Source organism: Triticum urartu, chromosome 7A (genome assembly GCF_056163025.1).
Source record: "Triticum urartu cultivar PI428250 chromosome 7A, HENAU_Tu73, whole genome shotgun sequence".
Taxonomy (NCBI): domain Eukaryota; kingdom Viridiplantae; phylum Streptophyta; class Magnoliopsida; order Poales; family Poaceae; genus Triticum; species Triticum urartu.
In genome coordinates, this window is record NC_141879.1 from 631801911 (window position 1) to 631873999 (window position 72089).

Genomic DNA, 72089 nt, shown 5'->3' on the forward strand with positions numbered 1-72089 from the left:
TCGGTTTTGACACTGACATTGGTGCTTTCATTGAGAGTTCCTCTGTGTTGTCGATAGAAGGATCGATGGCTCGTGTCATCATCAACGACAAAATCACCTCTAGAAAAGCCCTAGTTCCTGGGCAGATCCTCCAGATCAGCAATTTCACCATAGGCGCCCGACCGGCCATAAAGCCTGAGGCGGTCCCCTGGATGGCCAAAAATCATCTCCGCATCAACCCCGAAAGCGTCGATAAGATGGATCCGATAGATGTTTCATATTTAAACGAACTGCTAGATCGCCTCGCCGCCCTGGGGGTCTCAACATATTATGATCTGATTGGGCTTAAACCCGACCAGAGAGAAATCATATCCTCACCGGTCACCCACTTGGTGACCGTCGTGGAAGAGCAAGGTGAGGACACTGCTCCTCCTACGATAAAAACAAACTATGTTCAGATCTCCGAGCTCCGCGAGCCGGACACCCATCTTCGAGAAACTATCCGTCCTCCGAACATAGAACCAGGCTTTGACCCTAAAAACTCTCAGGACACTCCGGATCCTGGGCTATTAAACTCAGAAATTCTTCAAAACCCAGATTCCTTAGTGGGCCACGGGTCAGATTTAATCCCACCCGCCCACCACAAGCAATACTCCCCAAGCAATTCCGGTCCCTCGGACATATGTGATTTAATGTATATACGCCAGCAACCTCAGGAAACAGTCCATCACTTTTGGGCTAGATTCCTACTTTTTAAAAACAAGATTAAAGATTGTTGCGTCGACAATGCGATCTCAGTATTTCACAACAACTGTACGGATGAGGGAATCCTTAATGACCTCAATCGCCGTCGCATACTGCACTTTGCAGATTTGGCACACATAGTGCAGAAGTACTGCGCAATGGAAAGCGCTTGGAAAACTCAGACAACCCGCTGGGAACCGCAGGCCTTTAAGCCATCTCCAGGACGGGCAAAAAGAATGCACCCTCGCGGGGCACCTGACCATCATCCCGTGGACAAGAAAATTAATCCCTTTACGGGACATAGAACTGTCTTTGAGGAATGGCTCGACAGGCCCTGTCAAATACACATGACGCCGAATACTGAACCAACACAAAGCCTACTGGCATGTTGGTTACTCCGGCAAGTGGCCAAGAGCGGTGAAGGTATCCTCACCAACACTACCCCAGAGAAGTACTCTTCGGAGGACGACGATCTCAATGTACTCACGGTCTCTGAGACCTTCTCATCAAATAATCGGCACAAAAGGGCACTTCGCGACCTCGCCAAAGTCTACCAAATGGCTGCAATAAACCCTTGGAATGATATGGCGATTACTTTCAATGCCGAGGACGAACCAAGGTCCCACTCAGTCCGGGCACTAGCCGCTTTGGTCATAAACCCAATCATGGATGGCTTTTGGCTCACTAAAGTGTTAATGGATGGTGGCAGCGGACTAAACCTCATCTACGAGGACTCGCTCAATAAAATGCAAATGGACAGGAGTTGCATTGAGCAGAGTAATACAACCTTTCAAGGCATTATACCCAGTCAAGAAGCAGGATGCTCGAGGAAAATCAAACTCGATGTGGTATTCGGCACGCCAGAAAACTATAGGTCCGAAGAGTTACTCTTCCATGTGGCACCTTTCAACAGCGGGTACCACGCCCTGCTGGGGCGAGACACACTCACACGCTTTCAAGATATACCCCATTACAGGTATATGAAGCTCAAAATGCCCGGGCCCAACGGAGTTATCACTATTACCAGTGATCCGGACATAGCACTTCGCGCTGAAAACAAAACCGCTTCACTAGCCCTCGAGGCACTGTCGGAGGGCCTCGCGGCCGAAGAATTAACCACCTTACATTCCAAAGTGGATAGGGACGACGTAATACTCGATAAGAGACCTAAGTCAACTTCCTTCAAACCAGCAGATGAAATAGTCAAATTTCAAGTTCACCCGACGGACCCCAAGAAGACAGCTTCCATTGGGGCACAGCTAGATCCGACGGTCGATGCCGCATTACGTGCGTTCCTGCGCGAGAATTGGGACATCTTCGCCTGGCACCCTTCTGATATGCCAGGAATCCCACGCGAACTAGCCGAACATAGTCTCAATATACTGAAGGGATACAAGCCAGTCAAGCAAACGCTACGGTGATTTTCCGAACCCAAATGACAGGCTATTGGGGAGGAGCTAGCCAAGTTACTCGAAGCCGGGTTTATCAAAGAAATATAACATACGGACTGGCTAGCAAACTTGGTCATGGTACCGAAGAAGGATACATCCTGGCGCATGTGTGTCAATTTCAAAGACCTTAATAAGGCCTGCCCTAAGGACCCCTTCCCACTACCTCGCATCGACCAGATTATTGATGCAACCACGGGACACGATTCACTGTGTTTCCTTGACGCATACTCCAGATACCATCAAATTAAGATGAAGGAATCCGACCAGGACGCAACGGCATTCATCACCCTGTATGGGCCTTTCTGCTTCAACACTATGCCTTCCGGGCTCAAGAACACCGGTGCCACTTACCAACGCATGATTCAAACGTGCCTGGAAAAGCAAATCGGCAAGACTGTGGAGGCATATGTAGATGACATAGTCATCAAAACCAAGCACGTCGAATCATTGGTGGATGACTTACGCCATACATTCGACAACCTCCGAATATATGATATACGGCTCAATTCGGAAAAGTGCGTTTTCGGCGTTCCCGCCAGCAAACTGCTCGGGTTCATTGTATCCAATAGAGGAATTGAAGCAAACCCAGCCAAAATCCAGGCCGTATCACAATTGGCAAGACCAACTGACCTCAAACAGGTCCAAAAACTAGCTGGGTGCATAGCAGCTTTGAGCCGTTTTATCTCCAGATTAGGAGAAAAGGCATTGCCATTGTATTACCTGCTCCGACGCACTAACCACTTCGCGTGGACGGACGCTGCAATGGTGGGACTGGGGGAAATAAAAACTTTGCTAGCTAGCAACCCAACACTGGCCACACCAAACATGGGCGAACTGATGTTGCTTTACATATCTGCAACCCACTAGGTGGTGAGTGCGGTGCTCGTCGTCGAACAAGAAGAAGAGGGGCATAAATTCCCACTCCAAAAACCAGTATACTACGTATCGACAGTCCTTACACCATGCAAATCCCGATACCCACATTATCATAAGATAGCATATGCGGTCTTTATGGCATCCCACAAATTGTGGCACTACTTTCAAGAGTGCTCGATCACAGTGGCTTTAGAAGTACCACTCAATGATATTATAAACAACTGAGACGCCACCGGCCGGATTGCCAAATGGGCCATCGAGCTCTTACCATTTGAAATAACATACAAACCACGCCGAGCCATTAAATCTCAGGTATTGGCTGACTTCGTCGCCGAATGGACAGAGGCCGAACTCCCTAAAGAGTATGACACATATTCCAACTGGGTGATGCACTTTGATGGCTCTAAAATGTTAGCCGGACTTGGCGCTGGTGTCGTCTTGACATCCCCCATAGGAGACACAGTCCGTTATGTGCTCCAAATACTGTACACAGACTCTAACAATGCAGCCGAATACGAGGCCCTATTGCATGGTCTCTGGATGGTTGTCTCCATGGGCATACCATGCCTTGAGGTGCGCAGGGATCCAAACCTCGCCATATCCCAAATAAACGGAGAATTTGATGCAAAAGATCCAAAGATGGCGGCTTACCGCAACGCCATACTCAAAATATCAGCTCGGTTTGAGGGCCTTGAGTTTTAGCATGTGGCTCGATAGAGTAATCAAGCCGCGGACATCCTTGCTCGCATGGACGCTAAACGCGACCCCGTCCCACCTAACACCTTTGTGGAAAGGCTCTTCAAGCCATCCGTGGTGTGGTAGGACGAGATGTTGGGGAACGTAGCAAAATTTTAAAATTTTCTACGCATCACCAAGATCAATCTATGGAGTCATCTAGCAACGAGGGAGAGGGGAGTGCATCTACATACCCTTGTAGATCGCGCGCGGAAGCGTTCAAGAGAACGGGGTTGATGGAGTCGTACTCGTCGTGATCCAAATCACCGATGACCTAGCGTCGAACGGACGGCACCTCCGCGTTCAACACACGTACGGTTGGGAAGACGTCTCCTCCAACTTGATCCTGCAAGGGGGAAGGAGAGGTTGATGGAGATCCAGCAGCACGACGGCGTGGTGGTGGAAGCAACGGTGATCTCAGCAGGGCTTCGCCAAGCTCAGGGAGAAGGAGGAGTGTCACGGGAGGGAGAGGGAGGCGCCAGGGGCTAGGGTGCGGCTGCCCTCCCTCCCCCACTATATATAGGACCCCTAGGGGGGGCGTCGGCCAAGGGGAGTGGAGTGCCCCCCAAGCCAAGTGGGGCGCCCCCACCCCTAGGGTTTCCAACCCTAGGCGCAGGGGAGGCCCATGGGGGGGGGGGGCGCACCAGCCCATCTAGGGCTGGTTCCCCTCCCACTTCAGCCCATGGGGCCCTCCAGGATAGGTGGCCCCACCTGGTGGACCCCCGGGATCCTTCCGGTGGTCCCGGTACAATACCGATTACGCCGAAAACCTTCCCGATGGCTGAAACTTGACTTCCTATATATAAATCTTCACCTCCGAACCATTGCGGAACTCCTCGTGAAGTCGGGGATCTCATCCAGGACTCCGAACAACTTTCGGGTTACCGTATACTAATATCTCAACAACCCTAGCGTCACCGAACCTTAAGTGTGTAGACCCTACGGGTTCGGGAGACATGCAGACATGACCGAGACGACTCTCCGGTCAATAACCAACAGCGGGATCTAGATACCCATGTTGGCTCCCACATGCTCCTCGATGATCTCATCGGATGAACCACGATGTCGAGGATTCAATCAATCCCGTATACAATTCCCTTTGTCAATCGGTACGTTACATGCCCGAGAATCGATCGTCGGTATCCCAATACCTCGTTCAATCTCGTTACCGGCAAGTCACTTTACTCATACCGTAATGCATGATCCTGTGATCAACCACTTGGTCACGTTGAGCTCATTATGATGATGCATTACCGAGTGGGCCCAGAGATACCTCTCCGTCATACGGAGTGACAAATCCCAGTCTCGATTTGTGCCAACCCAACAGACACTTTCGGAGATACCTGTAGTGTACCTTTATAGTCACCCAGTTATGTTGTGACGTTTGGCGCACCCAAAGCACTCCTACGGTATCCGGGAGTTGCACAATCTCATGGTCTAAGGAAATGATACTTGACATTCGAAAAAGCTATAGCAAACGAACTACACGATCTTTGAGCTATGCTTAGGATTGGGTCTTGTCCATCACATCATTCTCCAAATGATGTGATCCCGTTATCAATGACATCTAATGTCCATAGTCAGGAAACCATGGCTATCTTTTGATCAACGAGCTAGTCAACTAGAGGCTCACTAGGGACGTGTTGTGGTCTATGTATTCACACATGTATTATGATTTCCGGATAACACAATTATAGCATGAACAATAGACAATTATCATGAACAAAGAAATATAATAATAACCATTTTATTATTGCCTCTAGGGCATATTTCCAACAGTCTCCTACTTGCACTAGAGTCAATAGTCTAGTTACATTGTGATGAATCAAACACCCATGCAGTTCTGGTGTTGATCATGTTTTGCTCTAGGGAGAGGTTTAGTCAACGGATCTGCCACATTCAGGTCCGTATGTACTTTACAAATATCTACGTCTCCATTTTCAACACTTTCACGAATGGAGTTGAAGCGACGCTTGATATGCCTGGTCTTCCTGTGAAACCTGGGCTCCTTGGCAAGGGCAATAGCTCTAGTGTTGTCACATAAGAGAGTCATCGGGCCCGACGCATTGGGTATGACTCCTAGGTTAGTAATGAAATCCTTCACCCAGATTGCCTCTTGTGCTGCCTCCGAGGCTGCCATGTACTCCGCTTCACATGTAGATCCCGCCACAACGCTTTGCTTGCAACTGCACCAGCTTACTACCCCACCATTCAGAATATACACGTATCCGGTTTGTGAGTTAGAGTCATGCAGATCTGTGTCGAAGCTAGCATCGATGTAACCCTTTATGACGAGCTCTTCGTCACCTCCATAAACGAGAAACATATCCTTAGTCCTCTTCAGGTACTTCAGGATATTCTTGACTGCTGTCCAGTGTTCCATGCCGGGATTACTTTGGTACCTTCCTACCAAACTTACGGCAAGGTTTACATCAGGTCTGGTACACAGCATAGCATACATGATAGACCCTATGGCCGAGGCATAGGGGACGACACTCATCTTTTCTCTATCTTCTGCCATGGTCGGACATTGAGCCGTGCTCAATCTCGTACCTTGCAATACAGGCAAGAACCCCTTCTTTGACTGATCCATTTTGAACTTCTTCAATATCTTGTCAAGGTATGTACTCTGTGAAAGACCAATGAGGCGTCTCGATCTATCTCCATAGATCTTGATGCCTAATATATAAGCAGCTTCTCCAAGATCCTTCATTGAAAAACACTTGTTCAAGTAGGCCTTTATGCTTTCCAAGAATTCTATATCATTTCCCATCAACAGTATGTCATCCACATACAATATGAGAAATGCTACAAAGCTCCCACTCACTTTCTTGTAAATGCAAGCTTCTCCATAAGTCTGCGTAAACCCAAACGCTTTGATCATCTCATCAAAACGAATGTTCCAACTCCGAGATGCTTGCGCCAGCCCATAAATCGAGCGTTGGAGCTTGCACACCTTGTCAGCATTCTTAGGATCGACAAAACCTTCCGGCTGCATCATATACAATTCTTCCTAAAGGAAACCATTAAGGAATGCCGTTTTGACGTCCATTTGCCATATCTCATGATCATAGAATGCGGCAATTGCTAACATGATTCGGACGGACTTCAGCTTCGCTACGGGTGAGAAAGTCTCATCGTAGTCAACCCCTTGAACTTGTCGATAACCCTTAGCGACAAGCCGAGCTTTATAGATGGTTACATTACCATCCGCGTCTGTCTTCTTCTTAAAGATCCATTTATTTTCTTTGGCTCGCCGATCATCGGGCAAGTCAGTCAAAGTCCATACTTCGTTTTCATACATGGATCCTATCTCGGATTTCATGGCTTCCAGCCATTTGTGAGAATCTGGGCCCGCCATCGCTTCTTCATAGTTCAAAGGTTCACCGTTGTCTAACAACATGATTTGCAAGACAGGGTTGCCGTACCACTCTGGTGCGGAACGTGTCCTTGTGGACCTACGAAGTTCAGTAGCAACTTGATCTGAAGTTTCATGATCATCATCATTAACTTCCTCTCTAGTCGGTGCAGGCACCTCAGGAACAATTTCCTGAGCTGCGCCACTCCCCGGTTCAAGAGGTAATACTTCATCAAGTTCTACTTTCCTCCCACTTATTTCTTTCGAGAGAAACTCTTTCTCTAGAAAGGATCCATTCTTGGCAACAAAGATCTTGCCTTCGGATCTGAGGTAGAAGGTATACCCAATAGTTTCTTTAGGGTATCCTATGAAGATGCATTTTTCCGATTTGGGTTCGAGCTTTTCAGGTTGAAGTTTCTTGACATAAGCATCGCATCCCCAAACTTTTAGAAACGACAGCTTAGGTTTCTTCCCAAACCATAATTCATACGGTGTCGTCTCAATGGATTTCGACGGAGCCCTATTTAAAGTGAATGCGGCAGTCTCTAAAGCATAGCCCCAAAATGACAGCGGTAAATCGGTAAGAGACATCATAGATCGCACCATATCCAATAGAGTGTGATTACGACGTTCAGACACACCATTATGCTGAGGTGTTCCAGGTGGCGTGAGTTGTGAAACTATTCCACATTTCCTTAAGTGTGTGCCAAATTCGTGACTCAAGTATTCTCCCCCACGATCTGATCGCAAGAACTTGATTTTCTTGTCACGTTGATTCTCAACCTCACTCTGAAATTCCTTGAACTTTTCAAAGGTCTCAGACTTGTGTTTCATTAAATAGACATATCCATATCTACTCAAGTCATCAGTGAGGGTGAGAACATAATGATAGCCACCGCGAGCCTCAACACTCATTGGACCGCACACATCAGTATGTATGATTTCCAATAAGTTGGTTGCTCGCTCCATTGTTCCTGAGAATGGAGTCTTGGTCATTTTACCCATGAGGCATGGTTCACACGTGTCAAATGATTCGTAATCAAGAGACTCCAAAAGTCCATCTGCATGGAGCTTCTTCATGCGTTTGACACCTATGTGACCAAGGCGGCAGTGCCACAAGTATGTGGGACTATCATTATCAACCTTACATCTTTTGGTATTCACACTATGAATATGTTTAACATTACGCTCGAGATTCATTAAGAATAAACCATTCACTAGCGGAGCATGACCATAAAACATATCTCTCATATAAATAGAACAACCATTATTCTCGGATTTAAATGAGTAGCCATCTCAAATTAAACGAGATCCTGATACAATGTTCATGCTCAAAGCTGGCACTAAATAACAATTATTGAGGTTTAAAACTAATCCCGTAGGTAAATGTAGAGGCAGCGTGCCGACGGCGATCACATCGACCTTGGAACCATTCCCGACGTGCATCGTCACCTCGTCCTTCGCCAGTCTCCGCTTATTCCGCAGCTCCTGCTTTGAGTTACAAATGTGAGCAACCGCACCGGTATCAAATACCCAGGAGCTACTACGAGTACTGGTAAGGTACACATCAATTACATGTATATCACATATACCTTTAGTGTTGCCGGCCTTCTTGTCCGCTAAGTATTTGGGGCAGTTCCGCTTCCAGTGACCACTTCCCTTGCAATAAAAACACTCAGTCTCAGGCTTGGGTCCATTCTTTGACTTCTTCCCGGCAGCTTGCTTACCGGGCGCGGCAACTCCCTTGCCGTCCTTCTTGAAGTTCTTTTTACCCTTGCCTTTCTTGAACTTAGTGGTTTTATTCACCATCAACACTTGATGTTCCTTTTTGATTTCCACCTCCGCTGATTTCAGCATTGAATATACCTCAGGAATGGTCTTTTCCATCCCCTGCATATTGAAGTTCATCACAAAGCTCTTGTAGCTCGGAGGAAGCGACTGAAGGATTCTGTCAATGACCGTGTCATCCGGGAGATTAACTCCTAGCTGAGTCAAGCGGTTATGTAACCCAGACATTTTGAGTATGTGCTCATTGACAGAACTATTTTCCTCCATCTTACAACTGAAGAACTTGTCAGAGACTTCATATCTCTCGACCCGGGCATGAGCTTGGAAAACCATTTTCAGCTCTTCGAACATCTCATATGCTCCGTGTCTCTCAAAACGCTTTTGGAGCCCCGGTTCTAAGCTGTAAAGCATGCCGCACTGAACGAGGGAGTAATCATCAGCACGTGACTGCCAAGCGTTCATAACGTCTTGGTTCTCTGGGACGGGTGCGTCACCTAGCGGTGCTTCTAGGACATAATCTTTCTTGGCAGCTATGAGGATGATCCTCAGGTTCCGGACCCAGTCCGTATAGTTGCTGCCATCATCTTTCAGCTTCGTTTTCTCTAGGAACGCGTTGAAGTTGAGGACAACATGGGCCATTTGATCTACAAGACATATTGTAAAGATTTTAGACTAAGTTCATGATAATTAAGTTCATCTAATCAAATTATTCAATGAACTCCCACTCAGATAGACATCCCTCTAGTCATCTAAGTGAAACATGATCCGATTCAACTAGGCCGTGTCCGATCATCTCGTGAGACGGACTAGTCAACATCGGTGAACATCTTCATGTTGATCGTATCTTCTATACGACTCATGCTCGACCTTTCGGTCTTCCGTGTTCCGAGGTCATGTCTGTACATGCTAGGCTCGTCAAGTCAATCTAAGTGTATTGCGTGTGTAAATCTGGCTTACACCCGTTTTATTCGAACGTTAGAATCTATCACACCCGATCATCACGTGGTACTTCGAAACAACGAACCTTCGCAACGGTGCACAGTTAGGGGGGGCACTTGAAATTATTACGAGGGATCATCTTATTTAAGCTACCGTCGTTCTAAGCAAATAAGATGTAAAACATGATAAACATCACATGCAATCAAATAGTGACATGATATGGCCAATATCATTTGCTCCTTTTGATCTCCATCTTCGGGGCTTCATGATCATCGTTGTCACCGGCATGACACCATGATCTCCATCATCATGATCTCCATCATCGTGTCTTCTTGAAGTTGTCTCGTCATCTATTACTTCTACTACTATGGCTCGCTTTAGCAATAAAGTAAAGTAATTACATGACGTTTATGTTGACACGCAGGTCATAAATAAATTAAGACAACTCCTATGGCTCCTGCCGGTTGTCATACTCATCGACATGCAAGTCGTGATTCCTATTACAAGAACATGATCAATCTCATACATCACATATACCATTCATCACATCCTTTTGGCCATATCACATCACACGGCACATGCTGCAAAAACAAGTTAGACGTCCTCTAATTGTTGTTGCAAGTTTTTTACATGGCTGCTATAGGTTTCTAGCAAGAACGTTTCTTACCTACGCCAAAACCACAACGTGATATGCCAATTTCTATTTACCCTTCATAAGGACCCTTTTCATCGAATCCGATCCGACTAAAGTGGGAGAGACAGACACCCGCCAGCCACCTTATGCAACTAGTGCATGTCAATTGGTGGAACCAGTCTCACGTAAGCGTACGTGTAAGGTCGGTCCGGGCCGCTTCATCCCACGATGCCGCCGAATCAAGATAAGACTAGTAACGGCAAGCAAATTGACAATATCCATGCCCACAACTGCTTTGTGTTCTACTCGTGCATAGAAACTACGCATAGACCTAGCTCATGATGCCACTGTTGGGGAACGTAGCAGAATTTTAAAATTTTCTATGCATCACCAAGATCAATCAATGTAGTCATCTAGCAACGAGGGAGAGGGGAGTGCATCTACATACCCTTGTAGATCGCGCGCGGAAGCGTTCAAGAGAACGGGGTTGATGGAGTCGTACTCGTCGTGATCCAAATCATCGATGACCTAGCGCCGAACGGACGGCACCTCTTTGTTCAACACACGTACAGTTGGGAAGACGTCTCCTCCAACTTGATCCAGCAAGGGGGAAGGAGAGGTTGATGGAGATACAGCAGCACGATGGCGTGGTGGTGGAAGCAACGGTGATCACGGCAGGGCTTCGCCAAGCTCAGGGAGAAGGATGAGTGTCACGGGAGGGAGTGGGAGGCGCCAGGGGATAGGGTGTGGCTGCCCTCCCTCCCCCCACTATATATAGGACCCCTAGGGGGGCGCCGGCCCTAGGAGATGCAATCTCCAAGGGGGGGCGGCGGCCAAGGGGGGTGGAGTGCCCCCCAAGCCAAGTGGGGCGCCCCCACCCCTAGGGTTTCCAACCCTAGGCGCAGGGGAGGCCCATGGGGGGAGCACCAGCCCATCTAGGGCTGGTTCCCCTACCACTTCAGCCCATGGGGCCTTGCAGGTTAGGTGGCCCCAACCGGTGGACCCCCGGGACCCTTCCGGTGGTCCCGGTACAATACCGATTACCCCGAAAACCTTCCCGATGGCCGAAACTTGACTTCCTATATATAAATCTTCACCTCCGGACCATTCCGGAACTCCTCGTGACGTCTGGGATCTCATCCGGGACTCCGAACAACTTTCGGGTTACCGTATACTAATATCTCAACAACCCTAGCGTCACCGAACCTTAAGTGTGTAGACCCTACGGGTTCGGGAGACATGCAGACATGACCGAGACGACTCTCCGGTCAATAACCAACAGCGGGATCTGTATACCCATGTTGGCTCCCACATGCTCCTCGATGATCTCATCGGATGAACCACGATGTCGAGGATTCAATCAATCCCGTATACAATTCCCTTTGTCAATCGGTACGTTACATGCCCGAGACTCGGTCATCGGTATCCCAATACCTCGTTCAATCTCGTTACCGGCAAGTCACTTTACTCATACCGTAATGCATGATCCTGTGATCAACCACTTGGTCACGTTGAGCTCATTATGATGATGCATTACCGAGTGGGCCCAGAGATACCTCTCCGTCATACGGAGTGACAAATCCCAGTCTCGATTCGTGCCAACCCAACAGACACTTTCGGAGATACCTGTAGTGTACCTTTATAGTCACCCAGTTATGTTGTGACGTTTGGCGCACCCAAAGCACTCCTACGGTATCCGGGAGTTGCACAATCTCATGGTCTAAGGAAATGATACTTGACATTCGGAAAAGCTATAGCAAACGAACTACACGATCTTTGAGCTATGCTTAGGATTGGGTCTTGTCCATCACATCATTCTCCTAATGATGTGATCCCGTTATCAATGACATCCAATGTCCATAGTCAGAAAACCATGACTATATTTTGATCAACGAGCTAGTCAACTAGAGGCTCACTAGGGACGTGTTGTGGTCTATGTATTCACACATGTATTACGATTTCTGGATAACTCAATTATAGCATGAACAATAGACAATTATCATGAACAAAGAAATATGATAATAACCATTTTATTATTGCCTCTAGGGCATATTTCCAACACGAGAGTGGCAACACTGGTCCGGAGCCGATCATACCCTAGATTCCGAACACTGTTCTGATATCGTCGGGGGCTCGGGCACCGAAATAACACCATCAGCCCACGAAATCATGGCTCTAATTGCCCCGTGGACCGAGCCTTTCCTTGCCTACCTTACTAGGAATGAGCTCCCCGAGGATCAGACTGAGTCCCGTCGCATCGCTCGACGCTCGAAGGCCTACAAAGTTCATGAAGGAGAACTATACAAGAAAAGTACCACCGGAGTCCTTCAAAGATGTATCTCTGAAGAAGAAGGACGACAACTCTTGGCTGAAATACACGCTGGTCTTCGTGGCCATCACACCGCAGCTCGGGCCCTGGTAAGTAAGGCCTTCCGTACGGGTTTCTTTTGGCCCATGGCCCGGGCAGATGCACAAGACCTCGTACAACGTTGCGTTGGATGCCAGCTTTTCGCTAATCAAAGCCATATGCTGCCCACTGCCCTACGAACAATCCCCATCACTTGGCCCTTTGCGGTCTGGGGACTCGACATGGTCGGACCCCTTAAAGGGGGAAGCCATAAGAGGAAATTCTTATTGGTTCTGGTCGACAAGTTCACTAAGTGGTAGAAGCCAAACCAGTTAAAACGGCTGAAGCTGGACCGGTGATAGACTTTATATCCGGTGTAGTACACCGTTATGGTGTCGCCATAGTATTATTACAGACAACGACTCTAACTTTACAACCGATGAGGTGAAAACTTGGTGCACCAATTTGGGCATCAAGCTCGATTACGCCTCCGTATATCACGCTCAGACAAATGGTCAGGTCGAACGGGCTAACGGTATGATAATGAGCGGCATCAAACCCAGACTAGTGCGATCTCTGCAAGAATCAAACAAGCACTGGGTTGAGGAACTCGACTCCGTGCTCTGGGGGCTGCGGACCACGCCCAATCGCACGACCAAATATACACCTTTCTTCATGTTGTACGGCGCGGAGGCGGTCTTGCATTGCGACATTATTCACGACTCACCTCGGGTGCGCATGTACGAAGAGAGAGAAGTCGAGCTCGATCGGCAGGATGACTTGGACGTCCTGGAGGAGGAGCGCGATGTCGCGAAGGCCCGTTCCGCATTCTACCAACAACAGGCTCGACGATATAAAAGCAGAGATGTACGAGCAAAGACTTACAATGTCGGTGAACTCGTTCTACGCCTACCAAAGAAGAAAAAGGACAAGCTCAAGCCCAAATGGGAGGGTCCCTTCATTATAGATGAAGTTCTCACTGGAGGAGCCTATCGCCTTCGCAATGCTTTGGATAATCGCTTGGAGCGCAACCCATGGAACGTTGCAAGGCTCCGAAGATTCTACACCTAAGTCCACACATATACCTTTTTCCGTATTCCTTCTTTTCTCCATTTCACTGTTTTCTTTTTCGGTGTTTTTATACGACTTCTAGCTCGTGTTCGGATAAACCGCGCACCTGAGGGGTATACATCCTTAAATGTATATACCCCACAATACCTGGGAGCTTCTTTTCACAAGAAGCTTATTTTTTTTTCGAGCATCAAGATCACCGTATATATGGGTCGTCTACTCATATATGTCTTTTATTCACCATTATATGCACCTTTATGACTTAAGTTTTTGCCAAGTTGGGTTGCCTGGCTCCTGTGCTTATGCCCTACGTTCCCGCTTGTTCGGCTAGGGCATAAAGGGAGCACCCATGCGATTGTTATAGCTAGGTTATCCGGACGTGTACCTCAGAGGGTGAAGCTAAAAGCTAGCGTTCTTAAGGGAATAATTGGTCGGCGAGCAAAAGATGAACTGCCCTTGTTGCAATACAAAGCCGCCAGACTATAACGTCTACTGTGATTTTTAGCATCACAGCTTCGGTATGCAAAAAAACCCGCATGCTAGCCCAGGGAAAGGAACCCTTAATGGAACTATTCTCTCTGGAAGATGTTTCTTACAATCAAATGTAATATAAGATAACTCCCCAAATACAACTTGTCTGTTCAAGCAACTATGACCGGAATGCCTGGTTTCCGAACATACTTTGGTGTTTACCTACGGTATAGTATTCGGAAACACTCCAAAAATAGGGTTTCCGGAGGTAGAAGCAGAAAGTCTGCCATGACAATCATTTTACAAATTCGGCTGGAGACAAGTTTGTCAATAAAAGTACATTGCTACTTGGACTCAAAAACTTCTTCCTCTAGACCCTCTAACAGGTTGTCTAGTTTACAATCCTGTTGTGAAAACTTGGTGGCCATCTTCATTTGGTCGTACACCAGGCTGACCGGAATTTCCTGTCCATCGGATCCTCGAGGTCCGACCCGCGCCATATGATTTGGATCAAGTCCGGTGTACCGTGTTTTCACCATGGCCTAGATTTTCCGAGCACCTTCTCGGTAGGCTGATATCTTCCATAGCACAAAACGGCGCTGAGCTCCCTTGAATAAATTAACGAGTTCCTCCATACTTCCTAGAGGAGAATTGGCTGGCCATAAAGCCTTAGCGATGTTTCTCATTGCCTTATGAGCTCGCTCATGCACCTCAGACAGCTCTTGTAGCAGGTCGCCTTGAAATCCGGACACCTCTTCTTTGGGCCACCCAGTCGGCACACCTACTGAAATAAACTTGTTAGGATTCGCATTAGCGAGCTGCACAGAAATAAGTTAAAAAGCATACTGAATATGCCGCCTCTCAGCTTTCGGTTCTCCTTCAAGGCGTCCGCCAGTTCGGCTCGCACGTCTTTCAGCTCTTAGCCTAGCTGGGTGTTGGCGTCCTGCAGCTTGTTCTTCTCATCCCTGGTCCCTGTCAGTACACGCCGACTAGCGGCCTCTTGCCTTTCGGCAAGTTGTTTAGCCACCTGCGCGGCCTTTAGTTTCTCTTCCAGCTAATCCGACGATCTTGCCATTGTAAATGCAACAGTGTTTATTTGAATAAATATTACTGGCATATGAATATATTTTCCGGACAGAAGGGGACATTACTAGTCGGTGCCTCCTTAGACTTCTCCAGTTCGGCGCTAACAGTAGTTAGCTGGGTCCGACAATTTTCCAGCTCCTGAGACAACATGTTGTTCTTCTCTGTGAGTACCTAATTACACAATGATCCTTAAAATCAGTTGCTTCAATTGTTTCAAGTCTCAGGGCTACTTGTATATGATTATTAAATCTTCTCAGTACGATCTTACCCCCATATCCTTTGAAAGCTGGTAAGTGGCTCCAGCAAGCCCATCCCGAGCAGCTCGGATGTATGCATCCATCAAGCTAAAGGCATTGAATGCCTCTTCAGTAAAGTTGGGGTTGTGCATAGCGGCCCTCCGGCGCCGATGGTTCATTGCACTCTCCTCTTCGGAGTTGGTGATGGATACATTATCCGAATCTTTAGAGATAGGACAATCCGGCATTGCACCCATATCAACTCTAGCCCTGGAGGCAGGGTCGGATTGGTGGACGCATGTCCTGCGAGATCCCCGGATACACTCCTGAAAATGCTCTTCCTGAAATATGGCGCAACAAGGAACGTTACAATTCAGTATGATTGCCATGGGGCATATTAAAAACCATACCTCTTCAATGAAGGCTTGGCAGTATCGTCGTCCGCCTTCCTTTTCGAAGACCTGCCTCGTGCAGGCGTCGCCTTCTTGAGGGACGCTTATGATGCGGTGTGGCGAGACAAGCGCGGCCCCTTTGAAAGCATGATACAATGCGGCAAATGAGGCGCAATAAGAAAACTCTTTTGGAGGAGATGTCTCCTGGGTACTTACGTGGGAAGAGGGGAGAAGGCTGATACGTCTCCAACGTATCTATAATTTTTGATTGCTCCATGCTATATTATCTACTGTTTTGGACATTATTGGGCTTTATTATCCACTTTTATATTATTTTTGGGACTAACCTATTAACCGGAGGCCCAGCCCAAAATTGCTGTTTTTTACCTGTTTTAGGGTTTCGAAGAAAAGGAATATCAAACGGAGTCCAAACGGAATGAAACCTTCGGGAACGTGATTTTCTCAACGAACAAGACCCGGGAGACTTGGACCCTACGTCAAGAAAGAAAAGAGGACGTCACGAGGTAGGGGGCGCGCCTACCCCCCTAGGCGCGCCCTCCACCCTCGTGGGCCCCCTGTTGCTCCACCATGTACTCCTTCCTCCTATATATACCTATGTACCCCCAAACGATCAGTTACGGAGCCAAAACCCTAATTCCACCGCCGCAACTTTCTGTATCCACGAGATCCCATCTTGGGGCCTGTTCCGGAGCTCCGCCGGAGGGGGCATCAATCACGGAGGGCTTCTACATCAACACCATAGCCCCTCCGATGAAGTGTGAGTAGTTCACCTCAGACCTACGGGTCCATAGTTAGTATCTAGATGGCTTTTTCTCTCTTTTTGGATATCAATACAATGTTCTTCCCCTCTCTTGTGGAGATCTATTCGATGTAATCTTCTTTTTGCGGTGTGTTTGTTGTGACCGATGAATTGTGGGTTTATGATCAAGTCTATCTATGAATAATATTTGAATCTTCTCTGAATTCTTTTATGTATGATTGGTTATCTTTGCAAGTCTCTTCGAATTATCAGTTTGGTTTGGCCTACTAGATTGATCTTTCTTGCAATGGGAGAAGTGCTTAGCTTTGGGTTCAATCTTGCGGTGTCCTTTCCCAGTGACAGTAGGGGCAGCAAGGCACGTATTGTATTGTTGCCATTGAGGATAACAAGATGGGGTTTTCTTCATATTGCATGAGTCTATCCCTGTACATCATGTCATCTTGCTTAAGGCGTTACTCTGTTTTTAACTTAATACTCTAGATGCATGCTGGATAGCGGTCGATGAGTGGAGTAATAGTAGTAGATGCAGGCAGGAGTCGGTCTACTTGTCTCGGACGTGATTCCTATATACATGATCATACCTAGATATTCTCATAACTATGCTCAATTCTGTCAATTGCTCAACAGTAATTTGTTCACCCACCGTAGAATACTTATGCTCTCGGGAGAAGCCACTAGTGAAACCTATGGCCCCCGGGTCTATCTTCATCATATTAATCTCCTACTACTTAGTTATTTCCTTTGCTATTTATTTTGCCTTTATTTTACTTTGCATCTTTATCACAAAAATACCAAAAATCTTATCTTGTCATATCTATCAGATCTCACTCTCGTAAGTGGCCTTATAGGGATTGAAAACCCCTATTTGCGTTGGTTGCGAGGATTTATTTGTTCTGTGCAGGTACAAGGGACTCGCGCGTAGCCTCCTACTGGATTGATACCTTGGTTCTCAAAAACTGAGGGAAATACTTACGCTACTTTGCTGCATCATCCCTTCCTCTTCGGGGAAAACCAACGCAGTGCTCAAGAGGTAGCAAGAAGGATTTCTGGCGCCGTTGCCGGGGAGGTCTACGCAAAAGTCAACATACCAAGTACCCATCACATACCCTTATCTCCCGCATTACATTATTTGCCATTTGCCTCTCGTTTTCCTCTCTCCACTTCACCCTTGCCGTTTTATTTGTCCTCTCTCTCTCTCTCTATCCTCCTTCTCTTTCTCTATTTTCATCCTTTTGCCCGCTTGCTTTTTGTTTGCTTGTGTGTTAGTTTGCTTGCTTGTCACGATGGCTCAAGATAATACTAAATTGTGTGACTTCACCAATACCAACAACAATGATTTTATTAGCACTCCGATTGCTCCTCTTACCGATGCTGAATCTTGTGAAATTAATGCTGCTTTGCTGAATCTTGTCATGAAAGATCCATTTTCCGGCCTTCCTAGTGAAGATGCCGCTACCCATCTAAATAGCTTCGTTGATTTGTGTGACATGCAAAAGAAGAAAGATGTGAATAATGATATTGTTAAATTGAAGCTATTTCCTTTTTCGCTTAGAGATCGTTCTAAAGCTTGGTTTTCGTCTTTGCCTAAAAATACTATCGATTCATGGAATAAGTGCAAAGATGCTTTTATCTCTAAGTATTTTCCTCCCACTAAGATCATCTCTCTTAGAAACGATATTATGAATTTTAAGCAACTTAATCAAGAACATGTTGCACAAGCTTGGGAGAGAATGAGATTAATGATAGGTAATTGCCCTACTCATGGTTTAAATTTGTGGATGATTATACAAAATTTTTATGCCAGGTTGAATTTTGCTTCTAGAAATCTTTTAGATTCGGCCGCGGGAGGCACTTTTATGGAAATCACTTTAGGAGAATCTACTAAACTCCTAGATAATATTATGGTTAGTTATTCTCATTGGCATACTAAAAGATCTACTAATAAAAAGGTGCATGCGATAGAAGAAATTAATGTTTTGAGTGGAAAGATGGATGAACTTATGAAATTATTTGCTAATAAGAGTGTTTCTTCTGATCCTAATGATATGCCCTTGTCTACTTTGATTGAGAATAATAATGAATCTATGGATGTGAATTTTGTTGGTAGGAACAATTTAGGTAACAACGCGTATAGAGGAAATTTTAATCCTAGGCCTTATCCTAGTAATCCCTCTAATAATTATGGTAATTCCTACAACAATTCTTATGGAAATTATAATAATATGCCCTTTGATTTTTAATCTAATATTAAAGAATTTATTACTTCGCAAAAGAATTTTAATGCTATGATTGAAGAAAAATTTCTTAAGATTGATGATTTGGCTAGGAACGTTGATATAATTTCTTTTGATGTTGATTCTTTGAAACTTAGATCTATTCCACCTAAGCATGATATCAATGAGTCTCTCAAAGCCATTAGAATTTTCATTGATGAGTGCAAAGAAAGAACCGCTAGGATGCGTGCTAAGAAAGATGCCTTTATAAGAGCGTGTTCTTCTAGTTCCTATGAAAATAAAGATGAAGATCTAAAAGTTATTGATGTGTCCCCTATTAAATCTTTGTTTTGCAATATGAATCTTGATAATTATGGGACTTAATATGATCCACCTTTACCTAGAAGGTGTTCCAAGAATTCGGAATTTGTTGATCTTGATGCTAAATTTGATAAAAGTGGGATTGAAGAAATTAAAACCCTAGATGTTGCTAAACCCACTATTATGGATTTCAAGGAATTTAACTATGAAAATTGCTCATTTATTGATTGTATTTCCTTGTTGCAATCCGTGCTAAATTCTCGTCACGCTTATAGTCAAAATAAAGCGTTTACTAAACGTATCGTTGATGCCTTGATGCAATCTTATGAAGAAAAACTTGAATTGGAAGTTTCTATCCCTGGAAAAATTTATGATGAGTGGGAACCAACTATTAAAATTAAAATTAAATATCATGAATGCTATGCTTTATGTGATTTGGGTGCTAGTGTTTCCACGATTCCAAAGACTTTGTGTGATTTGTTAGGTTTCCGTGATTTTGATGATTGCTCTCTAAACTTGCACCTTGCGGATTCCACTATTAAGAAACCTATGGGAAGAATTAATGATGTTCTTATTGTTGCAAATAGGAATTATGTGCCCATAGATTTTATTGTTCTTGACATAGATTGCAATCCTTCATGTCCTATTATTCCTGGTAGACCTTTCCTTAGAATGATTGGTGCAATTATTGATATGAAGGAAGGAAATATTAGATTCCAATTTCCATTAAGTAAAGGAATGTAACACTTTCCTAGAAAGAAAATTAAATTACCTTATGAATCTATTATGAGAGCCACTTATGGATTGCCTACCAAAGATGGCAATACCTAGATCTATTCTTGCTTGTTATGCCTGGGCGTTAAACGATAGCGCTTGTTGGGAGGCAACCCAATTTTATTTTTATTCCTTGCTTTTTGCTCCTGTTTAGTAATAAATAATTTATCTAGCCTCTGTTTTGGTTGTGTTTTTTGTGTTTAGTTAGTGTTTGTGCCAAGTAGAACCATTGGGAAGACTTGGGGAAAGTCTTGTTGAACTTGCTGTAAAAAAACAGAAACTTTAGCGCTCACGAGAAGTGCTGTAATTTTTATTTGGAGAGTGATATTTAGTTAATTATTTTTGAAGATGATTAATAGATAAATTCCTCACGTTCAGAAATTTATTTTAGAATTTTTGGGGTTCCATATCTTGCACTAGCTACAGATTACTACAGACTGTTCTGTTTTTGACAGATTCTGTTTTTCGTGTGTTGTTTGCTTATTTTGATGAATCTATGGCTAGTAAAATAGTTTATAAACCATAGAGAAGTTGGAATACAGTAGGTATAACACGAATATAAATAAATAATGAGTTAATTACAGTACCTTGAAGTGTTCTTTTATTTTCTTTCGCTAATGGAGCTCATGAGATTTTCTACTTTAAGTTTTGTGTTGTGAAGTTTTCAAGTTTTGGGTAAAGATTTGATGGATTATGGAACAAGGAGTGGCAAGATCCTAAGCTTGGGGATTCCCATGGCACCCCCAAGATAATCTAAGGACACCTAAAAGCCAAAGCTTGGGGATGCCCCGGAAGGCATCCCCTCTTTCGTCTACTTCTATCGGTAACTTTACTTGGAGCTATATTTTTATTCGCCACATGATATGAGTTTTGCTTGGAGCGTCTTGTATTATTTGAATCTTTGCTTGTTAGTTTACCACAATCATCCTTGATGTACACACCTTTTGAGAGAGCCATACATGATTTGGAATTTGTTAGAATACTCTATGTGCTTCGCTTATATCTTTTGAGTTATATAGTTTTGCTCTAGTAGTTCACTTATATCTTTTAGAGCACGGTAGTGGATTTGTTTTATAGAAACTATTGATCTCTCATGCTTCACTTAGATTATTTTGAGAGTCTTAATATCATGGTAATTTTCTTAAAATCCTAATATGCTAGGTGTTCAAGATTATTAAAATTTTCTTAAGAGTGTTTTGAATACTAAGAGAAGTTTGATGCTTGATGATTGTTTTGAGATATGGAGGTAATAATATCAAAGTCGTGCTAGTTGAGTAGTTGTGAAATTGAGAAATACTTGTGTTAAAGTTTGCAAGTCCCGTAGCATGCACGTATGGTAAACTTTATGCAACAAATTTGAAACATGAGGTGTTATTTGATTGTCTTCCTTATGAGTGGCGGTCGGGGACGAGCGATGGTCTTTTCCTACCAATCTATCCCCCTAGGAGCATGCACGTAGTACCGAGGTTTTTAATGACTTGTAGATTTCTGCAATAAGTATGTGAGTTCTTTATGACTAATGTTGAGTCCATGGATTATACGCACTCCCACCCTTCCATCTTTGCTAGCCTCTTCGGTACCGTGCATTGCCCTTTCTCACATTGAGAGTTGGCGCAAACTTCGCCAGTGCATCCAAACCCCATGATATGATACGCTCTTTCACACATAAACCTCCTTATATCTTCCTCAAAATAACCACCATACTACCTATTATGGCATTTCCATAGCCATTCCGAGATATATTGCCATGCAACTTTCCATCATTCCATTCATCATGTCACGTTCATTATTGTCATATTGCTTAGCATGATCATGTAGTTGACATAGTATTTGTGGCAAAGCCACCGTTCATAATTCTTTCATACATGTCACTCTTGGTCCATTGCATATCCCGGTACACCGCCGAAGGCATTCATATAGAGTCATCTTTTGTTCTAGTATCGAGTTGTAATCATTGAGTTGTAAATAAATAGAAGTGTGATGATCATCATTTTCTAGAGCATTGTCCCAAGTGAGGAATAGAAAAAAAGAGAAAGGCCATAAAAAAAGAGAAGGCCCCCAAAAAAATAAAAAAATGAGGGAAAAAGAGAGACGGGACAATGTTACTGTCCTTTGCCACACTTGTGCTTCAAAGTAGCACCTTAATCTTCATGTTAGAGAGTCTCTTGTTTTGTCACTTTCATATACTAGTGGGAATTTTTCATTATAGAACTTAGCTTGTATATTCCAACAATGGGCCTCCTCAAGTGCCCTAGGTCTTCGTGAGCAAGCAAGTTGGATGCACACCCACTAGTTTCTTTTGTTGAGCTTTCATACATTTATAGCTCTAGTGCATCCGTTGCATGGCAATCCCTACTCCTTGCATTAACATCAATCGGTGGGCATCTCCACAGCCCATTGATTAGCCTCGTTGATGTGAGACTTTCTCCTTTTTTGTCTTCTCCACATAACCCCCTCATTATATACTATTCCACCCATAGTGCTATGTCCATGGCTCGTGCTCATATATTGCATGAAAGTTTATAGGTTTGAGATTACTAAAGTATGAAACAATTGCTTGGCTTGTCATCGGGGTTGTGCATGATGAGAGCATTCTTGTGTGACGAAAATGAAACATGACTAAACCATATGATTTTGTAGGGATGAACTTTCTTTGGCCATGTTATTTTGAGAAGACATAATTGCTTAGTTAGTATGCTTGAAGTATTATTATTTTTATGTCAATATGAACTTTTGTCTTGAATCTTTTGGATCTGAATATTCATACCACAATTAAGAAGAATTACATTAAAATTATCACAAGTAGCACTCCGCATCAAAAATTCTGCTTTTATCATTTACCTACTCGAGGACGAGCAGGAATTAAGCTTGGGGATGCTTGATACGTCTCCAACGTATCTACAATTTTTGATTGCTCCATGCTATATTATCTACTGTTTTGGACATTATTGGGCTTTATTATCCACTTTTATATTATTTTTGGGACTAACCTATTAACCGGAGGCCCAGCCCAGAATTGCTGTTTTTTTGCCTGTTTTAGGGTTTCGAAGAAAAGGAATATCAAACGGAGTCCAAACGGAATGAAACCTTCGGGAACGTGATTTTCTCAACGAACAAGACCCGGGAGACTTGGACCCTACGTCAAGAAAGAAAAGAGGAGGCCACGAGGTAGGGGGGCGCGCCTACCCCCCAGGCTCGCCCTCCACCCTCGTGGGCCCCCTGTTGCTCCACCGGCGTACTCCTTCCACCTATATATACCTACATACCCCCAAACGATCAGATACGGAGCCAAAACCCTAATTCCACCGCCACAACTTTCTGTATCCACGAGATCCCATCTTGGGGCCTGTTCCGGAGCTCCGCCGGAGGGGGCATCGATCACGGAGGGCTTCTACATCAACACCATAGCCCCTTCGATGAAGTGTGAGTAGTTCACCTCAGACCTACGGGTCCATAGTTAGTAGCTAGATGGCTTCTTCTCTCTTTTTGGATATCAATACAATGTTCTCCCCCTCTCTTGTGGAGATCTATTCGATGTAATTTTCTTTTTGCGGTGTGTTTGTTGAGACCGATGAATTGTGGGTTTATGATCAAGTCTATCTATTAATAATATTTGAATCTTCTATGAATTATTTTATGTACGATTGGTTATCTTTGCAAGTCTCTTCGAATTATCAGTTTGGTTTGGCCTACTAGATTGATCTTTCTTGCAATGGGAGAAGTGCTTAGCTTTGGGTTCAATCTTGCGATGTCCTTTCCCAGTGACAGTAGGGGCAGCAAGGCACGTATTGTGTTGTTTCCATCGAGGATAACAAGATGGGGTTTTCTTCATATTGCATGAGTCTATCCCTGTACATCATGTCATCTTGCTTAAGGCGTTACTCCGTTTTTAACTTAATACTCTAGATGCATGCTGGATAGCGGTCGATGAGTGGAGTAATAGTAGTAGATGCAGGCAGGAGTCGGTCTACTTGTCTCGGACGTGATGCCTATATACATGATCATACCTAGATATTCTCATAACTATGCTCAATTCTGTCAATTGCTCAACAGTAATTTGTTCACCCACCATAGAATACTTATGCTCTCGAGAGAAGCCACTAGTGAAACCTATGGCCCCCGGGTCTATCTTCATCATATTAATCTCCTACTACTTAGTTATTTCCTTTGCTATTTACTTTGCCTTTATTTTACTTTGCATCTTTATCACAAAAATACCAAAAATATTATCTTATCATATCTATCTGATCTCACTCTCGTAAGTGGCCTTATAGGGATTGATAACCCCTATTTGCGTTGGTTGCGAGGATTTATTTGTTTTGTGTAGGTACGAGGGACTCGCGCGTAGCCTCCTACTGGATTGATACCTTGGTTCTCAAAAAATGAGGGAAATACTTACGCTACTTTGCTGCATCATCCCTTCCTCTTCGGGGAAAACCAACACAGTGCTCAAGAGGTAGCAAAGGCCGGGGTAATCAGCTATAATGGCCACTTCCGTGCCATCGTAGCTCGCTTGATACAAAACCCCCTCCTTGAGCTCTACAGATATATCTGGATCCTCTTTGAATCCGGGATCCAGGTCCCGAATATGGTCCTCCGGCTGCAGGGCGGGGCTATAGATCCCCGCGGCAACTTTCCTTCATTCTTGATAAAAAAATGGTGGGATTAAGTTCAGCTAGGTACGACTCAGGAGGAGTATTGAGTGAAATTACTGAGCGAAGGCTTACCCAGCTGGGAGGGTTGTACATGGAAAAGCCATCTCGGCACTTAAGGCGAGTGAATTCTTCCTTCTCCCCCTTAAAAAGATCAGCCAGCATGGCAGCCAAGGCAGCGAAGTTGTCCGGACCCTTACGTCTACATCGTGATGCGTCCTCTTCCCCATTGTAATGCCACATGGGGATTCCTCTGGATTGGAGTGGCTTAACGCCCCGCGTTATTGATATCGCCATTACCTCAATAATGGACAGTCCGGATTGGGCGAGTGTCTTTATCTTGTCCATTAGCTTCTTAACCTCCGCATTATCTTCCTCCTCGAGGCTTCGGGGGCAGCAGCTGTGGCGCTTCTTTAATGGAGCATTGGAAAGCGCAGGTAGGCCTCGTCGGATTGGGTCTGGGAGAACAACATCTTCAATATAAAACCACTCTGAGGGCCACTCTTCGAATGCCTTCTTCGGGGTACCGGATAGGTACGTATCCTGTCCCGGCTATGCGCCACACTTCGGCGCCGCCCACCTCGAATATGGATCCCTTTTGGGAGCGAGGGACGAGGCACAAAATCTTCCTCCATAACTCAAAATGGGCCTCGCAGCCTAGGAACAGCTCGCAAAGAGCGACGAAGCCCACGATGTGCAGAATGGAGCCCGGCTTGAGGTTGTGCAGTTGGAGGCCATAGTACTCCAGGAGACCTCACAGGAAAGGATGGATTGGAAATCCAACACCTCTTAATAGAAAGGAAACGAATCACACTCGCTCCCCTTCTGAAGGATTAGGGAAATTTTCTGCCAGGTCTTCGCCAGTAAAAGAAGTTAATCCCGCCCAAAATGTAGCCCTGCACCTGGAGCTTGGTCAACTGGGCATGGCATACAGAGCAGCTCTCCCGATCGCCTTTTTGAGGACTGTGTGGGCGGGAAGAAGAACTGGGAGCGCTGGCCATGCTTGCATGGTTTCTTGTGGCAAGTTTGAAGGATTTTTGCCTGGTGTGGAATGGCATCTGAGATCTAATCCCCTTAAATAGACGCCTTCCGTACGATGTCGGGGTGTTATATGCAAAAATGCTTGGACCCTTCGTATTCGTTTGACACGTGGAAGCTGAGGCGACGGAGGCATGGAAGCCAAAGGGAATGATGTTTAATGCGTGGTCGAAGCCATCCGGAATCATGGAGGGTCCGTCTAGCAAAACCGAGATATAGAAGCCGAATACTGCATCATCATCATCATCAGAAGGTCGAATGCGGTTCTTCTGGTTGCTTTGGAATTTGGAGGAGGAACCCACATTGCAATGCCGAAGTCGATCTGCGCGCCAGACACGTCGTCATTGAAGCCTGGTTCGGGGGCTACTGAGTGAGTCCTGGATTAGGGGGTCCCTGGTGGGCCATGAAGATACAAGACGGAGGGCCTTCCCCCGTGTCCAGATGGGACTCTCCTTTGCATGGAAGGCAAGCTTGGCGTTCAGATATGAAGATTTCTCTCTCTGTAAACCGACTCTGTACAACCCTAGCCCCCTCCGGTGTCTATATAAACCGTAGGGTTTAGTCCGTAGAGTAAATCATAATCATACAGGCTAGACATCTAGGGTTTAGCTATTACGATCTCGAGGTAGATCAACTCTTGTAATCCCTATACTCATCAAAGTCAATCAAGCAGGAAGTAGGGTATTACCTCCATCAAGAGGGCCCGAACCCGGGTAAACATTGTGTCCCCTGCCTCCTAATACCCTCAATCCTTGGACGCACAGTTCGGGACCCCCTACCCGAGATCTACCGGTTTTGACACCGACACATGCTATTATATTATCTATCTTGGATGTTTTATATGCATTTATATGCTATTTTGTATGATTTTTGGGACTAACGTATTAACCTAGAGCCCCCCCTGATGTGAAACCGACGCCAAAAATTCCTATAAATGCAAAAACTCCTGAAAAGAAACCTAGATCGGGAGTTGCGCCGCTGCAAGCCTCTGTAACCACAAAAAACCAATGGGAGCCCGTTCCAGCACCCTGTCATAGGGGGAAACCATCAATTGTGGCCATCTTCATCATCCCGACGCTCTCCATGATGAGGAGGGAGTAGTTCATTGTCGGTGTCAAAACCGACGGATCTTGCGTAGGGGGTCCCGAACTGTGCGTCTAAGGTTGATGGTAACAAGAGACAGGGGACACGATGTTTACCCAGGTCCGGGCCCTCTCTATGGAGGTAATACCCTACTTCCTGCTTGATTGATCTTGATGAATGTGAGTATTACAAGAGTTGATCTACCTCAAGATCATAATGGCTAAAACCCTAAAAGTCTAGCCTATGTGATTATGATTGTCCCTACGGAATAAGCCCTCCAGTTTATATAGACACCGGAGGGGACTAGGGTTATACAAAGTCAGTTACAAGGAAAGGAATCTTCATATCCGAACGCCAAGCTTGCCATCCACGCCAAGGAGAGTCCCATCCGGACACGGGTGAGAGTCTCCGGTCTTGTATCTTGGTAGCCCATCAGTCCGACCCATGTCCAACGGGCCGGACGCCCGAGGACCCCTTAGTCCATGCTTCAATGACGAGGTGTCCGACGCGTAGATTGTCTTCGACATTGCAAAGCGGATTCCTCCTTCAAACACTCCAAAATAGCCTTCGAACACAAATAACGTGTCCGGCTCTACAAAACAAGTTCCACACACCACCGCAGAGAGTATAATATTTCACAAGTCCAATCTGTTGATAACCTTTTGCAATGTGACACCGCATCACCATCCGGTCATTATTTCCAACCGTTTTTTGGCCTGCCGCTCCATATTTCGAGACGCGGCTTTATTGGCATGTCTTGTCAAAGCAGAAATCGTGTCCCCCTATTGCGGGATTCTCATCAATACGTGTATGGGTAATCCAACCGTGCCATCAGAACGGCCCCCAGGGAATAGGCGAGTTTTACGGCGAGTGGGGAGGCGCTTGATATTCACTGTCTTTATAAGGAGATAAGGATTCACATCTTTCACCCACGCCTTCTCTCTTCCGACTTACCCACTCTCCAGCTCCAGCACCCAAGTTCTCATCCTTTCCGCCTCAAGAAAGCACTCCAACCATGTCCGGAGCGCAGGGCAAGTGGATGGCCTCCACCGTCAAGGAGAAGGATATCGTCCAACTTCGGGAGGCCCGATATTTGGCCAAGGAAATCGCCCATCGGCTTCCTGCTAAGGGACAGATCGTCCCCACTCCGGAGCCTCATGAGAGGGTCGTGTTCATCCCTCACTTCGTACGCGGGCTGGGGTTTCCACTCCACCCATTCGTCCACGGACTCAAGTTCTACTACGGGCTGGATTTCCATGATCTGGCCCCCAATTCCTTCCTCACCATCTCGGTGTTCATCGTCATGTGCGAGGCCTTCCTCCGCATCCCCCCACTTCGGATTGTGGCTGAAGACCTTCAATGTGAAGCCAAAGGTGGTGGGCGGTGAACACGCAGAATGCGAAGGTGCCATGGTGAGCAAAATGTCCAACGTCCCGTGACCCAAAGGCACCTTCGTGGAGACCGTCAAGGGGTGGCAGAAGTTGTGGTTCTACGTCACAGAGCCCCACGACGCCGCCTGGGTTGCGACTCCCGAATTCAAATCTGGGGCCCGAATGCGGCTTACCTCCTGGTAGGAGAAGGGCCTGGATTGGTCTTCGTCGGACGAGCTGACAGCGCTTCAGACGCGCATCAGGAGCATGATGGACAAGAATGTCAAGCTTGTCGATGTGATTCAGGTGATGCTAATTTGCCGGATCCTTCCATGCCAGAATTGTTCTTGCCATCTATGGGAGTTCAATCCGGCCAAGCACAAGACCTTGAGACAATTCTTTGGAACTACGCAAGAAGATATCTGGAAAGTGCTCTTCAAGGCCAACGAGACGTGGCCGGAGACAACCAAGGACTGCAGGCATGATCTGGCCCATCTCACCAGTTCGGTAAGTTTTCCGTGCTTCAAGGCATATCCCTTTCTTGCTTGCTCAAGGAGGATGTCCCAACTTCCCTATTTGCCTTTTCAGGGTTGGACAAAGAAGGCGGAGCGGATTCGATGTTCGGCTCCGCTGCCCGAGGAACCAGCCATCCCGCTTTTGACGAAGATGCTGGTTTCGGCACCCTACGTGGCGCCGAAGAAGAAGGCTAAGAAGAACGCCAAGGGGACCAGTGGAGGCCTCTGTCCCAAGGGTAAATCAGACATGGCGTCCAAAGACGCCGAAACTCACTCTGACGTCAAAGACGACGAGGAGGAGGAAGGGGAGAAAGAAAGCAACTTCTCCCTCCCCGAGGGGGAAAGAAGAGGGCGGCGTCCACAGATCTGGAAGCGGAGGCGTCCAAGAAGGGAAAGGCTTCCCTTGCGGATACCTCCATGTGGGACGTCGATAGCAGCCCAGAATGGCGCCCTCGAGATAAGCCCCTGGACGAATCGTGAGTATCCGAAGACCCTGACGTATTCATATATCCGCCTTTTTACTTCATAATTTTAACATGTTGAAATTGCAGTCCGGCTCGTTCCGCCCTTGAGCGATCTTCGTCTTCGGGGAATTCGCTGGACCTGAAGGTGATGGACAACGGGTCCCCTCCATCGGCCTCCTCTCCCAGGGCCATGGATGACACTGAGGTGTTGTCCCGAAGGATCCCCGGCCAGGAAGAGACGCAGGAGGCCGTCAGGACGGCGCCAGAGGGAGAAACCTCGGCCACCGAACACATGGGGGAGCAGATCCCCATGGAGACTGGCAATGGGGGCCATGTCCAATTCGGCCCCCAGCCGAATACGGTCCCGGAGACCTATACGGCTCCGGAATCCGGCAAGTAGCCTCCTTCATCGGAAGGAGGTCTGCCCATTCTGCCGGTGACCTCTGTCCAACCAGAGGCGACGGATACTCTACTGGAAGCGCTGCGAAGCACTTCCATCATTGAGGAACACCGTGCCCTCATGGGTGCGGTGATTGAGAAGATTCAGTCTGCGAAGAGCGGACTGACCGAAGCCTGCGCAAGCCTTTTAACAGGCTTTGAGGTAAGCAATGAAATTTGTGAAAAGGAAGTCACAGTATAGACAGTAGCCCCTGAGACTATGTTCGGGGTTCAGAAAGAAAAGCCGAATAGAGGATCAAGTAGTTTTTCGCAGGAGACTAACCATGTGTGTCTATATGAGTAAGCAGGCGTCACTGGTAGCCGCGACTTCTCATGCTGCCGAAGTCTCCGGACTGGAGTAGAGGCTGGAGCAGACCGAGGAAGAGCTCGGTCGTGCGAAAAAGCAGCTAGAGGACAATCAAGGTATTCAATCCTTTTATGCATGTCCGGAAAGCATGAATGTTTTTGCGCTGACCGCAGTGCCGTGATATTTTCATAGGGGCGGCGACCAAAGTGGAGACCCTCGAGAAGGCGCTGGTAGAGGCTAAGGAAAGAGCGGCAAAGGAACAAACCACTCGGGAAAAACACGAGGCCAGGGTTAGCGAGGTTCAGCAGGAGCTCCAAGATGTTGTGCAGAAATGCGAGTCCTTGGAGCGCCAGAATGCGGACCAGGAGTCCGAACTCACTAAGGCCTGCCAAACCGTGCAAGAGGCCCGGACTGAAGCCCAAGGCACCCTCCAAGAAATCCAAGAGGCCAAGAAGATCACGGCGGGTAAGGCTTTCATTATGCAAAGCAAGTATGTGAAGAAGAGGTATCTCTTACTGACCCGGATTTGGAGTTCTCCAGGGGTGTTTGCGGATTTGCCGCGCAGTATTTCCGACGCTGCGGAATTCTTCCGGGCCGAAGAGGGGAGCTCAACGGAGAAGCTGTTCTGGTCGCAATACCTTGCACCAGAACATCCGGTGCCCTTTAGCGACCAACTAAAATAGTTCGTCGAGCTACATAGGGTGGCCGAACTAGCCATGAAGGATTTAAAAATCCGGCTGTGGCCTGCAGAAGCTATACCCGACAGCTACTTCGGCCTCGTGAAGCGACTGGTCAATGCCTGCCCTTGGCTTGACACCATCAAGCGGCCAGTCTGCATAGAAGGTGCGCGGATGGCCTTCTCCCATGTCAAGATACAATGGGCGAAGATGGACGTCGTCAAGCTCGCGACCGAAGGGCCGCCCGCGGGCAAGGAGCACCGCATGCCCGAGCGGTATTTTGAAGATGTTCTGAAGGGATCCCGCATTGTGGCGGAGCAATGTGCTAAGGACATTATTTTTGAATGAATACATTCATGTAATCCCGTCCTGTATGATGAAAACAAGGCTTGATATGTAATATAATGATTGTTTGTTTGTTTATTTAAAGTTTTACCTCCTCTGCGGCCGTTTTTATCAAGTCCGAGAGTTGGCCAGTCGTCGGCTTCAGCCCCCACGTAGGTAGTACGGGGGTGTTCGGGATGAATCTAAACACTATTTATCCAAGAGTTTGGTCCTTAAAGGAGGTGTGAGGGGGTCCTGGATTAGGGGATCTCCGGACAGCCGAACTATATCCTTTGGCCGGACTGTTGGACTATGAAGATACAAGATTGAAGACTTCGTCACGTGTCCGGATGGGACTCTACTTGGCGTGGAAGGCAAGCTAGGCAATACAGATATGTGTATCTCCTCCTTTGTAACCGACCTTGTGTAACCCTAACCCTCTCGGTGTCTATATAAACTGGAGGGTTTTAGCTCGTAGGACAACATACAATCATACCATAGACTAGCTTCTAGGGTTTAGCCTCTCTGATCTTGTGGTAGATCTACTCTTGTACTACCCATATCATCAATATTAATCAAGCAGGACGTAGGGTTTTACCTCCATCAAGAGGGCCCGAACCTGGGTAAAACATCGTGTCCCCTGCCTCCTGTCACCATCTGCCTTAGACGCACAGTTCGGGACCCCCTGCCCGAGATCCGCCGGTTTTGACACCGACATTGGTGCTTTCATTGAGAGTTCCTCTATGTCGTCGCCGTTAGGCTTGATGGCTCCTTCAATCATCGTTAGCGATGCAGTCCAGGGTGGGACTTTTCTCCCCGGACAGATTTTTGTATTCGGCGGCTTTGCACTGCGGGCCAATTCGCTTGGCCACCTGGAGCAGATTGAAAGTTACGCCCCTGGCCACCAGGTCAGGTTTGGAAGCTTAAACTACACGGCCGATATCTGCAGAGACTTGATCTTCGACGGATTCGAGCCTCTGCTTTGTGCGTCACACGGTCACGATGAGTACGATTTAGCTCTACCATTAGATGGTGTTCAGGAGATCGCACCGGCAGCCGCTCCGACCCTCAATTCGGAGCCAGTTGCGCCGTCCATGGACGGGTGGATGGACCCCGCCACGGAGGCATTACCCTCAGCGGCGATCGAGCCGAACATCGACCTTAATTTGCATGAGAGTCGTGTTGAATTGCCGGATTCTTCTCCGGCCACGGACTCCGAACCGCCTGCGCCCGTTCCTATCGAATCTGGCTGGGCGCCAATCATGGAGTTTACCTCCGCGGATATCTTTCAGCACTCGCCCTTCGGCGATATACTGAACTCATTAAGGTCTCTCTCCTTGTCAGGAGGATCCTGGCCGAACTACGTCCAGCAGGACTGGGATGCGGACGACGAAGAAATTCACGGCCCACCCACCACCCACTTAGTAGCCACTGTCGATGACTTAACCAACATGCTCGACTTTGACTTTGAAGACATCGACGGTATGGACGATGATGCGGGAGACGAAGAGGAACCACTGCCCACAGGGCACTAGACAACCACCTCATCATACGATATATACATGGTGGATACACCCAAAAAAGGCAATGGCGACGAGACAGCGGAGGATGACCCCTCCAAGAAGCAACCCAAGCGCCGACATTAGCGGCGCCGCTCTAAGTCCCGCCAAAGCAAAAGTGGTGATACCAGCACAGGAGGTAATAACACTCCGGATAGTGCCGAAGACAACAACAACCCCCTCCAGCAAGAGTTAGAGTAGGAGGATGGAGGAGCCAGCCCTCCTGAGAGAGCGGCAGATGGAGAGGTGGAGGACGATAATTACATGCCCCCCTCCGAAGACGAGGCAAGCCTTGGCGATGACGAATTCGCCGTGCCAGAGGATCCCGTCGAACAAGAGCGCTTCAAGCGTCGGCTTATGGCCACGGCAAATAGCCTTAAGAAAAAGCAGCAGCAGCTTCAAGCTGATCAAGATCTGCTAGCTGACAGATGGACTGAAGTCCTCGCGGCCGAGGAATATAAACTCGAGCGCCCCTCCAAGAGTTACCCAAAATGCAGGTTGCTACCTCAACTGGAGGAAGAAGCGTATGACGCGGCTGATCGGCCACCTCGTCGCCATGATAGAGAGGCATTCCAGCCAAAAGCTCAGCCTGCACCCCGATGCCATTCAAATAAAAAAGCATGGGGAAACACGCCAGACCTGCGAGACGTATTGGAGGACAAAGCAAAATATGCAAGATCGATCTAGGGATCACGAGGGCGCGCCACTATGCGAGACGATAAACGTCACGCCGGATACAGTAAAAGTAAATCCAGTTGGGCCGAACACAGCGGGCAAGACCCATTGGAGCTGCGTCGCGATATAGCCCGATAGAGAGGCGCCGCACACCCCTTATGCTTCACAGATGAAGTAATGGATCATCAAATCCCAGAGGTTTCAACCCCGTAAATATTGAATCATACGACGGCACAACAGATCCTGCGGTATGGATCGAGGATTTCCTCCTCCACATCCACATGGCCCGCGGTGATGACTTACACGCCATCAAATACCTCCCACTAAAGCTCAATGGACCAGCACGGCATTGGCTTAACAGCTTGCCAGCAGAGTCCATTAGCAGTTGGGAAGATCTGGAAGCCGCATTCCTCGACAACTTTCAGGGCACTTATGTGCGACCACCAGATGCCGATGACTTGAGCCACATAATTCAGCAGCCAGAAGAATCGGCCAGGCAATTCTGGACTCGGTTCCTAACAAAGAAAAATCAAATCGTCGTCTGTCCGGATGCAGAGGCCCTAGCAGCTTTCAAACACAACATCCGCGATGAGTGGCTAGCCCAGCACCTTGGTCAGGAAAAGCCGAAATCTATGGCAGCCCTCACGACACTCATGACCTACTTTTGTGCGGGAGAAGACTGCTGGCTGGCTCGCAGTAACAATATGACAAAGAACCATGGTACTTCGGATACCAAGGACGGCAATAGCAGGTCACGTCGCAAAAAACATAAGCGCCGCATTAATAGCGATAATACTGAAGATACGGCAGTCAATGCCGGATTCAAAAGCTCTAAACCCGGTTAGTGGAAAAAGCCATTCAAAAGAAGCACTCCAGGCCCGTCCAGTTTGGACCGTATACTCGATCGCTCGTGTCAAATACACGGCACCCCCGACAAGCCAGCCAACTACACCAACAGGGATTGTTGGGTGTTCAAGCAGGTCGGCAAGTTAATTGCTGAAGACGGAGACAAGGGGCCACATAGAGATGACGAGGAAGAGCCCCGGCAGCCGAACACCGGAGGACATAAGAGGTTCCCCCCACAAGTGCGGACGGTGAACATGATATACGCAACCCACATCACCAAGAGGGAGCGGAAGCATGCGCTCAGGGACGTATATGCGTTGGAGCCAGTCGCCCCAAAGTTCAACCCATGGTCCTCTTATCCGATCACCTTCGATCATAGGGACCACCCCACTAGTATCCATCATGGCGGATTCGCTGCACTGGTTCTAGACCCAATAATTGACGGATTTCACCTCACTCGAGTCCTTATGGATGGCGGCAGCAGCCTGAACCTGCTTTATCAGGACACAGTGCGCAAAATGGGTATAGACCCCTCAAGGATCAAACCCACAAAAACGACATTTAAAGGAGTTCTTCCAGGCATAGAGGCCCATTGCACAGGCTCAATTACACTGGGAGTGGTCTTCGGATCCATGGATAACTTCCAAAGCGAAGAATTAATCTTCGATATAGTCCCGTTCCGCACTGGTTGTCATGCAATGCTCGGGCAAACCGCATTTGTGAGATTCAATGCGGTACCGCATTACGCATACCTCAAGCTCAAGGTGACAGGACCTCGTGGGGTTATTACAGTTAATGGAAACACAGAGCGCTCTCTCCGAACGGAGGAGCACACTTCGGCCCTCGCAGCAGAAGCGCAAAGCAGCCTCTCAAGGAAATCCACCAGTTCGACGTTTCAAGACCCGGACACCTTCAAGCGCGCTCGGAGTAATCGGCAACTAGACCGCCTGGCACGATCTGAGCTCGCGTAGCAATGCAGCCCCCACCCCAGTCCTAGCCAAACGGCCAAATCCGTGCCACGCGTACATAATTACGCATTAAAAATACCATGGGCACAGGTGGGGAGGGGGGCACAACTGCGGCATGCCTCATGACGCGGCTTAAACCACACTAGGGGCTTCCCGCTTTGTTATTTTTCTCTTTTTCAGGACCTTAATCTCTAGAAACCCTGTCCGGCAGCATGATTGCCGAATACATGATGCAGCAACCAAGGAGGCAGAAAGCTACGTCACACTGTAGGATCGTAAGTATGTCTAGAGGGGGGTGATTAGACTACTTGACCAAATAAAAACTTAACCTTTTCCCAATTTTAGTTCTTGGCAGATTCTATCTATCTTAGGACTAGTCAAGCAATCATCACACAAATCAAGCAAGCATGCAAAGAGTATATTAGCAGCGGAAAGTAAAGCATGCAACTTGCAGGAATATAAAGGGAAGGGTTTGGAGAATTCAAACACTATTGGAGACACGGATGTTTTTCCCGTGGTTCGGATAGGTGGTGCTATCCTACATCCACGTTGATGGAGAATTCAACCCACGAAGGGTAATAGTCGCGCGAGTCCACGGAGGGCTCAACCCACGAAGGGTCCACGAAGAAACAACCTTGTCTATCCCACCATGGCCATCGCCCACGAAGGACTTGCCTCACTAGCGGTAGATCTTCACGAAGTAGGCGATCTCCTTGCCCTTACAAACTCCTTGGTTCAACTCCACAATCTTGTCGGAGGCTCCCAAGTGACACCTAGCCAATCTAGGAGACACCACTCTCCAAGAAGTAACAAATGGTGTGTTGATGATGAACTCCTTGCTCTAGTGCTTCAAATGATAGTCTCCCCAACACTCAACTCTCTCTCAAGGATTTGGATCTGGTGGAAAGAAGGTTTGAGTGGAAAGCAACTTGGGGAAGGCTAGAGATCAAGATTCATATGGTAGGAATGGAATATCTTGGTCTCAACACATGAGTAGGTGGTTCTCTCTCAGAACATATGAGTAGGAATGATGTATGTGTTCTGATGGCTCTCTCTTCGAATGAAGAGGAGGTGGAGGGGTATTTATAGCCTCCACACGAAATCCAACCGTTACACACAATTTACCAATCTCGGTGGGACCGAATCAGAAAACTCGGTCGGACCGGAATAGTAAACCTAGTGACCGTTAGTGATTTTCGGTGGGACTGACATGCAACTCGGTAGGACCGATTCTGTTAGGGTTTGGGCATAACGTAATCTCGGTGAGACCGATTACACAAACTCGGTGAGACCGATTTTGGTAATAGGCTAACCAGAGAGTTGGTCAGGCAAACTCGGTGGGACCGATTTGCTCTTTCGGTGAGACCGAAAAGTTACAAAAAGGAAACAGAGAGTTTACATTGCAATCTCGGTGGGACCGATTCGCTCTTTCGGTGAGACCGAAAAGTTACGAAAGGGAAACAGAGAGTTTGCAATCCCATCTCGGTGAGACCGAGATCCCTATCGGTAGGACTGAATTGCTAGGGTTTGGCAGTGGCTAATGACAAGTGAAACTCGGTGGCGCCGGATAGAAAGAATCGGTATGACCGAGTTTGGCTTAGGGTTTAGGTCATTTGTGGATATGGGAAAGTAGCTGAGGATTTTGGAGCATATCATTAAGCACATGAAGCAAGATGCTCATTAAGCAACACCTCATCCCTCCTTGATAGTATTGGCTTTTCCTATGGACTCAATGTGATCTTGGATCACTAAAATATAAAATGAAGAGTCTTGAGCTTTTTGAGCTTGAGCCAATCCTTTGTCCTTAGCATTTTGAGGGTTCCACTTTCACCATCCATGCCATGCCAATCATTGAGCTTTCCTGAAATAATTACCTTGGAATAGCATTAGCTCAATGAGCTATATGTTGTTATGAATTACCAAAACCACCTAGGGATAGTTGCACTTTCAATCTCCCCCTTTTTGGTAATTGATGACAACATATAGATCAAAGCTTCGACAAATGATAATAAGCATGAAAATATATCGTCGCTTTGATAAGTATGTGATAAGTAAGAGCTCCCCCTAAATTTGTGCATATTTAAAATTTGCTTTGGACTGCAAATGCACAAAGAGTTAGAGTCATGGGTTACTCTTCCATGTCACATACATCTTGGTTGAGCGCTTAAAATGATAAGAATGAAATACATGCACTCATCACCAAGAATAGTGAATGATCACATAAGATAGATAGGATAATAATATTAAGCAAACATTAAGTGTAGCTTATGATCAAACACATGATCATCAATGTCTCACGGATAATGACGTAGTATCTCACACAAAAGCAAACGAAGTTCGAAAAACCACCAAATAAAACAAGAGAGAATAAAAGCAACACTCTCTCTCGAAGCCTATGATCTATACATTTTCTCCCCCTTTGGCAACAAGTTACCAAAAAGTTCCTAGAAAATGCATAGTGCTAAGTCGACACTCAGGCTTGATCTTCAGGTGGTGGTGGAGTCCGGAGCACTCCAAGGACGAAGCCTTCTGTAGACGTGGTCGGAGTCAAGGCTGAAGTGGACGCTGGAGCTGGTGGAATTGAGGCTGTAGCTGGTGCAGATGTGGTGGCTCTGGTGTCAGCAACTGGCACTGCAGACTACCTCGGTCCTCGTGGCACTCTGGCAAAAGCATCAGTTGTAGTCTTGCCTCTCCTCTCATGCATGTCATCCTGGAGCTGCTCCACTACAGTCTGAATCACTGTCACTTTGACATCCAAGTCATAGAACTTTTGTTCCATGATCCTCTCTAAGCTTGCCTGGTTCTGAGTTAGGGTGGCTAGTCCTTGCTCAATCCGCAGGGTGGATGCAATCAAGTAACCAAGCTGCTCTTGTTTGGTTTTCAGGAAATATTCAGATGCCTCCTGTTGAGTAGGCATCTTGGCAGCTTTCTCCTTCTTGGCTTGTGCTTGGGCAGATGATGGCTCATTCTCAGTCATGACCACTTGATTATCTTCAAAGTCTGGACGGATGGGCAGGTGTTCCTTATCCAATAAGTATATGCCCGTGCCCATCTTTGAGTTGATGAGCTCCTGAATCTGTGGGGCATATCCACAGCTCCTCTTCTGGTCTGCTGCTGTCCTCTTGATTGTTTCAATCATAAGGCTCATGACTTTGAATTTTTGTGGCACGTCAAAGATATGGAGCAAGTTGATCGCGTGGCCCCTGATCATCTTGTGATCTCCAGACTTGGGCAGTAGGGTGTGCCTCAGAATCCAGTTGATGGTTGGCAGCCCTGACAGAAGATAGTGTACTGAGCCAAACTTGAAGGTATCAAGTGCTTCATTTGGGATCTCCTTGTACATGTTTGACATTAAGTTGTGGTCCATCTTCTTCTTGGCATAAGTGTCCAAGTCATCGTCATGCTCTTCTGGGGCATTAATCAGCTGAGCCCATTCAGCAACTGTAGACTGGTACCTAGTACCCTCTGACATCCATACAATTCTGCCATCTGGATAAAAATGGGCTGTGGAGTAGAACTGCATGATGAGTTCCTCGTTCCACTTTGTGAGCTTCTGCCCAACAAAGTCCTCTACTCCACATGCCTTGAAGATGTCGTGAACTCCAGGGTAGTACTCTTCGTTGTCCTTGATGTATTGCCAATCGACCCATCTCATATCACAGACAATGGGCTTCTTATCTAGCAGCACTGTCTCATAAAAATCTTGCTGCTCCTTGGTGTGAAACCTGTAGTCAACTGCAGTCCTTCTCCTTGAAGCATACGGGTCTGCTTCTCTCCACTTCCTCAGCCCTGAATCTCTCCTGAGCTTCATATCCTCAGCCACAGGATGAGCATCGTTGTGGTCTGGGATCTTGGGCTTGAGCTTTCTAAGAACATTCTCTTCCTCTTCTTCAGCAATGTCAGGCACTGGGGCCTTGTTCTTCTCAGTAGCTGGGATGCTTCTTGTGTTCCTCTTTGGCTTTGGTTTTGGAGCTGGCTTGGCCTTGGAAGCAGCTGCCCCTGATCTTATGGCATCACCCATCAACTTGGGTGCCTTAGGTGCTGGTGCAGCTACCTCTTCTTCTTCCTCCTCATCTTCCATGATGGAAGCTTTGCCAAGTACTCTGGCTACAGTTTTCTTCACCCTTTCTTTCCTCATCTTGCCTTCAGCAGCAACTGGCTCTGTGGGTGCAGGCTTCTCAGTTGAGGCTCTGGCCTTTGACATAGGCTGCCTGCCTGCTGGCCTTTTGATCTTCATCCCTGGTTTTGTGCCTTGAGCTGGCTCAACTCTCTTGGAGGTTGCTTCCTCTTCTGCCACATAATCCTCATCTTCTGAATCTGAGGTTTTCTTCTTTCTCTGTCTTGTGGCAGCAGATTGCTTGGAGTACTTCTGCTGCCATCATTTGAGGAACTTGAGGGACTAGTGCCCTCACTCATCTGCACTTGCTGCTCTGACAAGTTCTGGCTATCACTTTGGTCTGACATGATGCAAATTCTGACTGCTGACCCTGTGAATAGGTTATAGATGAGATAGAGTGGATGAGCATCACAAAATGCAGAGATTTTTGCAAAAGAATAATTCAAAACTTAGTTTTAGTTTCCCACTGAAAGCATCTCGGATCTACCGATTTTCAAACTCGGTGATACCGAAGCAGTTTTGGAACCTAAACTAGTGAACTCGGTCAGATGGAGTCACAGTTCGGTGGCACCGAGACTGCTAGGGTTTCACAGAGTTCCAAAATCGGTCACACCGATAAGTAATTCTCGGTCAGACTGAGTCTCACTTGTGCAATGGCATAAGCCAAATCGGTGGGACCGAGTTTTTCAACTCGGTGGGTCCGAGATGGTTTCGGCGGAAACCTAACCCTAAAATTTTCGAATTAAACCTAATCTACGAGTTCATTGACTGGATAGGAGTTTATCAGACGTGGCAAGAATCATGATGATCACAATGTGCTAGGAATCAGATTGGGGAATAGCACAAAGATCGAGTCTATACCCTAGTTCGGCGGAGACTCGCTACGGCGGCAACGGCGGGGAAGAATTCCCGTTGACGGCGACGGAGACCAGCGACTGGAGGCGAGAAGACGATCCGGAGACCAAGTTGGCAGAGCAGGCTATCGCGCGGGCGAAGGGGTTTGGAGAAATTTCCAAATTTTTGCCCATGACTATATATAGCCCGACCCTGTCGGTGTGACCGAGTGGAACAACTCGGTGGCACCGAGATGCAAAACTGTAGACAGTTATTGCAACTCGGTGTGACCGAGAGGTTCAAATCGGTTGCACCGAGATTGAAAACCTAGATCAACTTAATGATCTCGGTATGACCGAAATGGATGAATCGGTCAGACCGAGAAGCACAAAGAGGTTTTGGAAGTTTAAGTCTATGACGAATCGGGGACTTCGAGCGCTCCTCACACAGAGTGGTTCGAATCTGACTTGATCAAATTTTGTGACGCAGCATGAATAGAGTTTGAGACGAGAAAAGCATAGATAGCTAGAGGAGGTTCTTAGGCATTCTTGTCCATCCACTTGGCAAAAGGAAATAAAACCAAATAATCAAAACAACAAGTGGATGTCCTCGAATGAGTAAAATATGCAACCAGCATGCTCACACAATAAGATGGCAAATGAAATATGTGGCAAAGCATGCACAACCAATTCTAGTATCTATCAAGCAATTTGCGATGACTAGGTCATCTATATATGAGTATATTGACTTAGGAGTCAAGTGAGAACACTTGATCGTAGGTCATACTCATCGTTTAAGCTCAAGTGGGGTTACCACTTTTACATAAAGCATTGTTGTGTTCACATCTTTAGAGTTGCTCTAGCTCAAGTTTTAGAGTAAAGCTCCCTCTAGATGTGATATCCCCCCTAAGAGGGATGAACTAACCTTGGGTTTGTCGATGATGACTTCATGTAGATGTTGAAGATGTGGATGCTCAATGTTGATGTAGATCACTTGGAGCTACCCTTTTGAGTGAATTGCACTTTCAATACCTACATGGGTTATGTTGGGGAACGTAGTAATTTCAAAATTTTCCTACGCACACGCAAGATCATGGTGATGCATAGCAACGAGAGGGAAGAGTGTTGTCTACGTACCCACGCAGACCGACTGCGGAAGCGATCACACAACGTAGAGGAAGTAGTCGTACGTCTTCCCGATCCGACCGATCCAAGCACCGTTACTCCGGCACCTCCGAGTTCTTAGCACACGTACAGCTCGATGATGTTCCCCGGGCTCCGATCCAGCAAAGCGTCGGGGAAGAGTTTCGTCAGCACGACGGCGTGGCGACGATCTTGATGTTCTACCGTCGCAGGGCTTCGCCTAAGCACCGCTACAATATGATCGAGGTGGAATATAGTGGCAGGGGGCACCGCACACGGCTAAGGAACGATCACGAGGATCAACTTGTGTGTCTATGGGGTGCCCCCTGCCCCAGTATATAAAGGATGGAGGAGGAGGAGGCCGGCCAAGGCTATTGGTGCGGCCAGGATGGGAGTCCTACTAGGATTCCAAGTCCTAGTAGGAGTCCATCAAGAGGGGAGGAAGGGAGAAGGAAGTGGAGGAGTAGGAAAGGTGGCCGGCCCCCTTTTCCCTAGTCCAATTCGGACTAGAGGGGAGGGGGGGGCGCAGCAGCCTTTTTTCCTCTTCCCACTAAAGCCCATCAAGGCCCATTACTTCTCCCGTAACTACCCGGTACTCCGAAAAATACCCGAATCACTCAGAACCTTTCCGATGTCCGAATATAGTCGTCCAATATATCGATCTTTATGTCTAGACCATTTCGAGACTCCTCGTCATGTCCCCGATCTCATCCGGGACTCCGAACTCCTTCGGTACATCAAAGCTCATAAACTCATAATATAACTGTCATCGAAACCTTAAGCATGTGGACCCTACGGTTCGAGAACAATGTAGACATGACCGAGACACGTCTCCGGTCAATAACCAATAGCGGGACCTGGATGCCCATATTGGCTCCTACATATTCTACGAAGATCTTTATCGGTCAGACCGCATAACAACATACGTTGTTCCCTTTGTCATCGGTATGTTACTTGCCCGAGATTTGATCGTCGGTATCCAATACCTAGTTCAATCTCGTTACCGGCAAGTCTCTTTACTCGTTCCGTAATACATCATCTCGCAACTAACTCATTAGTTGCAATGCTTGGAAGGCTTATGTGATGTGCATTACCGAGAGGGCCCAGAGATACCTCTCCGACAATCGGAGTGACAAATCCTAATCACGAAATACGCCAACCCAACATCTACCTTTGGAGACACCTGTAATGCTCCTTTATAATCACCCAGTTACGTTGTGACGTTTGGTAGCACCCAAAGTGTTCCTCCGGCAAACGGGAGTTGCATAATCTCATAGTCATAGGAACATGTATAAGTCATGAAGAAAGCAATAGCAACATACTAAACGATCGGGTGCTAAGCTAATGGAATGGGTCATGTCAATCAGATCATTCACCTAATGATGTGATCCCGTTAATCAAATAACAACTTTTTGTCCATGGTTAGGAAACATAACCATCTTTGATTAACGAGCTAGTCAAGTAGAGGCATACTAGTGACACTCTGTTTGTCTATGTATTCATACATGTATTATGTTTCCGGTTAATACAATTCTAGCATGAATAATAAACATTTATCATGATATAAGGAAATAAATAATAACTTTATTATTGCCTCTAGGGCATATTTCCTTCAGTCTCCCACTTGCACTAGAGTCAATAATCTAGTTCACATCGCCATGTGATTTAACAACAATAGTTCACATCACCATGTGATTAACACCCATAGTTCACATCGTCATGTGACCAACACTCAAAGGGTTTACTAGAGTCAGTAATCTAGTTCACATCGCTATGTGATTAACACCCAAAAAGTGATCATGTTTTTCTTGTGAGAGAATTTTAGTCAACGGGTCTGCCACATTCAGATCCACATGTATTTTGCAAATTTCTATGTCAACAATGCTCTGCATGGAGCTACTATAGCTAATTGCTCCCACTTTCAATATGTATCTAGATCGAGACTTAGAGTCATCCAGATCAGTGTCAAAACTTGCATCGACGTAACCCTTTACGGCGAACCTTTTTTGTCACCTCCATAATCGAGAAACATATCCTTATTCCACTAAGGATAATTTTGACCGCTGTCCAGTGATCTACTCCTAGATCACTATTGTACTCCGATGCCAATTAGTGTAGGGTATACAATAGATCTGGTACACAGCATGGCATACTTTATAGAACCTATGACTGAGGCATAGGGAATGAGTTTCATTCTCTTTCTATCTTCTGCCGTGGTCGGGCTTTGAGTCTTACTCAACTTCACACCTTGTAACACAGGCAAGAAACTTTTTCTTTGACTGTTCCATTTTGAACTACTTCAAAATCTTGTCAAGGTATGTACTCATTGAAAAACTTATCAAGCGTCTTGATCTATCTCTATAGATCTTGAAGCTCAATATGTAAGCAGCTTCACTGAAGTCTTTCTTTGAAAAACTCCTTTCAAACACTCCTTTATGCTTTACAGAATAATTCTACATTATTTCCGATCAACAATATGTCATTCACATATACTTATCAGAAATACTGTAGTGCTCCCACTCACTTTCTTGTAAATACAGGCTTCACCGCAAGTCTGTATAAAACTACATGCTTTGATCATACTATCAAAGCGTTTATTCCAACTCCGAGAGGCTTGCACCATTCCATAAATGGATCGCTGGAGCTTGCACACTTTGTTAGCTCCCTTTGGATCGACAAAACCTTCTAGTTGCATCATATACAACTCTTCTTCCAGAAATCCATTCAGGAATGCAGTTTTGTTTATCCATTTGCCAGATTTCATAAAATGCGGCAATTTGCTAACATGATTCGGACAGACTTAAGCATAGATACGAGAGAGAAACTCTCATCGTAGTCAACATCTTGAACTTGTCGAAAAACCCGTTTGCGACAATTCTAGCTTTGTAGATAGTGACACTACTATCAACGTCCGTCTTCCCCTTGAAGATCCATTTAATCTCAATGGCTCGCCGATCATTGGGCAAGTCAATCAAAGTCCATACTTTGTTCTCATACATGGATCTCATCTCAGATTTCATGGCCTCAAGCCATTTTTCGGAATCTGGGCTCATCATCGCTTCCTCATAGTTCGCAAGTTCATCATGGTCTAGTAACATGACTTCCAGAACAGGATTACCGTACCACTCTGGTGCAGATTTCACTCTGGTTTACCTACGAGATTCAGTAGTAACTTGATCTGAAGTTACATGATCATCATCATTAGCTTCCTCACTAATTGGTGTAGTAGTCACAAGAACAGATTTCTGTGATGAACTACTTTCCAATAAGGGAGAAGGTACAATTACCTTATCAAGTTTTCTACTTTCCTCCCACTCACTTCTTTCGAGAGAAACTCCTTCTCCAGAAAGTTTCCGAATTTAGCAACAAAAGTCTTGCCTTCGGTCTTGTGATAGAAGGTGTATCCAATAGTTTCTTTTGGATATCCTATGAATACACATTTCTCCGATTTGGGTTTGAGCTTATCAGGTTGAAACTTTTTCACATAAGCATTGCAACCTCAAACTTTAAGAAACGACAGCTTAGGTTTCTTGCCAAACCATAGTTCATACGGTGTCGTCTCAACGGATTTAGATGGTGCCCTATTTAACGTGAATGCAGCTGTCTCTAATGCATAAACCCAAAACGATAGTGGTAGATCGGTAAGAGACATCATAGATCGCACCATATCTAATAAACTATGGTTATGACGTTCGGACACACCATTACATTGTGGTGTTCCAGGTGGCATGAGTAGTGAAACTATTTCACATTGTTTTTTTAACTGAAGGCCAAACTCGTAACTCAAATACTCTTCTCTACGATCAGATCATAGAAACTTTATTTTCTTGTTACGATGATTTTTCACTTCACTCTGAAATTCTTTGAACTTTTCAAATGTTTCAGACTTATGTTTCATCAAGTAGATATACTCATATCTGCTCAAATCATCTATGAAGATCAGAAAATAATGATACCTGTCGCGAGCCTCAATATTCATCGTACCACATACATCAGTATGTATGATTTCCAACAAATTTGTTGCTCGCTCCATTGTTCCTAAGAACAGAGTCTTAGTCATCTTGCCCATGAGGCATGGTTCGCAAGCATCAACTGATTCATAATCAAGTGATTCCAAAAGCCCATCAGCATGGAGTTTCTTCATGCGCTTTACACCAATATGACCTAAACGGCAGTGCTACAAATAAGTTGCACTATCATTATTAACTTTGCATCTTTTGGTTTCAATATTATGATTATGTGTATCACTACGATCGAGATCCAACGAACTATTTTCATTGGGTGTGTAACCATATAAGGTTTTATTCATGTAAACAGAACAACAATTTATTCTCTTACTTAAATGAATAACCGTATTACAATAAACATGATCAAATCATATTCATGCTCAACGCAAACACCAAATAACACTTATTTAGGTTCAACACTAATCCCGAAATTATAGGGAGTGTACGATGATGATCATATCAATCTTGGAACCACTTCCAACACACATCGTCACTTCACCCTTAACTAGTCTCTGTTTATTTTGCAACTCCCGTTTCGAGTTACTAATCTTAGCAACTGAACTAGTATCAAATACTGAGGGTTTGCTATAAACACTAGTAAAGTACACATCAATAACATGTATATCAAATATACTTATGTTCACTTTGCCATCCTTCTTATCCGCCAATCACTTGGGGTAGATCCGCTTCCAGTGACCAGTCCCTTTGCAGTAGAAGCACTTAGTCTCAGGCTTAGGACCAGACTTGGGCTTCTTCACTTGATCAGCAACTTGCTTGCTGTTCTTCTTGAAGTTCCCCTTCTTCCCTCTGCCCTTTTCTTGAAACTAGTGATCTTGTCAACCATCAACACTTGATGTTTTTCTTGATTTCTACCTTCGTTGATTTCAGCATCACGAAGAGCTTGGGAGTTGTTTCCGTTATCCCTTTGCATATTATAGTTCATCACGAAGTTCTACTAACTTGGTGATGGTGACTAGAGAATTATGTCAATCACTATCTTATCTGGAAGATTAACTCCCACTTGATTCAAGCGATTGTAGTACCCAGACAATCTGAGCACATGCTCACTAGTTGAGCGATTCTCCTCCATCTTTTAGCTATAGAACTTGTTGGAGATTTCATATCTCTCAACTCGGGTATTTGCTTGAAATATTAACTTCAACTCCTGGAACATCTCATATGGTCCATGACGTTCAAAACGTCTTTGAAGTCCCGATTCTAAGCCGTTAAGCATGGTGCACTTAAACTATCAAGTAGTCATCATATTGAGCTAGCCAAACGTTCATAACGTCTGCATCTGCTCCTGCAATAGGTCTGTCGCCTAGCGGTGCATCAAGGACATAATTCTTCTGTGCAGCAATGAGGATAAACCTCAGATCACGGATCCAATCCGCATCATTGCTACTAACATCTTTCAACACAATTTTCTCTAGGAACATATCAAAATAAGCATATGAAAGCAACAACACGAGCTATTGATCTACAACATAGATATGCTAATACTACCAGGACTAAGTTCATGATAAATTAAAGTTCAATTAATCATATTACTTAAGAACTCCCACTTAGATAGACATCCCTCTAATCATCTAAGTGATCACGTGATCCAAATCAACTAAACCATGTCCGATCATCACGTGAGATGGAGCAGTTTCATTGGTGAACATCACTATGTTGATCATATCTACTATATGATTCACGCTCGACCTTTCGGTCTCCGTGTTCCGAGGCCATATCTGTATATGCTTGGCTCGTCAAGTATAACCTGAGTATTCTGCGTGTGCAACTGTTTTGCACCCGTTGTATTTGAACGTAGAGCCTATCACACCCGATCATCACGTGGTGTCTCAGCACAAAGAACTTTTGCAACGGTGCATACTCAGGGAGAACACTTCTTGATAATTAGTGAGAGATCATCTTATAATGCTACCGTCAATCAAAGCAAGATAAGATGCATAAAAAGATAAACATCACATGCAATCAAAATATGTGACATGATATGGCCATCATCATCTTGTGCCTTTGATCTCCATCTCCAAAGCATCATCATGATTTCCATCGTCACCGGCATGACACCATGATCTCCATCATCTTGATCTATATCAATATGTCGTCACATGGTCGTCTCGCCAACTATTGCTCTTGCAACTATTGCTATCGCATAGCGATAAAGTAAAGTAATTATTTGGCGCTTGCATCTTATGCAATAAAGAGACAACCATAAGGCTTTTGCCAGTTGCCGATAACTTCAACAAAATATGATCATCTCATACAACAACTTATATCTCATCACGTTTTGACCATATCACATCACAACATGCCCTGCAAAAACAAGTTAGACGTCCTCTACTTTGTTGTTGCAAGTTTTACGTGGCTGCTACGGGCTTAAGCAAGAACCAATCTCACCTACGCATCAAAACCACAATGATAGTTTGTCAAATAGACTCCGTTTTAACCTTCACAAGGACCGGGCGTAGCCACACTCGGTTCAACTAAAGTTGGAGAAACAGTCACCCGCAAGTCACCTTTGTGCAAAGCACGTCGGGGAAACCGGTCTCGCGTAAGCGTACGCGTAATGTCGGTCCGGGCCGCTTCATCCAACAATACCGCCGAACCAAAGTATGACATGCTGGTAGGCAGTATGACTTATATCGCCCACAACTCACTTGTGTTCTACTCGTGCATATAACATCAAACCATAAAACCTAGGCTCGGATGCCACTGTTGGGGAACGTAGTAATTTCAAAATTTTCCTACGCACACGCAAGATCATGGTGATGCATAGCAACGAGAGGGGAGAGTGTTGTCTATGTACCCACGCAGACCGACTGCGGAAGCGATCACACAACGTAGAGGAAGTAGTCGTACGTCTTCCCGATCCGACCGATCCAAGCACCGTTACTCCGGCACCTCCGAGTTCTTAGCACACGTACAAGTCGATGACGTTCCCCGGGCTCCGATCCAGCAAAGCGTCGGGGAAGAGTTTCGTCAGCACGACGGCGTGGTGACGATCTTGATGTTCTACTGTCGCAGGGCTTCGCCTAAGCACCGCTACAATATGATCGAGGTGGAATATAGTGGTAGGGGGCACCGCACACGGCTAAGGAACGATCACGAGGATCAACTTGTGTGTCTATGGGGTGCCCCCTGCCCCAGTATATAAAGGATGGAGGAGGAGGAGGCCGGCCAAGGCTATTGGTGCGGCCAGGATGGGAGTCCTACTAGGATTCCAAGTCCTAGTAGGAGTCCATCAAGAGGGGAGGAAGGGACAAGGAAGTGGAGGAGTAGGAAAGGTGGCCGGCCCCCTTTTCCCTAGTCCAATTCGGACTAGAGGGGAGGGGGGCGCAGCAGCCTTTTTCCTCTTCCCACTAAAGCCCATCAAGGCCCATTACTTCTCCCGTAACTACCCGGTACTCCGAAAAATACCCGAATCACCCAGAACCTTTCCGATGTCCGAATATAGTCGTCCAATATATCGATCTTTACGTCTAGACCATTTCGAGACTCCTCGTCATGTCCCCGATCTCATCCGGGACTCCGAACTCCTTCGGTACATCAAAGCTCATAAACTCATAATATAACTGTCAATGAAACCTTAAGCGTGCGGACCCTACGGTTCGAGAACAATGTAGACATGACCGAGACACGTCTCCGGTCAATAACCAATAGCGGGACCTGGATGCCCGTATTGGCTCCTACATATTCTACGAAGATCTTTATCGGTCAGACCGCATAACAACATACATTGTTCCCTTTGTCATCGGTATGTTACTTGCCCGAGATTCGATCGTCGGTATCCAATACCTAGTTCAATCTCGTTACCGGCAAGTCTCTTTACTCGTTCCGTAATACATCATCTCGCAACTAACTCATTAGTTGCCATGCTTGCAAGGCTTATGTGATGTGCATTACCGAGAGGGCCCAGAGATACCTCTCCGACAATCGGAGTGACAAATCCTAATCTTGAAATACGCCAACCCAACATCTACCTTTGGAGACACCTGTAATGCTCCTTTATAATCACCCAGTTACATTGTGACATTTGGTAGCACCCAAAGTGTTCCTCCGGCAAACGGGAGTTGCATAATCTCATAGTCATAGGAACATGTATAAGTCATGAAGAAAGCAATAGCAACATACTAAACGATCGGGTGCTAAGCTAATGGAATGGGTCATGTCAATCAGATCATTCACCTAATGATGTGATCCCGTTAATCAAATAACAACTTTTTGTCCATGGTTAGGAAACACAACCATCTTTGATTAACGAGCTAGTCAAGTAGAGGCATACTAGTGACACTCTGTTTGTCTATGTATTCATACATGTATTATGTTTCCGGTTAATACAATTCTAGCATGAATAATAAACATTTATCATGATATAAGGAAATAAATAATAACTTTATTATTGCCTCTAGGGCATATTTCCTTCAGGTTAGTCCCACAAGGAACAAATAAGGATATCCATAGACATAGAGTGATGCACACACAAGATGATGTCCATGAAAACTTTTAGGTTACCTTGTCCCTTGTCTTACCAACAAGAGGGTTTGTGACTCCTTGAACTAGTGCAAGATGTGGAAGTTGATTGCACTTGTTCTTGCCAAAATGATAAGAGTGAAGTATGTTGGCGGAGTCACCCTCAAGAACTCTCTACTTCTTCTTCTTTTGGATCCACACCATCTTGATGGGAATCCTTGGAGTTGTAGTCGTACTTGATGAAGTGGAACTTGAAGTAGTCTTGGGAATCCACTTGACTAAGGTCTTAGGAGCTTCTTCAAATGCATCAATTTCCTCTTGAAGCTTGTCCTTGCCTTTTTGCTTGTAGTCTTGTGGTGGAAGATCATCTTGAGCTTGTGTCCCCTTGAAGGAAGTGTCATACTTCTCTTGTTGAGGAACAAACTTTGTCTTGGGGTATTGATATTCTTCCCACTCAACTCCATTGGCATTGAACTTTCGTTCAAAACCAACACCTTGATTCTTCCGGTGCATTCCTTGCTTGCGCACAATTTCCTCGAATTGCTTACTCCCGGCAAGACTTTTGTACACTCCTTTCTTTATAATTCCCTTCAATAAGCTATTTTCTTGCTCAAGTGTAACTTGGCTAAGAGAATCATTAGTGGAATCAAGAGAACTACTAGAAGCAACAATATTGGATTTAGCATGATCATTGTTACTACTATAGGAAGAATCTTTCTTGTTCTTGTTACTAGACTTGACTTGAGGTATGTAATTGGATAAGGGTAAACGCTTGGCAATGTAAGAAGAACTTTTCTTGCGGAGATCATCATTGATTGCCTTTAAAAACTCATGCTCTTGCTCAAGATTGAGCTTTTCAAAGCGTAACTTCTCATAAGCTTTTAAAAGTTCTCGATGATCTTCGAAGATAGTTTCATGAGCTAACTTAAGAGTGTTTAGTTCTTTAGTTAGAGCCTCAATCTTCTCCTTATCATTGTCATTCGTTTTATCTTGATTAGCATGATTAATTGACGTTTCATCATAGTATTCATCACTAGAGTTGTCAACAAGTAAATCATCACCTAACAAGTCATCTTCATCACTATTAAAATCAACATACTCGGGGTGTGTTACCTTAGGACCTTTGGCCATGAAGCATCTTCCAATTCCTTTATTTAGTGAGTCAAATATGTCGTAGGAGTTGGTTGACACAAGTGCTAGACCGGCAACACCTTCATCTTGAGTATCTTCGGAGTCGGAGTGATAACTTCTCTCGGAGTGGCTGTCGGAGTCGGAGCCGGATACCCATTCACCAACATGAGCTTGATGTCTTTGTTTTGTGTAGCTCCTTGATGATTTTTCCTTCCTTTCCGAATCCTTGCTTCTCCGTGAGTATCTCCGTTCATAACGATCATCTCTACTCCTTCTCTCTCTTGGTGGTGATTCTTTGCTTCTTCTTTTTGAAGAATCTTCTCTTCTCTTGTAGGGAGCCGTACACTCATTGTAATAGTGTCCGGGTCTTCCACAATTGTAGCAGTTTCGCTCTCGACTAGAAGATCTTTTGTCTTTGTAGGACCTTGACTTGAAGCTTCTATCTTTGCTTCTACTCTTGTAGAACTTGTTGAAGTTCTTCACCATTAAGCTCAATTCTTCATTGAAGTTTTGTTTCTCACTTGATGATGTAGGGGCTTCACATGAGGCTTTGTAGGCACCACTTGATTTGTTGTGAAGTTCCTCTTTATCCTTAAGTGACATCTCATGAGCAACAATTCTTCCAATCACCTCCGTTGGCTTGAGATCTTTGTAATTGGGCATCATTTGGATCAATGTGCATACGGTATCATATTTTCCATCCAGGGCTCTTAGAATCTTCTTGATGATGAATCTATCGGTCATCTCTTCACTTCCTAAGCCGGCAATCTCATTTGTTATGAGAGCAAGCCTAGAGTACATTTCAGCGACACCTTCACCATCCTTCATTTTGAACTTGTCAAGTTGAATTTGAATCACATCCAACTTGGATTCCTTGACGGAGTCGGTACCTTCGTGCATATCAATCAAAGTGTCCCAAATTTCCTTTGCATTCTCAAGATGGCTGATTTTGTTGAATTCTTCGGGGCACAATCCGTTGAAGAGAATATCACAAGCTTGAGCATTGTATTGCAACATCTTCAACTCATCCGCGGTAGCTTCACGGTTTGGTTCTCTCCCATCAAAGAAGTCACCTTGCAAACCAACACACACAATAGCCCAAACGGCGGGGTTATGTCCAAGAATATGCATTTTCATTTTATGCTTCCAACTAGCAAAATTAGTACCATCAAAGTAAGGAACCCTACGGTGATAATTTCCCTCACCTGACGCCATACTCTCCTAGGTTGTGAAACCAAGGCTATGACCACCAAAAGCTATGGAGATCAAAGCAAATGGAGACCAAAGCTCTGATACCACTTGTAGGATCGAAAGTATGTCTAGAGGGGGGTGATTAGACTACTTGACCAAATAAAAACTTAACCTTTTCCCAATTTTTGTTCTTGGCAGATTCTATCTATCTTAGGACTAGTCAAGCAATCATCACACAAATCAAGCAAGCATGCAAAGAGTATATTAGCAGCGGAAAGTAAAGCATGCAACTTGCAAGAATATAAAGGGAAGGGTTTGGAGAATTCAAACGCTATTGGAGACACGGATGTTTTTCTCGTGGTTCGGATAGGTGGTGCTATCCTACATCCACGTTGATGGAGACTTCAACCCACGAAGGGTAACGGTCGCGCGAGTCCACGGAGAGCTCAACCCACGAAGGGTCCATGAAGAAGCAACCTTGTCTATCCCACCATGGCCATCGCCCACGAAGGACTTGCCTCACTAGCGGTAGATCTTCACGAAGTAGGCGATCTCCTTGCCCTTACAAACTCCTTGGTTCAACTCCACAATCTTGTCGGAGGCTCCCAAGTGACACCTAGCCAATCTAGGAGACACCACTCTCCAAGAAGTAACAAATGGTGTGTTGATGATGAACTCCTTGCTCTAGTGCTTCAAATGATAGTCTCCCCAACACTCAACTCTCTCTCAAGGATTTGGATCTGGTGGAAAGAAGGTTTGAGTGGAAGCAACTTGGGGAAGGCTAGAGATCAAGATTCATATGGTAGGAATGGAATATCTTGGTCTCAACACATGAGTAGGTGGTTCTCTCTCAGAACATATGAGTAGGAATGATGTATGTGTTCTGATGGCTCTCTCTTCGAATGAAGAGGAGGTGGAGGGGTATTTATAGCCTCTACACGAAATCCAACCGTTACACACAATTTACCAATCTCGGTGGGACCGAATCAGAAAACTCGGTCGGACCGAAATAGTAAACCTAGTGACCGTTAGTGATTTTCGGTGGGACTGACATGCAACTCGGTAGGACCGATTCTGTTAGGGTTTGGGCATAACGTAATCTCGGTGAGACCGATTACACAAACTCGGTGAGACCGATTTTGGTAATAGGCTAACCAGAGAATTGGTCACGCAAACTCGGTGGGACTGATTTGCTCTTTTGGTGAGACCGAAAAGTTACAAAAAGGAAACAGAGAGTTTACATTGCAATCTCGATGGGACCAATTCGCTCTTTCGGTGAGACCGAAAAGTTACGAAAGGGAAATAGAGAGTTTGCAATCCCATCTCGGTGAGACCGAGATCCCTATCGGTAGGACCTAATTGATAGGGTTTGGCAGTGGCTAATGACAAGTGAAACTCGGTGGCGCCGGATAGAAAGAATCGGTATGACCGAGTTTGGCTTAGGGTTTAGGTCATTTGTGGATATGGGAAAGTAGCTGAGGATTTTGGAGCATATCATTAAGCACATGAAGCAAGATGCTCATTAAGCAACACCTCATCCCTCCTTGATAGTATTGGCTTTTCCTATGGACTCAATGTGATCTTGGATCACTAAAATATAAAATGAAGAGTCTTGAGCTTTTTGAGCTTGAGCCAATCCTTTGTCCTTAGCATTTTGAGGGTTCCACTTTCACCATCCATGCCATGCCAATCATTGAGCTTTCCTGAAATAATCACCTTGGAATAGCATTAGCTCAATGAGCTATATGTTGTTATGAATTACCAAAACCACCTAGGGATAGTTGCACTTTCACACACCATGGAATTCCCAGGTGGATTACGATAAACGATTGAAATATTTGCTTTAATACTATCCCTCAGCTTGCCCTTGGAAGGGACATAGTCCTACTTTTTGCTTATCGCACTATCTGTATCATTCTGCTTTAACGCACCTTTTTGAATAAACAATGCATAACATTACGACTATTATTGCATTCTTGTTATATATATATATGTTCATTAATGACGCCTTGGAACCGTACACTTTGGTACGGCCAATACACCAGGGGCTTACGTACCCCACAATATGGTGTGAAAAGTCTGAACACTTTCACAAGTGCGGCCCCCCGAACTTATAGCATTATATGCATCAGCTCCGAATCATGTCTTTGGTCAAATGTTGGGTTTGCCCGGCTCCTATGTTTTGGTACCTTACATTCCGCTCTATCGGCTAAGGTAGCGCTAGGAGAACTACTGCGATTGTGCCCCAGTTCTGCTGGGCTAAGCACCTCAGTACAGAAAGCTAAAACTGACTATCATGATAAGGTGAGAGACTGGTCACTGTTCGGCGAGGTTTTGACTCCCTAAAGACTTATGCCTCTTAGAGCGAGGGGCCGGCCCTGTCCGGCTTAAAGGTGTGTATCGCGCCCTGAATTCGGCCTTCCGAATACCAGGGGCTTTGCCGAAATTTAAAATTATAGAATTCTATGGCTAAGTGAGAGTGATAAAGCATTATTAGTCCGGTTTCCTTGTTCGTTGTGCTGAGCACCTCCCTCGAAGGACTCAAAAATGGGAACAAGAGTGCTCAGGTTTATCCTGAACACCCCAGCACTCGCAGCATGGGGGCAGGAGCCGAGGACTAGCCATCTCTCAGATTGGATAAACAGCCAAACAGAAGGTAATATTTTAAATTTAAACAAGCGTTGCATAGTGCATATGAACAAGTTTTCATAAATACAGGATCACACGAGCAAGTTTCACTCAAATATTACATCTTTCGTGCACTCGTCTGCTACAAGACGGGCACCCTTCAGAACACCCTCGTAGTACATCTCGAGGTGGCGATGCTCCTTGCCCTTCGGTGGCCCTTCCTTGATCAGCTTCACGGCGTCTAGCTTGACCCATTGCAACTTCACATGGGCGAAAGCCCGGCGTGCACCTTCAATGCAGATGGATCGCTTGACGACCTCCAACCGCGGGTAGGCATCTACAAGCCGCCTCACCAGGCCGAAGTAGCTGTTCGGAAGGGCGTCGCCAGGCCACAGCCAGACTATAAAGCCCTTCATGGCCTGTTCGGCTGCCTTGTGTAGCTCGACCAGCTGCTTTAGCTGGTCGCTGATTGGCACCGGGCGTTCGGTCCCAGTATACTGAGACCAAAACAGCTTCTCCGTTGAGCTTCCCTCCTCGGCCTGGTAAAATTGTGCGGCATCGGACACGCTGCGGGGCAAATCTGCGAATGCTCCTGGAGAGCTCCGGATTCGGGTAAGTAATCGGTAATTTACTTTTACATGCTTGCTTTGCATATAGAATGCCTTACCTGCCGCTATTTTCTTCATTGCATCGATCTCCTGGAGGGCCTTTTGGGCTTCGGCCTTAGCACTCTTTGTGCTCTCGAGGGCCGCGGCAAGCTCAGACTCTCGCGTCTTCGAGTCAAGCTCCAACGCCTCGTGCTTCGCCACGAGAGCCTGAAGCTCTTGCTGCACCTCGCTCACCCGAGCCTCTTGCCTTTCTCGCTCGGTGCGCTCCTTGGCCGCTTTATCTTCGGCCTCGGATAGCGCTTGCTTTAGGGTCGCTACTTCGATCGTGGCCCCTGGCAAATTCATGATGATCCTGTCATTTTGCAATCGCATTCTTTTTATACATATCCATAGACTAGGTACTACTTACCTTTGTTCTCCTCGAGCTGCCTCTTGGCAAGGCCGAGCTCGTCCTGGGACCCTTTCAGGTCCTGCTTCAGTACGGCGACCTCCGTAGTCAGTGTGGCAGATGCCAGCAGCGAAGCCTGCATATGCATATTGACATACTTATATTAGACTCTTGCGATATTGTTTGATCCTCTGTTCGGCTTTTCTTTATGAACACTTACCTATGCGGTAATATTTTTCCTATATTCTAAACACTTACCTCAATGCCTGTTAGAAGGCTGGCACAGGCTTCAGTCAGTCCGCTCTTGGCGGACTGAACCTTCTGGATCACCGCACTCATAATAGTACGGTGCTCCTCGTCGATGGAAGCGCTGCGAAGCGCTTCCAGCAAATTGTTCGGCACCTCTGGATGGACAGAGGTCACCGGTACAGGCGTCTTGCCCCCCTTGGAAGGAGGCCGCCTGCCCGAGTCCGGAACCACTGGAGGTTCCGGCGCGGTGTTCGGCTGAGGGCCGAACTCGGAGCCCTCAGGGGCCTTGTCTCCTCTGCTCCCGGAGTCCGGAAGGCCACCTTGAGGCGCCTACGGGACTGTCTCCCCTCGACCCAGTGCCTCTTGAGACAATACCTCGGCGTCGTCCACAGGGTGAGGGGAGGTGGCGGTCGAAACTGGATCGCTATCCATATCCGACGAGCCCAGGGAGCCGTCCGATGATACATCGATACGGGCTCGTGGCGGCCTACATAATCATATTCGGCGTTAGGTGAAGCAGTGCGACAAAGGAATGCTATGAGTTACTCTGGTATCCGAATACTTATGACTTCCCCAGGGGCTTGGCCCTGGGCAGCCACTCGTCTTTGCCATCGGCGGCGGTGGTAGAACTGTCCGGAAGGAGAGTCCTTCCCTTCTTGGACCCTTTGGCCCCCCCCAGTTGGGGCGGCCTTCCTTTTCTTGTCTCCCCCGTCTAGAGGGGGAGCATCTTCTTCTGCCTCCTCATCTTCAGGGGAGGAGCGCGTCGTAGAGTCATCAGACGGTGAGTCCGATGACGCCTGGCGTCGGGAACTCTTTCGGGTTCCCTTGGCCTTCTTGGTCTTCTCCGGCACCTTGTAAGGAGCCGGGGTTAGAATCTTCGTCAAAAGAGCGTATGTTGGGCCCTCGGGCAATGGAGCCAGACAGTCGATCTATCCGGCCGTCTCCTGCCAGTCCTGTCAAAGGTACGGGAGTTTAGATCCCGCGTGGAGGCAAACTATGAAAAACAAGTATCCTGTAAGAGGTAGAACAGCTTACCGCGCTGGCTTGGCGCTTCGCGCTGAATCCGCGATCCTCAGTAGTGGGAGGGGGAACCTCGGCGCTCTTGAATAGCACCTTCCAGGCATCTTCGTGAGTTGTGTCGAAGAGCCTGTTCAAAGTTTGGTGCTGCGCCGGGTCGAACTCCCACAGGTTGAAAGCCCGTTGTTGGCATGGGAGGATCCGGTGGTTGAGCATGACCTGGACTACGTTGACGAGTTTGAGCTTCTTGTTCACCATGTTTTGAATACATGTTTGGAGTCCAGTTAGCTCTCCCGAACTACCCCAGGACAGGCCCTTCTCTTGCCAGGAGGTGAGCCGCATGGGGAAGCCAGATCGGAACTCGGGGGCCGCTGCCCATTTAGGGTCACATGGCTCGGTGATGTAGAACCACCCCGATTGCCACCCCTTTATGGTCTCCACGAAGGAGCCCTCGAGCCATGTGACATTGGGCATCTTGCCCACCATGGCGCCTCCGCACTCCGCCTGGTGGCCGCTTACTACCTTCAGCTTGACATTGAAAGTCTTCAGCCATAAACCGAAGTGGGGCTTGATGCGGAGGAAGGCCTCGCACACGACGATAAACGCCGAGATGTTGAGGATGAAGTTCTGGGCCAGATCATGGAAATCCAGGCCGTAGTAGAACATGAGCCCCCAGACGAATGGGTGGAGAGGGAATCCCAGTCCGCGGAGGAAATGGGTAAGGAACACTACCCTCTCATGGGGCCTGGGGGTGGGGATGAGCTGCCCCTCGTCTGGGAGCTGGTGCGCGATGTCGTCGGGCAGGTATCCGGCTCTCCTCAGCTTCTTGATGTGTCCCTCCGTGATGGAGGAGACCATCCACCTGCCTCCCGCTCCGGACATGGTTGGAGAAGGTCGAGGTGGGAAATGTGAACTTGGGCGCTGGAGCTCGAGTACGCAAGAACGGGATGAGCAAGGAGGAAGAAGGCGTGGGTAGAGAAAGGTTAAACCTTATCCCTTTATATGGACGGCCGAAACTATGCGCCCCCACTAGCCTGGTAAAACTCACTTATCCCCCAAGCGCCGTAATCGATGGCGCAGTTGGGTTACCCACGCCCGTATTGATGAGAATCCCGTGATAAGGGGACACGATCTCTGTTTTGACGAGACGTATCAAAAAACTGAGTCGCATTATGTGTGGGGCTAGTTAAAGGAAACGGTTCGAATAATCACCGGGCCGTGACATAATGCCGTGTTGCCAAAACAAGTCAGCAAATTGGATTTGTGGAAATATTATTCTCTCTACATGGTATCTGGAACTTATTTTGCAGGGTCGGACACTATGCTTGTATTCAAATTCTTCCGTGGTGTATTCGGAGGAGGAACCCGCCTTGCAATGCCGAAGACAATACTGCGCGCCGGACTCGTCGTCATTGAAAGCCTGGTTCAGGGGCTACTGAGGGAGTCCTGGATTAGGGGGTCTCCGGACAGCCGGACTATATCCTTTGGCCGGACTGTTGGACTATGAAGATACAAGATTGAAGACTTCGTCTCGTGTCCGGATGGGACTCTACTTGGCGTGGAAGGCGAGCTAGGCAATACGGATATGTGTATCTCCTCCTTTGTAACCGACCTTGTGTAACCCTAACCCTCTCCGGTGTCTATATAAACCGGAGGGTTTTAGCCCGTAGGACAACATACAATCATACCATAGGCTAGCTTCTAGGGTTTAGCCTCTCTGATCTCGTGGTAGATCTACTCTTGTACTACCCATATCATCAATATTAATCAAGCAGGACGTAGGGTTTTACCTCCATCAAGAGGGCCCGAACCTGGGTAAAATATCGTGTCCCCTGCCTCCTGTTACCATCCGCCTTAGACGCACAGTTCGGGACCCCCTACCCAAGATCCTCCGGTTTTGACACCTACAAGGTGTTTAGCGCAACGAACCAGACAATCGGACTATGTAGCTTTATCACCCTCACTTAGCCATAGGAGTTTGACAATAAAAATGTAGGCACAACCCCTAGTATCCGAACTAGGGTGTTGTAGACACCTGATCGGATAAGAACCGATTCGTCGCATAATGCGGGAAAAATTGCTAAAGATTTGAAACCTCCAAAGAGCTAACTGGCTCACGCTACATCATTACAGTCAGTTTTCGGCTTTCTCTACTGAGGTGCTCATCCAGATAAACCAGGGCACAATCGCAGTAGTTCTCCCTTTACTACCCTAGCCGATATAGCGGAACATAAGATAGTAAGCACAGGAGCCGGGCAACCCAACTATTGACCAAAGACATGATTCGGAGCCGATGCATATAATGCTAAATTCGGGGTGCTGAACTATGTTGTAAAAGTGTTCGGACTTGTTGCCATGGTGTGGGGTGCAATATAGCCCCTGGCAAATTACGGCGTACCAAGGTGTACAGATGCAAATTAAAATAGTGAAATAAATAAAAAGGTAGTAAGATAGTGCCACATATGTTGGGCCGCAAACTGTTTCCATTATAATTTTGATTAATTCGTCAAAGCATACTTGAACGAAAAGTGCGATAAGCAACAGTGGCTATTTAACATGCCAAGACCAAGGGTGAGCTGCGTACGGGTCCTGAAAACAGGTAGAATGATCGCCAAGGAGGACATCTAGAGATTCCCCCATATGTATGTGCTTCTTGTCACCTTTGTGTATCCATCCTTCGAAAGGACCAATTTATCAGGCCATCGAGAGGGGCCTGTGAAAAGAAACCTAAAAAGGGATAAAAGGAAAAGTAAGCGTACGTGTGTCCCGGGAAGGTCGAGCGGTATTGTGGATCACAGTGTTATGCCTCCGTCTCTGCCCATGGTATTTTTAGTGCGTAATTATGTACGCGTGGTATGTAAGCCGCCACTTGGTCGGGAATGAGACGGATGTCGAATTGCTAATCGAGCTCCTGACGAGCTGGACTGTCCTGCCACAGAGTAGTCCAGACTCGTTTGACAGTGTCCGGGAGCATGGCCGCCGAATTAAGGTTCTGCTTGTGAAGGCCGCTCTGTACCTCTGCTGCCAGGGCAGCGGTGTGCTCCTCGGTACGGAGGGAGCGCTCCGTGTTTCCATTGATTGTTATGACACCGTGTGGTCCGGGCATCTTGAGCTTGAGATAAGCATAGCGCGGCACCGCGTTGAATCAGGCAAACGCAGTTCGTCCGAATAGTGCGTGATAGCCGCTGCGGAAGGGGACGATATCGAAGATTAACTCTTCGCTTCAGAAGTTGTCCGGAGATCCGAAGACGACCTCCAATGTGATTGAGCCCGAGCAGCGGGCCTCTACACCTGGTATAACTCCTTTAAAGGTAGTTTTTGTGGGCTTGATCCTTGATGGATCGATGCCCATTTTGCTCACTGTATCCTGATAGAGCAGGTTTAGGCTGCTGCCACCGTCCATGAGGACTCGTGTTAGGTGGAATCCATCAATTATTGGGTTGAGGACTAGTGTGGCTGAGCTGCCATGATGGATACTAGTCGGATGGTCCCTGCAATCAAAGGTGATCGGGCATGACGACCATGGGTTGAATTTTGGGGCGTCTGGCTCTATCGCATAGACGTCCCTGAGCGTACGCTTGTGCTCCCTCTTGGGGATATGGGTAGCGTATATCATGTTCACCGTTTTGATTTGAGGGGGAAACTTCTTCTATCCCCCTGTGTTTGGTGGATGGGGCTCCTCATCGTCATTCTCGCTTTGCGACCCCTTCTCCTTGTCTTCGGCATTTAACTTGCCGGCTTGTTTGAAGACCCAACAACTCCGGTGAGTATGATTGACTGGTTTATCATGGGTGCCATGGATCTGACATGGACGATCGAGTAGGCGGTCCAGGCTGGAAGGGCCTTGATTATTATTTTTATATGGATTTTTCCGCTGTCCGGACTTGGAGTCACTGAATCCGGCGTTGACCGCCATGTCCTCGGTATTATCACCGTTGCTTCGACGCTTGTGCCTGTTGCGTCGGGGCTTGCCGTTGCTATTTTTGGCTTCCGAAGTGCCAGGTTCGCTTGCATTGTTTTTCTACGGGCTAGCCAGCTATCTTCGCCCACGCAAAAGCGGGTCATAAGCGCCGTGAGGGCTGCCATGGACTTCGGCTTTTCTTGGCCGAGGTGTCGGGCGAGCCACTCGTCCCGGATGCTATGTTATCTGGTTCTTTTTAGTTAGGAACCTAGTCCAGAATTTCTTGGCTGACTCTCCGGGCTGTTGATTTATGTGACTTAAGTCGTCGGCATCCGGAGGTCGAACATATGTACCTTGGAAGTTGTCGAGGAAGGATTCTTCCAAGTCCTCCCAACTGCCAATGGAGTTTTCAGGCAGACTGTTCAACCAGTGTCGGGCTGGCCCCTTGAGTTTTAGGGGGGGGCGGGGGTATTTGATGGCATGAAGATCATCGCTGTAGGCCATGTGAATATGGTGAATAAAGTCTTGAATCCATACCGCATGATCTGTGGTTCCATCATCTGATTCGATATTCACGGGTTTGAACCCTTCTGGGAATTCATGTTCCATTACTTCATCAGTGAATCAGAGGGGGTGTGCGGCGCCTCTATATCAGGCCAGGTCGCGACGTAGTTTGGATGGAGTCCATCTGCGATTTTCGGCTCGGACATAATTGTCCTTGCCATGTTCGACTTGATAGCCGTCGTCCGGGGTCGGGGCACGCCCCCGTGATCTGTAGATTGATCTGGCCGGACCTTATTTATTCTTTAGGCGCTGCCGGAGATCATACGTGTATGCCCGAGCTGTTTTATCTCTGCCTTTACCGCGAGGTACTACGGGCCGGTGTTCGGCTTGAGTTGCCATTTTATCCCGGCCGTGTGGTGGTCGATCAGTCGCATTACGCGCTGATGGTGCGGGTTCAAGTGCCTCATAATCGAATTGGGGTAGCAGTTTGCGCTTCGGGTAACTTTTGGTTGGGCGCTCGAGGCCGTATTCTTCTCCTGCCAGGACATCGGTCCATCTACCGTTGAGCAGATCTTGATCAGCTTGAAGCTGCTGCTCCTTTTTCAGGATCCTTGCAAAGGCTATTAGCTATTGCTTAAAGCGCTCCTGCTCGAGAGGTTCCTCAGGCACGATAAAGTTTTCGTCGCTGAGGCTCACCTCATCCTCGGAGAGTGGAAGATAATTGTTGTCTTCCGAGTCTTCATGCACGACCTGTTTTTCAGGGCTGACTCGCCCATCTTCCCGTTCGTCTTGTCCAGAAGTTGGCTCAATGGGGTCTTCATTGTCTTCAGCATCATCTAGAGTATTATTTTCTCCTGTGCCAGTATTGCTGTCTTTCTCACGGCGAGACTTAGAACGGCGCCGCTGTCATCGGCGCTTTGGTTGTGTCTCAGGAGGTTTATCTTCCACTGGGTCTTGTTTGTCATCACCATTAACTTCTTTGGGTGTGTCCACCACGTATACATCGTAGGAGGAGGTGGCCGTCCAGCGCCCGGTAAATGGTGGGTTTTGGGCATGCTCCTTTTCGGCATCGTTGTCCATAACGTCGATGTCTCCGGAGTCGTAGTCGAGCCCCCAGTTCAAACCTGATATAACTCGGTTGTGAGTCCCCTGCTAAAGAGAGGTTTTTTTAATGAGTTTAGCATTTCGCCTAAAGGTGAGTGCCGGAAGATGTCCGCGAAACTGAATTCGACGACCGACGCTTGGTAAGGCTCATCGGACGCGGATGCACGCAGTTCGGAACCAGTGACCGGAGGTGAATCCAGGGTCCGATGATGCAGACCTTGTTCGAAGTTGGGTCTGTGTGCGACTCCAACGCCGCTGAGTCTGCGGCTTCCGTGGCGGGGTTAAGCTTCCCATCTTCGGAAGGCGCAGGCTGCTCCGAATCCAGGGCTAGAGCGCTTACAGGCGCAATCTCATGTGTATGGTCCGATGACAGATTTAGGTCATGTTCATCGTGGTGGTAGGGAGCAGCTGCCATGGGTTCAAATCCGTCAAAGATCAAGTCTCCGCGGATATCATCAATGTAGTTCAAGCTTCCAAACTTGACCTGACGGCCAGGGGCGTAGCTGTCGATCTGCTCTAGATGGCCAAGCGAGTTGGCCCGCAGTGCAAAGCCACCGAATACGAAGATATGGACAGGGAGAAAGACATCCCCCCTGGCAGCGTTGTTGTAGATGATGGATGGGGCCATCAAACCTTCTGACGATGGCACAATAGAACTCTCAATGAAAGCACCAATGTCGGTGTCAAAACCGGCGGATCTCGGGTAGGGGGTCCCGAACTGTGCGTCTAAGGTTGATGGTAACAGGAGACAGGGGACACGATGTTTACCCAGGTTTGGGCCCTCTCTATGGAGGTAATACCCTACTTCCTGCTTGATTGATCTTGATGAATATGAGTATTACAAGAGTTGATCTACCTCGAGATCGTAATGGCTAAAACCCTAAAAGTCTAGCTTATGTGATTATGATTGTCCCTACGGAATAAGCCCTCCAGTTTATATAGACACCGGAGGGGACTAGGGTTATACAAAGTCAGATACAAGGAAAGGAATCTTCATATCCGAACGCCAAGCTTGCCATCCACGCCAAGGAGAGTCCCATCCGAACATGGGTGAGAGTCTTAGGTCTTGTATCTTCGTAGCCCATCAGTCAGGCCCATGTCCAATAGGCCGGAAGCCTGAGGACCCCTTAGTCCAGGACTCCCTCATTCTCCCTCGGGGCTGAGGGTATGTACCAGTAGCTATGTGTTTGATCTCTCTCTCTCTCTCTTGTGTTCTTGATTTGGCATGATCTTGATGTACTGCGAGCTTTGCTATTATAGTTGGATCTTATGATGTTTCTCCACCTCTACCTTCTTGTAATGGATTGAGTTTTCCCTTTAAAATTATCTTATTGGATTGAGTCTTTAAGGATTTGAGAACACTTGATGTATGTCTTGCATGTGCTTATCTGTGGTGACAATGGGATATTCACATGATCTACTTGATGTATGTTTTGGTGATCAACTTGCGGGTTTTGTGACCTTGTGAACTTATGCATAGAGGGTTGGCACACGTTTTCATCTTGACTCTCCTGTAGAAACTTTGGGCCACTCTTTGAAGTTCTTTGTGTTGGTTCGAATAGATGAATTTGAGATTGTGTGATGCATATCGTATAATCAAACCCGCGGATACTTGTGGTGACATTGGAGTATCTAGGTGACATTAGGGTTTTGGTTGATGTGTGTCTTAAGGTGTTATTTTAGTACGAACTCTAGGGCTGTTTCTGACACTTATAGTAATAGCCCAATAGATTGATCAGAAAGAATAATTTTGAGGTGGTTTCGTACCCTACAATAATCTCTTCGTTTATTCTCCGCTATTAGTGACTTTGGAGTGACTCTTTGTTGCATGCTGAGGGATTGTTATATGATCTAATTATGTTATCATTGTTGAGAGAACTTGCACTGGTGAAAGTATGAACCCTACACCTTGTTTTCAAGCATTGCCATACCGTTTTTGCTCACTTTTACCACATGTTACCTTGCTGTTTTTATATTTTCAGATTACAAAAACCTATAGCTACCATCCATTTGCACTTGTATCACCATCTATTCGCCCAACTAGTGCACCTATACAATTTACCATTGTATTGGGTGTGTTGGGGACACAAGAGACTCTTTGTTATTTGGTTGCAGGGTTGTTTGAGAGAGACCATCTTCATCCTACACCTCCCATGGATTGATAAACCTTAGGTCATCCACTTGAGGGAAATTTGCTACTGTCCTACAAAACTCCGCGCTTGGAGGCCCAACACGAGTCTACAAGAAGAAGGTTGTGTAGTAGACATCAATATCTTCTCCATGAATATCATTTTTTTCTTCTCTTCCTGGGCCAGCGTTACACAACTTCTCTTGGAGCAATGAGGAACGTCAACCATTCTTGGCGAAGGAAATATGAAGACTCTGGCAGATGTATTAGTTAGCATGGACTTTTATCATCCTTAAAACTTGTGTGGACTACTATCTAAGTGTCACTAGCCTTCTGTATAAACGCCTCACTTTCAGTATTTTGTACGATCTCGCTGCCCTATGCACTACCAAGGCGTCGGTCTCATTTGATATAAATGACATGCTCTAATTATTATTAACGGCTTTTGATCTGCGGAATGCATAACTTTCTATGTAAATGACTTACTCTAATCTTGATCTATTAAATGTTGCTTTTGGTCTGTTCCTTTATGCTGAGTTTGATGCGCCTCTTTTGTGGTCTTACGAACATGCTGAACTATATGTTGCCTTATAATCTCATGCCTTCTATCACAAATAAATGTTTGTTCTTCACTTTATTTTGTTATCATGTTTGAATTCATACACTAAAGGTATGTTCCTACTAACGTCGCACTACTTGCTTCACCAAAACGTCGGGACCGGCACCTTCGTGCCAAGGCACGGTCCCGATCTAGTAATCATTATACTCAACACTTTTCGCCAGCCATTGCTTGGTCTGTTGTCAGGCGAGCTCTTCTTGGAGGTGCCGGTGGCTCGGCTCGGCTCGCGATGTATATATCTCCTCTCCTATCCTATGCTCGAATCTTCAGAGTCAGAAACCGATTCTTTCCTTGCTCGAAACCAGACTGATGATTTGATTGGGCTAGGCCCGCAATCTCACTTTCTGCTTTCTTTTAACCTTGTTGGGCGGTCCATACTTTTTTCACTATTATAAAACTCTAGGCCCCAACCCAACCTCAATCTCGTGCTAGCATTTATTATTGTTTTAAGGGATCCATAACTATACAGTTTGTGCAACTGAAAGCCTTGGTTAAACTTAGTGATAAAGAAGTAGTTCTAACAAATTATATGTCGCCCATACATCAAATATGTTGATTGTTATATTTCTATAACAAATTAAAGGAAGAAAGAAAATACTAGATATCATCCAATGAGTTATTGACTTAACGATGGTTGTGTATATGGAACGATGAATGGATTGTTTCATGACTTTTCAGTCTCCACAACCATGTTTCCTTAGACATTAAGCATTTCAGGTCAACATTGGTGTGCTTTTTTGCTTCTTCATCTCCGTTTTTTCTGCATGTTGAAACATCTATGATTATCACTAGCCTGTGTGATGAGTGTTTACTTTCAAGTGATACAAATACCTATTGTATAGAGTTAAACTTGGTACAGGCACAGTGTGCTGACCAAAGATAGGCCCTCGTATTCTGGAAAAAAAGGGTAGGCCTTGATGGCTTCGTACTCAATATGTGTCAGTAACTGGTTATGTGGAAGCATTGGCAATGGAACCTTGAACGAATGGCATGACTTTGTTTATGCCACATTTGCAGGCGACACACTAGATGACGATCTCCTCTTCCCAAACAAGGGTGAGTTTTTTGAAAAAAAATCAATACAGGAGTTTGTTTTCTAAATAAAACTAATGTATTATATCAGTTCCCTTCACTATATTTGTTCATAACTATATGATATTCGTATTTAAGAAGTTTGTCCACGACACAATATAGATTAAGATTCTGCATCCCATGGTGCTCTCCCAAGAATACAATCCCATGCATAAATGGGTGATTCAGGGACACAAAGTTATGAATTCTTTATTGATAACATTAATTGTGCTTAGCGTATCAATTAAGTTCATTCATCCCAACAAATATTGCAGGTGCAGGTGCCATGGAGCATTCGATTGCACCAGAATCCGCGAACCTTATTGCCCTGGCCCCAAAACAAATATTCATGCTTGCATGCTAGATTGTTGCAGATCACGAGCGGAAATTGAACCACCGCACATTTCTCTATGTACCGCAAACATAATAAAAGTTATACCATAAAGATGAGACATTGATTGTAACGACATGATTCTTACAACACTGGATAAAATGTGCATCAACGTACTATTTGATAAAACTCTTGGTAATATGATCTTGAAATCTTGCTTATAATTTTTAATGCTCTTGCTTGGAATAACATATCCCTAGGAACACTACATAAATAACAAAACAGAGAATATACCTCCAGATGTAGTGCTTCTGAACAACACAAGCATCACCAGTAAACAAGCGGTGGCAGACCTTCCATCCATTCTTGCATGATACATTCCAACCAAAGCAAAGGGACAATATATAATGTCATAAGGATATGGAAATACATGGCATCTAGAAACTAGTAGAAAAAGACTATAAAAGTCCATATTTTAGGAAAGAATTATTGTTGATTATTGATTGATATGGACACATTTTTTTATAAAGAAAGAATTATTTCTGATTATTGCTTGTTATTTGTGGATGCACCATTTATTAGGAAAGAGTTATTGTGGATTATTGCTTGATATGGACACTTAATACTCACTAAATCAAATTGTATTCATGCCAAACCTGGTATACCGAATGAACACCTTTCAATAAGTGAACGCGTTATTGCTACTTATTAAATCATCATGTTACACTAAACATACATGCATTTTCCATATTTCAAGAACAAAATAAAAGACACAATATGAAAAATAGATTTATTAATAATATCATGAGATTGAGTAGTCACAAAGTTTACAATGATTGACAACTAAACCTATTATTTTATGATATATTAATTTGATTAAATATAAATAAATACTTAAGGTCTAGTCACAAAGAAAATTGTGACTCTATTTTGATCAGTAATCCTTCTATTTAGTGCTCGTTAAAGGATGTATATTGCAGTGTCGGACACAAGGGATGAGTCGCTAAGGAAAATCAAGGGTAAACACATGGAAGCCATATGCTTATCGCATATGCTATAGAATAAAATGATTCTTTTGTCAATGGTTAGTATTTATTGATTTATTCTGTAGCAAGATACACTGTGGGAGTAGTAGTGGAAGCCGATATAGTATTGTAAAAATGTTGGGCAATACCGATTGATGTGTATGAGGATCTGCAAGGACATGACACATGTTGAGCCATTGAAATATTTAAGTCCACTAGATAAAAGGATGGACACATAAGCTTGGGACCTGGTTATGGCCGCCGAACTCGGAGAAGGTGCGGCGTTGTGATGAACAAGTTGTGTATACATGGTGGTCGCCCTCGACTACGATTTGTGTGCAATACTTGGCACGGGGAATTGTCCTGGTTTGCGATGGAGGGGCGGGTGACGCTGTGGAGAGGAGGGGACATGATGATGAGAGCAAAGTGCAGGCTAAATGACATGTCGTCGAGGGGAGGAGACAGTGAGAAGCCGATGTGGGCAGAGCAGGCCGGGAAAATGAGATGTGAGTGTGAGCGATATGTCATGCTATGGGAGAATGAGAGGGTGAATTATTTTTTAAGATAAAAATGAAAGGAATGGTTGTTTGTTTTTTTAGCAAAAAACAGTTGTTTGCTACAAGAGGCATGTCACATACTTTTTTATATAGTGAAATATCACAAACCCTAACAAGTCATTTCTGGAGAATAGTTATCAACAAATGATTTATAGGTGAGCATACATATTATTAAAATTGAGTTGTGACTCACTCTACTAAAGAGCACAATGAGACTCACTGTGACTAAAAGTGGTCACCTGCTTATATCTAGAAACTGACCAATGAATATATATTGAACATGAGTTTTTTTCTTATTTTAATATATATTTATATGTTCACCTTTGTATATCAAATATGAAAACGGATAGCTTCTGATGATGCTTTGAAAATGCTGATTGATAAAGTCATTGATGCTACTATGATGGGCCGGCCTGAAAACTTGATTTTACAAAATTAGAAGAGATGCATACAAATAATTGTTCTTCTTTGTAGAGATGTTGCACATGATAATACAAAAGGTGTATTTCTACATACGTTTAATTTTGCAGATTATAAGAGAGATGGAGATGGATTATGTCGACCTTCGAAAAGAATCTATCACCAACTTTTAAGTATATATATGCAATCAGAAGAACAAAAAACAAAAGGCCTGTACCAACCCACGGGCATTCTCCTAGTAAGGGTATGGTGTATGTGCATACGTTCATATGGGTGAGTCTATGCAATCGACTTCGATTGTGCTGTGTTTACAAAAAAAGTTTTTCTTATTGACTTTATGTGCAAGTTGTCTGGTTTTTTTGGATAAGTTGCCAGAAAAGGATTTAAGAGTCAGTCATATTGTAATACTGATACTCACATACACACAACAAAGTGCAACACGGGCCCAGGCTGCACGCATGCATGCTACACGCTGGCTCTTACAGTCGACCGCAATGACGGCCATCTCATGCAGTAATTACGAACCCCTAAAAATGCAGTAATTACGAGACATGAATGCAATTTTGCATGCTTGGTGATCCTACATGCACCCAATTTCATATTACGACAAAAGTACTCATGTGATCCCGAGCTCCAGTGATCCCGGATGAAGAGTACAATTGTAAAAAGAAACTCCAAAAAAACATGCATTTTTATGGCAAGACACATTGATGTTTTTTCTACATGGATGCGAATTTTCATAACGAAAGTGCATTTTTTTGCGATTCAAACAAGAGCTTCATCATTAACTAGGAACATGATTACAATCTTGTCTAGTACACGGAAGGATGCTATCCGGCACCTGGTGTATCCAGGCACACTCCAGATTTGATTCAGTAGCAAATTTGGCAACTTTGTGAGCTTCTATATTTGCCTCCCTCTTAACATGATAAATATCAAAACCACTACATCCTTCTACCAGCTCTTGTATTTCATTGATAATTGACAAGATGCTAGCTCTATGATGTTTTATGGATCTCCAAAAGGACACAAGCTCCTGAGAATTGGTCTCCATTGTTCCTTGCCGAATATTGAGAATCTTCATCATCTTAGCTCCATCTCTACAAGCTAAAGCTTCTGCTGTTAAAACATTAGGGACTGAATTATACCATTTACTGCTCGCCGCTACTATAGTGCCATCACCGTCTCTAATTATTACCCCTGAAGCTCCTTTTTCATCCTTTGAATTGAAGGTTGCGTCTACATTAATTTTATAGTAGCCTTCTTGTGGACGTTGCCAGTATGTCTTGGTCTTAGTTTTGGTTCCTTCTCCTTGTGTTTTTGCATTCAACGTCAGATCCGATGTCGTGACGCGCCCACCTGCAAGCTTGAGTTAGATTAGTTGAGGAATCTCCATGAATTCTATTATTTCGTGATGTCCACACTGACCACATGCCACACACAATATATCCTGCATTTTCCGTTGCACAAACTTCGTCATCTAGAATGTCTTGGGCCAAGTTAGGTGATGTAGTTTGGGAACCTAAATGCCATAAAGATTTTAAATAAAATTCCAGAAAACTCGGGCATAAGAACATTCTACCAAAGCATGGAAGATGGTATCTTCATTTGTACCACATTCAACACAGTTACTTAATTTTTCGATGTGTCTTTTTTCAGTATAGCCTTTACAGGCATGAAGCCTTTAATAACGAATTAACAAGCTCCAAAGTTTCTTCCATAACTTATTCTCTTCAATAGTTGAACTTTGTGCGACTCCTTGATGATGTTGACTTTCAGCCCTGAACTGCTTTGCTAAAACCCTGTAGGCTGATTTTACAGTGTAGATGCCATGTCTTTCTTCACCCCAAGCCCATAGGTCTTGGTCTAACCTTCCCAAAGGAATCTTAAGGATTTCATTTACCTCCATAGAAGATAGATTACTATTCAATTTTTGAATGTTCCAACTTCTTCCATCATCATTAATGAGCTTTGGAACTTTTTGCATAGTTACTTCTTCGCTCTTAAATATTGGCTTGCCTCTTGGAATCCTTGGTATCCACCGATCCTTCCATATGTTGGTCGATAGACCATCACCTATTCTTTTGATTAATCCCAATTGTAGTACTATTCTACCCTTCAAAATTGCTTGCTAAACATGCGAGCTGCCTTTTTCTTTTTGGCACTCAGGAAATCTGTACCATGATAGTATTTCTCGGCCATTACACGTGAACATAATGATTCTGGTTTTGTTATCAATCTCCATATTTGTTTCCCCAACATGGTTAAATTGAATAACTGGAGATTTCTAAACCCCATGCCTCCTACTCCTTTTGGTTGGGCAATTTCATCCCATTTCTTCCAATGCAATATCTACTTATCTCCATCCCCTCCCACCAAAATCTAGACATTGATGTTGTTAACTTCTTCCAAGTTGTTTTTGAGAGATTAAAACAACTCATTGAGTACAGTGGCACCGCTTGCATGACCGCTTTAATAAACACCTCTCGTCCAGCTGAACTTAACCTCCTTTTTGATCCACCTCCCGCCATGTTGCTTACTCTTGTGCATCGCTTCTCAAAAGCTTATGTTGTACTTCTTCCTAGGGCCATAGGAAGGCCAAGGTACTTTTCTTCGAGAGCTTCTCTTCTGATGTCTAAAACATGCATTACTTCTTCTTTCATTTGATCCGTGCTATTTGAGATGAAGAAAATAGCAGATTTAGATTTATTCACCAATTGTCCCGAGCCTTTATTATAGATGTTCAGAATTTCTTGAATTCTCTCTACTGCTTGCTTTGTTGCCTGAGTAAAGATAATACAATCATCAGCAAATAGAAGGTGGGAAATCCATGGGGTGTGGATACCCACCTTAATGCCTTTACACAAGTATTGAGGACCCTTCAAATTTAATAAGAAAGAAAGTCCTTCAGCGCATATGAGAAATAGGTAAGGAGATATGGGGTCCCCTTGCCTCAAACCTCTTGTAGGTTTAAAGGACTTTGTCAAGTGCCCATTTATTTTCACAGAAAAACTGACTGTTTCCACACATCTCATTACTAAATTCACGAACGCCGAGTGGAAGCCCAACTTTAACATGATTTTTGAAGATATTGCCATTCGACACGGTCGTAGGCTTTAGCCATATCTAATTTTATGGCACTTGACCCTATTTACCCTTTCTTGTTTCTAAGGTAATGAATGCATTCATAGGCAGTTAAAACATTATCAGTAATTAATCGCCCTGAAATGAAAGCACTCTGCTCTTGGGAAATAATCTCATCCATCCCCAATTTTAGTCTATTAGCTAGCACTTTAGAGCATATTTTGTAAAGGACGTTACAAAGTGATATAGGTCTGTACTGAGACAAGTCTTGGGGGTGATTCACCTTGGAATCAGAATAAGAATGGTTTTATTGACCTCTTCTGGTAATTCACCGACATTCAGAAATTTTAGAACAGCCGCACAAATGCTAGGCTTCAATATATCCCAGTGATTTTGATAGAACCCAGCTATGAATCCGTCAGGACCGGGAGATTTATTTGGC